The sequence below is a fragment of the Sinohyriopsis cumingii genome, chromosome 11 (genome assembly GCF_028554795.1).
Source record: "Sinohyriopsis cumingii isolate HCF-2022 chromosome 11, ASM2855479v2, whole genome shotgun sequence".
NCBI lineage: Eukaryota > Metazoa > Mollusca > Bivalvia > Unionida > Unionidae > Sinohyriopsis > Sinohyriopsis cumingii.
The window spans coordinates 8004670-8076758 of NC_142971.1; the positions used below are offsets into that span (position 1 = coordinate 8004670).

General features: G+C 42.0%; 1 protein-coding gene across 1 annotated transcript; it reads left to right on the forward strand.

Annotated features, from left to right (window-relative positions):
• The first annotated feature begins 7107 nt into the window (after window positions 1-7107).
• LOC149787577 (toll-like receptor 4) lies at window positions 7108-15778 on the forward strand. Its single transcript, XM_089973748.1, has 2 exons — window positions 7108-7215; window positions 10379-15778. The coding sequence occupies exon 2, from the start codon at window positions 10380-10382 to the stop codon at window positions 12942-12944; it is 2565 nt and encodes an 854-aa protein (XP_089829874.1). The 5' UTR covers window positions 7108-7215; window position 10379; the 3' UTR covers window positions 12945-15778.
• The last annotated feature ends 56311 nt before the right edge of the window (window positions 15779-72089 follow it).

Below are 72089 nucleotides of genomic sequence, written 5' to 3' on the forward strand. Positions count from 1 at the left end.
TTGTGCTGTTACACGGCCAAAGTAAATCAGACCATCCCATTAGATCACGAAGCCCATTGGGAAGTGGCTTTAGTAGAAATCATTCACCCAACCCAAGTCGTCAATGTCCTTCCCAATCAAAATAAATTTGATGTGGAAGTTCATGACGAGCAAATGCAACAGTACTTGGATACCCATGGCAAATATAACATAAAAACCCCTGGCACACAAAATCAAAAGTGGACCACCTATGAGTTGTTCGTTCCCCCAGGCTATTATTTTAGTGGTCAACATTTGGTGAGCACCATAGGCTCCAGGTTTAAGGTCGTGTTTCTGAAAGCTTTGGAAAGTGTCAGAAAAAGTGTCACCATGGAATACCACAAAGCAGCTCGTCGCTTCTTGATGAAATTTTCTGACAGTAAAATCATGGGTTTCATATTTTTTCCTGAATTGTTTGACATGTTGGGCGGAGACATGGACATGAGAATGGCCATGAGAATGGCCATGCACAAGAAAAACCAATTACCAATCATTTACGACAACGAGTCTTTTAGCAAGTTATTTCGTGCCCCGGTAGAACTGAACCAAGGACTGAATTTGATGTTTGTGTACTCCGATGTGGTGGAGTATAACGTGGTGGGACACACCTCTGTGCCGTTACTGCGTGTCATTCCTTTCAAAGTGGATTCTGCCACGAACGCTGACGAGGGAGGTGGAAACACTTACCGCGTCCACCGCGAATTTGTATATCCTCACTATTTGCCGGTCAGCAAGTCGTATTTGGACACGGTCAACATTGCTATAAAAGGAGATCAGGGATAAAATATTCCATTCACCAAAGGAAAAGTCACGGTGAAACTCCATTTTCGAAAACGGTTCTCTCACGACTCGTAAGTCATGTATACGGTGTACCGAGAGGTTGCTCGACAGCGAGGACACGGTTTAGGAGATATGTTAAAATCGGCCTTTCGTTCGGTGGTCCCAGTGTTGAAACCGATGGTGACACGCGGATTGCACGCCTTGAAAGATGCGGCACTGACACAAGGCAAAGAATTTCTCCAAAATGTCATCATCGACAAACAAAACCCTAAAGATGCCTTCATGAGGGCAGGCAAAAATGTCTTGCTGCAAACGGGCAAAGACCTTTTGGGCCGACGAGAAACACCTATAAATGCCCTGCACTCTACCGAGTCAGGCATTTAGCAAGGACAAGGCAGAAAGAGACGACGAAGAAAACTCCCTTTCACCAGACTTCACACGTCTAAAGCTAGAAAGGCAAAGAAAAGAAGAACCGTTCGAGACTTAGACGTTTTCGATTATTGAGAAAGAGAAAAAAATGATGCACCGAGAGTCTTGCGCCTGTTCCAAGTCGGAACTGGATCTGTTTGCCATGCCCCCCACCATGATGACCATGCAAGAATCCCAGTGGGTGGAATTTCATCCCGTCTCCTCTTTGACGGATTCCGCTCCCATCGAGTTTGAAATCAAAGGACAGCCCGAAGATTACATCGATCTCAATAGCAGTTACCTGTATTTGAAAGTGAAAGTGATGAAAACGGACAACACCAATCTAGGAGGCGATGCTAGAGTAGCTCCTGTCAACAATTTCATGCATTCCTTGTTCAGCGAAGTGGACTTTTACTTGAATAACAAACTGGTCAGCAGCAGCATGGATACTTACCCATATCGTGCCTACCTGGAAAATCTCTTGACGTACGGAAAAGAAGCCAAAAATACTCATCTGGATGCTTGCGTGGTATGGAAACCTGACACGGCAGGTGTAGGCACGTTTAGCGACACAGTCCTGACAGAAGATGACAATCCTCACAATGTGGGGTTTAACGACCGTCGTAAGAAAATTCTGCAAGGTCGAAGTTTAGAACTGATGGATCGTTTGCATTTGGACATGTGATTACAAGAAAAGTATTTGCTCAACGGGGTGGATATCCGTCTGAGACTGAATCGTAGCAGTGCCGCTTTCCATTTGATGGCCCATGCCAATGCATACAAAACTATCATTCAAGAAGCCCGACTCTACGTGCGTCGTGTGCAAGTTTTACCTAAAGTGGGAAACGACGTCAGTCAGACGTTGAGCACAACGACCGCCAAGTATCCGATACGACGCGCAGAAGTGAAAACGTTCACCATTCCCGCTGGACAGCGATCTATGATCGAAGATTATCTGTTCCAAGGACAGTTACCCAAACGTTTGATTGTTGGTATCATCACGAATTCAGCCTTCAACGGAACCCACGATCAAAATCCTTTTGAGTTTCAACATTACAATGTGTCCAAGATCGAAGTCAGTCGCGACGGCAAGACCTTGTGTACCCGACCCTTTGAGCCCAACTTTGGTGTCGCAAAGAATTATTTGAGATCGTACTTGTCCCTGTACGAAGCCACGGGACAGTTAGGAACCAACACCAGTCACGGTATTTCGTACGACGATTATGCAGGAGGCTATGCTTTGTGGGGTTTTGATTTCACTCCAGACCAAGGCAGCGACGAGGGACATTTCCACCCTATAAAATCGGGTCAGATTCGTGTGGAACTTCAGTTTGCAAATCCACCTCCAGATCACACAGTGAACGTCCTCCTGTATGCAGAATTTGACAATACCATAGAAATCAACAGTTTGAGAGAAGTCATTCTAGACTATTAAAAGCCATGGAAGACTGTTATCCCTCTTTGCCTAGTGGAGAAACTTTGAAGATGGAATGTGAGGAGACCGTGGAAGAAGAAGAAGAAGAAGAAGAATCCCAAGACGAAGAAGTTATCGTGATGAAGTCAAGATGGCCAGAACAAGAAGCCCATTTAGTCTCCTGTTTTGCTACATTCCTGACAGATGTAATGAAAGAATTGATCAAGGAAGAGTGCTATGGATGTCACAACGATCATCCCAGTCAAATTCAACACGACAAATGTCTTATGTTGAGCCAAGAAGAAAAATTGGACGAATATCTGGACAAAGCTTGGGCTGTCATCGAGATAGAATTCGTGTTGAACGAGTGGTATAAAGGCTTGGATAAACATTCTTCTCCTCCACTCACGTCTCTGGAGCGCCGTAGCATCAAATCTCTCTTGGACCAGAGTAAGAAGTCGGAGCTAAACGCCTTTTACTTGTCAGACATTTTCAAGCAAAAGGTCAGGATCGAATTGATGACTTATCATTACCTGTGAAGAAGAAAAAAACCACACAAAACATGGATACCTGGGAACTTTATTACCTTTTGAACCATAGTTCGTACACGGCTTCTTGGAATCCTTTGGTCTGTGCTAAAGATGAACTCCCTCATCGCAAACCTCAATACCATCTAGCTTATGTGATCAACACGGACGACAGTCATCTCCCAGGAACCCACTGGGTAGCCGTCTACTTTCCTCAAGAAGGATGTGTGGAATATTTCGATTCGTATGGATTGCCTCCTTTGGAAGACGATATCATTGACTTTATGAGAAGAAATGCTCAGACCACCCGATTCAATAATGTGAAATTACAAGGCACAGATTCCTTGGTGTGTGGACAATATTGTGTGTATTTTCTGCATCATCGCAGCCTGGGCTATTCCTTAGAACATTTAGTGACTCATTTTGATCCTCGTTCTTCTTCTAGAAACGACGTGAAAGTAGATCGATGGTTTTGTGACCATTATGCTTATCTTTTGTCTCAAGCTAGGAAACATAGTGTCCATCAATGGCCTAATGACTTCCAACAGTGGAAATCACAATTTCATTCACAACGTTGTCAACCCTGTCCAAAATAATGTGTGAGTTGAAAAAAAATGTTTGTGATTTGAAAACAACTGTTTGATGTTATATTGTTAGATTATTATTAAAAATGTTATAGTAGTTTGTTAGTGTTAAGTGATTTTGAATAAAAAATGTTGTGTTTTAAAGAAAAAATGCCTTTGTGGTTTGTTTGACTATAGAAATCTTGATTCATGCTCTTTGACTTCTTACTATCCCTCTCATGACACTCATTGAACGTTCCGGCTCGAAAACCGTGAAGGGATGTTTTCCTTCACGTCCGCGCTTTGACTTTAAAAACCGGGGTAGTTTACAGTCTAACCATCCATTGCCGACTCATCCTTCTACGAAGATGTGCTCCAAATTACCTAAGCTAAACGAAGCCTACGTGAATTTGCATAGGGTCAGACACAGTCTGATACCGAAGCCTGAAGAGACAGAGAATGTGAGAATGTTAAAAATCACTGAAGACCTGATAGAAGGGCTCTTCAGAGAAGAAGTGAACAGGGAGAAAGAAGAATGGACAGAGAAGTACAGACTTCAGAAACAGCAGAGAGAGCAGCAACAGCAGCAACAACAACATCAACAGAAACCTGAACCTGACAGAGGCTTTGTCGACTGTCGTATCGACACCAAAGAGTTCTTCTTCTCTTTCCGAAGAAGCAGACCTATCATCAGAGGACGTCGCATTCTTAGAAACTAAAAGATCGCCCTAGCTTCAACTTCACACAAGCAAAAAAACAGCCCTTTTCAGGGCTACCCAATGCTCTAGAAAAGAAATAGTAATCAATTTGCCAATGTGTGTATGTAAAGTGGTGTGAATATAAACATTGACTCTTTTTTATAGTGTGAGTGTATGTGTTTGTGTATATGATTGTGTGTTTGTAAGTGCTCACGTAAGTTTGTGTGGATAGTAAATCATGATCATGTTTTTTTTTTGCTGTTTGACGTGTGGGGAGAGTAGATTTGGGGTTTGATTGCTTTGCGTATGTGGATAGTATATTGAAGTGATTAATGAAAATTTTTAAATTAGTAATGGGTAGTATAAAAAAGTGAGTGAGTGTTTCTTTTAGGTCCGCGCGTTGTTTGGTCATGATCTAGGTAATATAAATTTTGTTTTAGGGGATGTTTTCCTTCACGTCCGCGCTTTTTGTATAAATTGAAACTCGCTGGGCAGTCTAGCTACCCTGTTCATTCGTTAACAAGACAGTGAATACCAGAATTGTAAAGCTTCTAGAACTCCAGATGCACCTGGAATATGCCAGGCGCATACTAAATGAACTGGCTGCGGAGGCCATTGTCGAAGAGGGAAGGATGAAAGAGGAGGAGGAAAGAAGAAAATAAGAAGAGGAGGAAAAGGAGAGAGGAAATTTCAGAATCCCAGAGACAGAAAATTGGGATTCTGAAGCCACTTATCCCGCCTCTGCTCTCCCCCAAAAAAGAGTGAAAAGAGACTGGGGAAGAAGATGTGTGTGTGGTGCCAGGCCTGGAAGGTGTCATCATTAACCAGGTGCCATGGAGTTAAAAAACAAACAGCCCTTTTCAGGGCTACTCCAATCTCTAGAAAAGAAATAGTAATCGATTTGCCAATGTGTGTATGTAGAGTAGTGTGAATATAAACACTGATTCTTATGTGGTGTGAGTGTATGTGCTTGTAAGAGCTGACGTACGTTAGTGTGGATAGTAGATTATTGGGCTTTGTAAGTGATTACGTATGTTCGTGTGGATAGTAAATTTGGGGTTTGATTTTAATGCTTTGCATGCGTGGATAGTAGATTTTGGGTTTGTTTATTGTTGCTTCATGTATGTGGATAGTAGATCATATGAAATGAGAAAAGTAGGGGGATGTTTTCCTTCACGTCCGCGCGTTGTTTGGTCATATCTAAGTAATATTAATTTTGTTTTAGGGGATGTTTTCCATCACGTCCGCGCTTTAACTATAAGAACCCACAGTATTCGTCGTTCAAACCATTCTACAGAGAATAAAAATAAGATGAAAACATTGCAAGACGTCATGGACAATTTGGGTATGATGGAGCAAATGTTAGCGAGGCTAAACGAGGATCACTATTCTTATAGTCCCCATCGAGTGAAGATGGAGATCAACAATTTAAGAAAAGTAAAGGACATGATCAGTGCTGTGATGAAAGAAATAAAGGAGGAGAAGGAGGATGAAGAGGAAAGGATAAGGATGAGAGAATGGAACGAAAAAATTGAAAAAGAAGAAGAAGATGAGAAGAGGAAGAAAGAAGAGGAGGAGAAGCCAAAAAGAAGAGAAAAAGGAGGAAGAAAAGAAAGAAAAGAAGAGAAAAAGTGTAGGACAGAAAATAAGAAGTTGGTGGAGAAATAGAAGAAATTAGAAGAAGAAACCCAAAGGCCCTTTTCAGGGCCACTCCAATCTCTCGAAACGAGATCGACTTTCAATTGCCTACCCCTGTTCCATTTCCATAGACCCATCAGGTCGGGACCGTATTAAAATAGGGTCCCGACCCTGTTCCATTTCCCCTTGACGCTCAACAGTCCCATATTCCCATGTTCAATTCCCCTTGACGCTATATTGTCCCAGGGTTTTTCGTCCATGTTAAATTTACATAGACGCTATATTGTCCCAGGGTGGTTAATGTTAAATTTCCATAGACGCTATATGGTCCCAGGGGTGTTTTTAATGGTAAGTCCCATTGACGCTATGGTATCCCACTTAACTACTATCGGGAGATTCAGTTTGCTTTGAAACGCCAGTAAGTCGACGGTGGTAGGGACCCTTTCACGACAATCAAGTTAAGAAGTATAACCCATTGAATGAAATGACAAAGATATGTGCATTTGTTTTACATCCTTGATGCGTTTTTTGTTTTTTAAATAGTCGTGGGGTACAAACGGGAAGGTGTGCGAATACTATAGCCAATCCTCAAGGTCGTAGGGGTCACGCCCTGGAAGTTCTAGAAACTATGACTAAAATGCATAAGACAGTGAATAATTGATTGTTACACCGAGAACAATAACAAAGTTAAACTTCCTGCTCCGACGATTAAATCTATGTGATCTAAAAAACACTTTCCAATCTAAATATATAAATATCGTGACACTAGAACAGACATACCTCCACAATATACTCATAAGGAACCGATCATTTCATTTTTGGGGAGAGGGGTACTGGGATTATTTTTAAATCAAATGTATGGTCCTAAAAAGCTTCTTCATCAGTTTTAATTTTAAAAAAAGAAGAAGGAACTCTTTATATCAGTTGCTCACGCAAATATCTTGAGAATATATATCGTGGTGGTTTGATAGAGACCCTAACCTCACCCCCGAACATAAAATGGCCGGTCCCTAAATCTAAGTCACTGAATGATACTAGCTGAGGATAGAGGGGTATTGTTTCTAATTCACTCATAATGGTAGTGCACAGTAGACAGAAACAAATATTCATCTGATATTTGGATATTTTTATAATATGAATTGTTGTTTTGGTTTTCTTCATACTTAAAGGTAGGTGCGCCTTTTGAAACTTTTCATTTCGAAAGATATATAACTACTGTACATGTTACACAATAGAGATATGATTTGCACCAGACTTTTTTCATTAATTAAGCCAGTATCTTCATATATTGTTGTTGTTGTTGTTATAGGGTTCAACGTCATTTTTCAGCACATGATAGGCTATACATGGCGGCCAGTATTAACAGTGGAGGAAGAACCAGGGAAAACACCGGAAAGAACCACCGAAGCAACCGGAAGCTTTCTCACATATCCACATTTGCCGAGCCCGAGACTCGAACCCACGAAGACAGAGGTGAGATGGCAATGATCCGTGACGGAGAGCGCTTTAGACCACTCGGCCACTTGGGGCCCCTATCTTTGTATATAACATTCAGAATAAACAAATATTTTAAATGGACATATCTAAACATTCTTAGTCAAACTGAATACAGCAGAAATTAATAGAGCTTGAAGAAAAGAAATTACTTAACCTCTGACCTCGTGGTTGACCTTAATCAATATTAGTCATTCAATAGGACCATTGCTTCAAACTTCAGTATTTGGATTTGGAATTATATTTTGTATACATAATGGACAATATCTGATGATGTATTCAGTGTAGGAATAAATTCCTAGTTAATTTTACCAAACAAAATTGGCTTTGGTAATAGCAACTAGTTATGTTTTCGAGGGGATTAGAAAATACTCGCTGAAGTTTTATTATGATTTAGATCTTTATGTTTGTATGACCCCACATCAGTCATCCCATACCTGAACGGTTTGGTTGTTATGGTGGTATTCGTATGTAATCTGCATCATTCAAATGCAGTTTCAGCTGTCAGCTAACAACTGTCCCTCTTTTCCCACCCCGATGTTTTAAAAAAAAAACATTCTGCTGTATAAGCCTGGTCCCTTTGATTTTAGCTTTGATCCCTCCCCCCAAAAAGAATAGTGACTTTGCTCCCCACTTGGAAAATATTCCTGCTGACACCCATGCTAGGTGCTTAAAATATATTTAGCCTTTAGAACAATTTAATATAATTACTTTGTGTCCTGTTAAAATTTTCATTGATGTTTGCTGTTTTATTAATATACATCATGGGCTAACAACTCATTATGCTCATGGCATGCATACAGTTAAAATTATATTTGAAGCAAAGGTAATTGTTATTTAATTGTTACTTTCACGATGGGCCGACATGTGGACAGCACATTCACTGATAAATTCCTAAGTCTCCCCAAGGAGTAATCGTTTTCCGTTTTCATGGGTAAGTTCCCAATAGTCTTCTCGAGGAGTAATCGTTTTCCGTTTTCATGGGTAAGTTCCCAATAGTCTTCTCGAGGAGTAATCGTTTTCTGTTGTGCAGTCTGAGGTTTAGCATATTGTTATTTACACGTTACCAATTGTAGACTTCAGTTTTATTCAATAATATGATAATTCGTAACTAGACCTGTAAGTTACTAGGTTTCCATGAGATACTGATACGTATTATTTCCGTTCTATAATCAGTAGGTTGGTTCTTAATTCCTTACCCGGTTACCCGTAATACGTTATGTGAACAGTAACCGTTTAATCTCAGTCTACAAAACACTTTTGTACAGATAGTGAACTGGCAAAGATTAATGCCAAATCAAAGCTTCCATATTCCAAAATCTAACGAAACTTACCTGTTACACATGCTAATCCAAATATCTTCCATTATATTTAATTATACTGTCATATTCTCTGCTAATTGTGCAGCATTCAGTACCAATCAGACCGATTTTCAGGATCATTCAAACGCAAATTCTAAAATTTGTATATTCCTAGCAGTAAAATGACTTAGACGCAAAACCATAACATGCTTGAACTATGAATTGAAGAAATCGCGGTTCGTGTTTTTGCGAATGTGTGTATTCGTATATGTATTTGCATAACGTATAAGTGAAGATACAGTTAATATTATTAGATGGCGTATTTTAGAATAGCAGACTAGGGTACATGTTCAGAATTGGGCTGCAAGCAGGGCAGAGTTATTACACTCTTTCGATTCATGTTTGAAGCTTGTTTGTTTCAGAGGGGATGTGTTGATCGAAAAAGGGTTGGGAATGAGACATTTAATTACCATTTTCAACTTGCACATCAATCTGTTTATCTTACTCAATACACTTTTTGTTACGATGCAAGAAATGAGAGGGGATGTCGGTTAACCGTTTCTTTAGTTTTGTATTAATCGAAACGTCAACGGTTATCCGAGAAATCGTTGCAGCCCTAATTTCTTATCATAGCGGCGCTAAAGATGTCATCCCTTATTAAGTTGCTTTCTCATCGTTAATCTCATCTCCTACAGATAGGCCAGCATCTGTTCATTTGTTTTATTGATAAAAACAAGATCAACACTGGCTTTCGCTGCTTTAAATGGAATAAATAATATTCAACGACTCGAGACTGAAAAATTACTTTTTCTTGGGAAAGAAACTCAGCTGAAATAAATTAAGGTAAAAATTTAATGGCGCCATTGCTTGTAACTGGGCAACTCCTTTAGTTACTGTGATTCTATTTCAATACTTCCGCATTCTGGCAGTAAATTTGGTTTATCTATCTGAGACATAGATCCATCAATATACCTTTGACATTCCCTTGAATCGAAGGCTTGATTCTGTCTGGTGTAATTTTCTTTTATCACCACAGCAATTTGATCAATGGCTGCGATTTCTGCTGCTTTCTGAACTATTTTATACCGATTCAAAATATATGTCTTTTCCTTCAAAATTTCGAATGAAATATGTACGTCTGGTTCTTAGTGGTTGAACTCAAATTAGTCCTCGTATAGGTCTACAGCGACGAAGCATTTCCTACCCATTTATTAACACATCAGCCAGTCAACGCACAATGCAATACCCATGTACTAAAACATCAGAGAGTCAATTATCAATGCATCAACACATCAGCGAGTCAATTATCAATGCACCAACACATCATAGAGTCAATGGATAATGCAAAAATTCCCCGATCTTTCTCGAAATAGTTTGATTTGATTTGTGGAATAATTTATACTTATAAATTTAGAACACGCAAAAATGAAAGTTAGATGTGAAATAGTAGATTCCTATAATAATATAATCGTACTACTGGGATTTCATATTTAACATCTTATCATAAACTATATTTGTGTTTTCATGCTCTTTACAGGATGACGGGTATATATGCAAGTCTGATGTTAGTTTTCTTGGGTCTTATCGATAGAAATGATGCCATAATCTGTGAAACAGAAATATTTCATATCAGATCTTTGAGAAGAACATGCACAAATGTAACAAAATATGTTAAAGAGAACTGCCCTTTGGAGTTACAAATCAACTACAATTGTAGAAGTACAAACGTAACGAGTATATCTGAAATAGAGGGAAACACTTCATATTGTAGTCTAGACATTTCGAGAAATCGTGTTGAAAGACTGGACAATGGAACTTTTAGTGAATGGACAGACCTCGTCGCTCTTGATCTTTCAGATAATAATATCAGAGCCATCGAGCCCGACGCTTTTAAAGGATTGCAGAATCTCCGCTACCTGAATCTGAAACATACGAGACTAGATAAAATATCTAACATCCCTGGATTTTCTAAAGCATTTCGTCATTTACCCCAACTAATTATCTTGGATTTAAGCCAAAACGATTTTAACAGCTATGACTCGATCGGAGAAGCCGTCAATCACACTAGACAATTGCAATTTTTGGCACTAGAAGGGTGTCCATCTTGTACATTTGGACCAGAGTTTGGCACACTAAAACAATTGATAACCTTGGATCAGACTGGGGAAGAAGAGTGGAGTTACTGTTCCATTGAAACGCTTAACGACAATTACTTCGAAAATCTGCCGTTTTTAAAACGTGTCATTCTATCAGATTGTGGAATCCAGACAATTTCACCCGATGCATTCGCTCCTTTTTCTCAGATAGAGGAACTCGACCTTTCCTATAACTACAACCTAACTTTTGATAGGGCAGCTATAGGATTGCAAGGGTTGCGTAATGCTACATCACTTAAAAAGTTATACCTTAATTATATACATCCAATTATTCAAGGTCATTCTATTATGCTTAAGAAAGAACACGCCACATTCTTATCAAATTTACAAGTTCGAGAACTCCATTTGGAGGGCAACAAATTGGATGTATTCGAATATGGGGTACTATCAGCCCTTCCAGACACAATACAGGCAGTAAATCTTAGAGATAACAGGCTTGTAACCGGCTCCTACCTGGCCGAATTTTTTGACAATAACCAAACACTTAAACATTTGGAACTATTAGATATCTCTGATCAACATTCAGCTTTTTCTGAACAGGATCCATATGAATTTCTTCCGGAAGAAATCAAGCTGACGAAACGGGCGACCAATCATAATATATGGAAAGGTCTGTTCATGCAATTTGTGCCCGAGGTAGCTTTTCCTCCTAACCTTAAAATAATCATATGCAAACATATGGGGTGGAATTTCCCAATTCCTGAAATTCACGTGTCCCCCAATAATTGTCTCAAACATATCGACCTCTCTTATAATGGTTTGCACAGTTGGATTGGTCCAATAACTGGTCTGAATCAGCTGCAGAATCTATCATTGGCTCATAACTATTGTGACAATGTGACTCGCGTCTTCTTTTCACATTTTGATGGACTGAAAAGACTAAACATTCAGGGAAACTTACTTGGATCCATACTTGGTCAGGACTCCGATGGTATTATCTTCAGCTCATTAAAATCGTTACGATATCTGAACATTTCTTCTAATAAAATCTGCAAGCTACCACAAACGATATTCCAACACATGGTATCGTTAGAAGAACTTATAATTTCTTACAACATGCTCAGCAAATGGGAAATAGACGTACGGAAAATGACAAATTTGACAAAAATAGATATGTCTTTCAACAAAATTGAGACTCTGCCTGATAAGTTTACAGATCACATAGATGGAATTGTAAAAAACCAAAACGTTACGATCGACTTAAAGGGAAATCCAATTTCTTGTGCATGTGAAAATATCAGATTTCTAAACTGGATGATGGATACCAAAGTTATTCTTACATACGATAATGTATGTGGGCAAAAAACGAAACAAAACACAAAACGGAAACTGAGATCCCTGGAAAAGGAATGCACTTCAAAAGCTGGACTGATAGCCGGATGTATAGCGTTCATTGTCCTCACCTTTGCCGTCATATTTGGCGGAATTATTTACCGGTACAAGTGGCATATACGGTATCTCTATTACAGCGCAAGGAACTCCTTGGGCATTCGACATCAGGGTGAGGATTACAGCGAACTTTACCAGTATGACAGTTTTGTATCGTATGCCGACGAGGATAAACCGTTCGTATATAATGGAATCCTGCCTGAGGTAGAAGAGAGGTTCGGTTTGAGGCTGTGTATCGCTGATCGGGATTTCACACCTGGTGTTTCGATCCCAGAGAACATTATCCGGGCTATCTCATCAAGTAGACGGGCAATTTTTGTATTGTCTAAAAGCTTCTTGCGGAGTTATTGGTGTAAATACGAGCTAAATATGGCGAGAATAGAATCAGAGAAGAAAAACAGGAAACTTGTCGTTGTGGTAATGTACATTAAAGTACCCAATGATCTACTTCCATTAGATGTTATGGAAGTTATTCGAAGCCATACTTACATTGATTACCCGGATGATGAAAGAAATCGAGAAGTATTTTGGAGGCGACTTAAGACTACTATTGACTGAATTCCGTAATAAGCATTTTACTATCTTATTTTTGTAAGAAGACAGCTTGTTTTATGTGTGACAGAGGATTTTTTTGTAATATTAATGAAAGTGACATTTGTAGAACATCGTTCTGTCAGCATTACATTGAACATTTTTTGTAAACGTAAGCCTATATCATGTAAAATCTAAAAGAGGTTAGGTGTATATTGTGTACAGATAACCCCTGCATCATATATATATATATATATATATATATATATATATATATATATATATATATATATATATATATATATATATATATATAGGGCCGGTGCCAGACCCGGCCAGACTATCTGGCGCTCTAGGCAGGGTTAGATTCTAGCGCCCCACCCCACCCCCGCAAAATATCAATTTCCAAATTTATAAACAATAAAAAAAATTTTAAAAATGCGCCCCCTGAAATCAGCCCCCTAGGGGGCTGACTAGTTTGCCTATATGGTAGCGCTGGCCCTGTATATATATATATATATATATATATATATATATATATATATATATATATATATATATATATATATATATATATATATATTATTGCTGCACCATGTATTGTGCTCCTCTGTGGACAAACGTTAGAGAATGTATGAAAAGTAAACTAGTTATTGGTTATAATAATAGTGTTCGTTTTCTATTAGGTCTTACTAGGTAGAAAAGCGCCTCCAACATGTTTGTAAATTATTATGTATTCAGTTTCGATGAAATAATGAGAAAGGATGTATTCTCAATGATGATAAGAATATCTAATAGTAAGAACTGTATATTGAAATCTCTTTGGAACTATGACATTTATTTAAATTCTCATATCATTAGTAGATGGAACAAATTACTATTTAATTGTGTCATTTAATTTCATTCTTCACAATGCATGTCGCAGTTAATAGTTGTAGATGTATCTGTATACTTGTAGGTATGGTATATATGTTCTTTTATATTAACAATGTTTATTTTTACATCTATATTTTATTTTAAAGGTATGGACTTTGTAGAAATAAAGAATTTTTATCTTCTTATCTTATCTGATATATGCGGAAGAAAAGACCAATGAATAACATATTCCTTGAAGAATGAAATCGTATAGTGAACAAAGAGCAATGGAACTCTGGTTCTAGCCATCATTAATGGGAAGTACATCTTGCATTTTGCTTAGATTTACTGCAAAAAGTATCAAACAAAAACAAAAACAAACATAAAAGCTATGCTTTAGAGCGCGCACAGGCAGGAACATGAGGGGACCTAGGAGTGCCGAAAACGTGATTTTTTTGTGTGCACATTTTCAGTTTATGAATAGAAAGCTTGCCATGAGTATGCATGTTATGCCTCTTTTATACATTATCTTATAGATAATGATATATATTTTCGGTTTAACAGAGTATCAATAAAATACTGATGGCGTTTTTAGCTCACCTGAGCACTAAGCGCTCAATGGTTTGCTATTTTGATCACTCGTCGCCCGTCGTCGTCAATGTTTTGCTTCGAAAGACATTTCTTCTCAAACCGCTTAGGCAATCACTAAAAGTATTGTCCTCTTTTAAATTTGTGCAAATCATGAATTCTGGTTGCCATGGAAACGGAAAGAAAAAAACTTTAAAAATCTCTGAAACTATTGTCAGATTTATAAATAATTTTGTAGAAATAGAAATGATGTTCGACTGACCATCTATGGCATTTGTTCAAACCGGGTAGATTCGTCCAAAAAAAAAATGACATGGCTGCCAGTGAGGGGGCTCATTTTCCTTGTATAAACTTATATGCAAAACTTTAAAAATCTTCTCTGAAACTACCTGTTCAAATTCAGAACAATTTCTCAGAATTAATTTTTGCGTAATCCTCAGTAATGTTTGTTCAAACCAACTTAATTCGTTGAAAATGTGGTCGTCAGGGTTATGACTTATTCTCCGTATATATTTAAACAGAAAATTTAAACTAACGATAGAAGCCGCATTTATCTAAACGTGCTAAAAATGTTTACATTGGGTCCAAAAATAGGTCACATTTCCATACGCCAGTAATTCCTTATTAGCAAAATAGAAGCAATACTTATTTTTGGATTTTAATCGGTGGCGGTTAAATTTTTGTTTACTATCGCACTTAGCGAGCCAGGTAGGTTGATTATTACACTGTTTATATTATGAATAAGTTAAATATATGACGATTAAATTGTAAAAAAAATATATAAAAATTACATGTTCATTACTGTATTCATTTATACTGTATGAATTAAATATACAGACTCAGTGGTATTTATATTTAAGAATGATGCTTGTTGTCGTCCTCACATGTAAGCACATGTACCTGTTTTAGTATGATACATTTGTTATGAATTATAAATAACTTGATTTATTTACATTTCATGAAACCATTTTGGTCTAATGAGAGTAAATGAGAGCTAGTTGTGAGTTGTCGTTACTACCTAGGTGGCACCAATACTGCCTGTCCAACAATCGGATTACCGATGTAATTATTATTTTCGATCGATAAGCGAAGAAAACTATTCCTAGATTAAATTCTGAGGTTAATATTTCTTAATTTATGCAGAGTATGTGTTGCTGTGTGCCTGGTAGTATTAAATGAAAGAAAGGTAGTAGTAAAACAGTACATATTCAAAGAATGATCTTCCATAACTAGTACGGAGTTGAAATTGCCATCATAAATAACTTTCATTTGCTTTATGTTGGGTAATTTTTGAACTGGTATTGTTTCAAAACACGTATACATGCTCTTTATTAAACGTATGTAAATATTATAGTATTTGCCTGCAATCATGGTTTTAGAAAGGATATGCCGGAAAATAAAAATAATTAGAACATTAATTCTTTAGTTCTTTATTTTGGATTTCACAATATATTTACTGTGCAATAATGATCATTCATTTTAAAACTATTTCTCAAAAAGCTCCGATTTGAAATGCGATTCAAAACAACTTTTAAACATTTTGACCATTTCAGTTATGAATGTTTTTTCATTCCTATAAATGACAATGTACTTGATGTCATGACTTGAAGGTTATTGGCTTTACACACAAAATACATCACTTTACACTGTTGCAAAAAATTAACCTTGAATTTGAGAAAGATAGTCATAGTTTTCGTCAAGGAATAATTCTCCTCCCGAGGGAAATGCGTATGTAAATTTAAGTTAATATGGCACAGAGAACGATTAAATTCTTCAATCCCTTCACGAATACGGACATTTTACTTCCAAAATGGGGACCGCTCCGATGGCCTAGTGGTTAGAGCGTCCGCCTCGGTTGCGGGAGGTCGTGGGTTAGATCCGCGGCCGAGTCCTACCAAAGACTTATTTTTAAAATATGGTACTAACAGCTGCCAGGCTTGGCAGTAGTGAAGGGGGATATTATAACGACAATGGGAATTAGCATTACAGGACCCCTTGGGAACATATAGCGACAATGGAAATTTAACATGGAGAAAAATCGTGGGAACATATAGCGACAAGGGAAATTTAACATGGAGAAAAATCGTGGGAACATATAGCGACAAGGGAAATTAACATGGAGAAAAATCGTGGGGCTGTTGAGCGACAAGGGGATTTGAACATGGAGAAAAATCGTGGGAACATATAGCGACAAAGGAAATTAACATGGGATTTTTTTTTTTAAAAAAAATAAAAAATAAAAAAGGGGTAGGCAATGGAAAGGCTATCTCTTTTCGAGAAATATGGCTGGCCCTGAAAAGGGCCTTTGGGTTTTCTTCTTCTTCTTCTTCTTCTTCTTCTTCCTCTTCTGCTTCTAATTTCTTCTTTTCCTCCACCAAGTTCTTATTTTATCTCCTACACTCTTCTTCCCTTTCTTTTTTTCTTCTCCTCCTCTTCTTTCTTCTTCTCTTCTTCCTCTTCTTTCTTCCTCTTTTCATTTTCTTCTTCTTTTTCAATTTTTTCGTTCCATTTGCGTATTCTTATTCTTTCCTCTTCATCCTCCTTCTCCTCCTTTATCTCTTTCATGACACCACTAATCTTGTCCTTTGCTTTTCTTAAGTTATTAATTTCCATCTTTACACGATGGGGACTATAGGAATAATGGTCTTCAACGAGTCTTATTAGCATCTGTTCCATTATTCCTAAGTTGTCTAAAACGTCTTGCAAGGTTTGTATTTTGTCCATTTGGTTTGACGCCATCTTCTTTTTATTCTTTGCAGAATGGTTTGAACAACGAACACTGTGGGTTCTTATAGTGAAAGCGCGGACGTGAAGGAAAACATCCCCCTAAAAACATAAAATGGATCTTACCTAGATCGTGACCAAACAACGCGCGGACGTGAAGGAAAACATACCCCTACTTTTTCATTTCATATAATATAACCCAAACTATACTCTCCACATTTGCTAAGAAACAATAAAGAAACCCATAATCTACTATTCGCACAAACATACCTTTACTCTTACAAACACAAACACACCAACACATACCCTCACACGATCTTAAAAAAGAGTTAGTGTTTATTTTCACACTACTCTACCTACACACATTGGCAAATTAATAGTTATTTCTTTTCTAGAGTATTGGATAGCCCTGAAAAGGGCTGTTTTTTTGAACTCCAGATGCAACTATCTAATGATTACACCTTCCTGGCCTGGCGCCACACACGCATCTTCTTCCCCAGTCTCCTTTCACCTTTCTTCTGGGGAGCGAAGAGGGAGGATGATTCGCTTCATCACCCCAATCCTCTGTCTCGGGAATATTGAACGACATCCTCTCTTCTCTTTTCTTTTCCTCCTCTTCCCTCTGTCTTCTCTCCTCCTCTTCCTTCTTTATTCTTTCTTCTTCTATTATAGCCTCCGCAGCCAGTTCATTGACCAGGCGCCTTACATATTCCAGATGTATCTGGAGTTCAAGAAGTTTGCTTATTCTGATACTATTCATTCTTGTGTTGATCAATCAACAAGGGTAGCTAGACTGCCCAGCGAGTTTCAATTTATAGTGAAAGCGCGGACGTGAAGGAAAACATCCCCTAAAAACATAAAATTGATCTTACCTAGATCATGACCAAAAACAACAACAACGCGCGGACCTAAAAGAAACACTCACTCACTTTTTATGCTACCCATCACTATTTTAAAATTTTTTCATAAATCACTTCAATAGACTATTTACATACGCAAAGCAATCCAATTTAACCCCAAATACACACCTCAAACACCAAAAAAGACATCATTTTAATCTACTATCCATACCAACTTACTTGATCACTTACAAACACAAACACACAAACACATACCCTCACATTTTTTAAAAAGAGTTAGTGTTTATTTTCACACTACTCTACCTACACACATTGGCAAATTGATCGTTATTTCTTTTCTAGAGTATTGGGTAGCCCTGAAAAGGGCTGTTTTTTTTGTTTGCTATGGCATTCTTTTTTTAGTTTCTAAGAATGCGATGTCCTCTGAGGATTGACTTTCTGGCGATAGGTCTGCTTCTTCGGAAAGAGAAGAAGAACTCTTTGGTGTCGATACGACAATCGACAAAGCCTCTGTCAGCTTCAGGTTGTTGCTGCTGCTGTTGCTGTTGTTGCTGCTGTTGCTGCTGTCTCTGAAGTCTGTACTTCTCTGTCTATTCTTCTTTCTCCCTGTTCATTTCTTCTCTGAAGAGCTCTTCTATCAGGTCTTCAGTGATTTTTAACATTCTCACATTCTCTATTTCTTCTGGCTTCGGTATCAGACTGTGTCTGACCCTATGCAAATTCACGTAGGCTTCGTTGAGCTTAGCTAGTTTGGAGCACATCTTCGTAGGAGGATGAGTCAACAATGGATGGTTAGACTGGAAACAACCCCGGTTCTTAAAGTCAAAGCGCGGACGTGAAGGAAAACATCCCACACGGTTTTCAAGCCGCAACGTTCATGAGAGGGATAGTAAGAAATGAAAGAGCATCAATCCAACATTCTTATAGCTAAACAAAAGACAAAGGCATTTTTTTCTAAACACAACATTTTTTATTCAAAAATCACTTAACACTAAACAACAACATTTTTAACATTTTTAACAATAATCCAACACTATAACATCAAACAATTTTTTTCAAATCACAAACATTTTTTCTCAATGGACAATCTACTTTAAACAGGGCTGACAACGTTGTGAATGAAATTGTGATTTCCACTGTTGGAAATCATTAGGCCATTGATGGACACTACGTTTCCTAGCTTGAGACAAAAGATAAGCATAATGGTCACAAAACCATCGATCTACTTTCACATCATTTCTAGCAGAAGAACGAGGATCAAAATGAGTCACTAAATGTTCTAAGGAATAGCCCAGGCTGCGATGATGCAGAAAATACACACAATATTGTCCACACACCAAGGAATCTGTGCCTTGTAATTTCACATTATTGAATCGGGTGGTTTGAGCATTTCTTCTCATAAAGTCAATGATATCGTCTTCCAAAGGGGGCAATCCGTACGAATCGAAATATTCCACACATCCTTCTTGAGGAAAGTAGACGGCTACCCAGTGGGTTCCTGGGAGATGACTGTCGTCCGTGTTGATCACGTAAGCTTGATGGTCTTTAGGTTTGCGATGAGGGAGTTCATCTTTAGCACAGACGACAGGATTCCAAGAAGCCGTATACGAACTGTGGTTCAAAAGGTAATAAAGTTCCCAGGTATCCATTTGTGTTGTTTTCTTCTTCACAGGTAATAATAAGTCGTCAATTCGATCCTGACTTTTTGCTTGAAAATGTCTGACGAATAAACGGTTATTCGTTCTGTTTCCTCACTCTGATTCAGGAGAGCTTCGATACGATGGATCTCTTGAGTGGTTAATGGTGGACAAGAATGTTCACGCAAGTCTTTATACCACTGGTGCAACACTTCCTTGTTCGAGATGAGACTCCAAGCTTCGTCCAGATACTCGTCCAATTTTTCTTCTTGACTCAACATCAGGCATTTATCGTGTTGAATTTGACTGGGATGATCGTTTTGACATCCATAACAATTTTTCTTGATCAATTCCGTCATTTTATCGACCAAGTGTTTGGCAAAACAGGAGACTAAATGCGCTTCTTGTTCTGGCCATCGGGACTTCATCATGATCACTTCTTCTTCTTTTTCCACGGTCTCCTTACATTCCATGTCCAAAGTTTCTCCACTAGGTAAAGAGGGATAACAGTCTTCCATGGCTTCTAGTAATCTAGAATGACTTCTCTCAAACTATTGATTTCTATGGTATTATCAAATTCGGCATACAGGATGACGTTCACCGTTACATCAGGGTCTCGGTTTGCAAACTGAATTTCCACACGAATTTGGCCGGATTTTATAGGGTGGAAATGTCCCTCGTCGCTGCCTTGGTCTGGAGTGAAATCGAAAGCCCACAAAGCATAACCTCCTGCGTAATCCTCGTACGTAATGCCGTGACTGGTGTTGGTTCCTAACTGGCCGGTGGCTTCGTACAGGGACAAGAACGATCTCAAGTAATTCTTCTTCTCAAAGTCAGGTTCGAAAGGTCGGGTACACAAGGTCTTGCCATCGCGACTGACTTCGATCTTGGACACGCCAAAGTGTTGAAAGTAGAAAGGATTTTTTTCGACAGCTCCGTTGAAGGCTGTATTCTCGACGATACCAACGATTAAACGTTTGGGTAGCTGTCCTTGGAACAGATGATCTTCGATCATGGATCGCTGTCCCTTGGGAATGGTGAAGGTTTTCACTTCCACGCGTCGTATGGGATACTTGGCGGTCGTTCTGCTCAACGTCTGACTGATGTCGTTTCCCACTTTAGGTAACACTTCCACACGGCGTACGTAGAGCCTGGCTTCCTCGATGACAGTTTTGCAAACAGTAGTACCTATCAAATGGAAAGCGGCACTGCTACGATTCAGTCTCAGGCGAACATTCACCCCGTTTAGCAAATATTTCTCTTGCAACCACATGTCCAGATGTAAACGATCCATCAGTTCTAAACTTTGTCCGTTTTTGATTTTGTCTCTTCGTTCTACAAATCCGTCATTGTTTGGTGTTTTGCTTGCATCAGTTTCGAATCTTTCAAACTGGCCTGCTTCGTCAGCTTCCCATAGCACACAGGCATTGAGATGAGTGTTCTTGGCATCTATTCCGTACGTCAAGAGATTTTCCAGGTACGCTCGATAAGGGTAAGTATCCATGCTGCTGCTGACCAGTTTGTTGTTCAAGTACAAGTCCACTCCGCTAAACAAGGAATGCATGAAATTGTTGACGGGAGCTATTACCTCATCGCCATCTAGGGTCGAATTGTCCTCATCGACAACTTTGACTTTCAAGTACAAGTAACTGCTATTCAGATCGATGTAATCTTCGGGCTGTCCTTTGATTTCAAACTCGATGGGAGCTGAGGCTGTCAATGAGGAGACGGGGTGAAATTCCACCCACTGGGATTCTTGCATCGTCATCATGGTGGGGGGCATGGCAAACAGATCCAGTTCCGTCTTGGAACAGGCGCATGACTCTCGGTGCATCATTTTTTGTTCTGTTCTTTCTCAATAATCGAAAACGTCTAAGTCTCGAACGGTTCTTCTTTTCTTGGCCTTTCTCGCTTGAAGTCTGGTGAAAGGGTGTTTTCTTCGTCGTCTCTTTCTGCCTTGTCCTTGCTGAATGCCTGACTCGGTAGCGTGCAGGGCATTTATAGGTGTGTCTCGTCGGCTCAAAATGTCTTTGCCCGTTTGCAGCAAGACATTTTTGCCAGCCCTCATGAAGGCTTCTTTAGGGTTTTGTTTGTCGATGATAACATTTTGGAGAAATTCTTTGCCTTGTGTCAGTGCCGCATCTTTCAAGGCGTGCAATCCGCGTGTCACCATCGGTTTCAACACCGGAGCCACCGAACGAAAGGCCGATTTTAACATGTCTCCTAAACCGTGTCCTCGCTGTCGAGCAACCCCTCGGTACACTGGATACATGACTTACTTACGAGTCGTGAGAAAACCGTTTTCGAAAATGGAGTTTCACCGTGACTTTTCCTTTGGTGAATGGAATATTTTGTCCCAAATCTCCTTTTATAGTAATGTTGACCGTGTCCAAATACGACTTGCTGACAGGCAAATAGTGAGGATGGACAAATTCGCTGTGGACGTGGTAAGTGTTTCCACCTTCCTCGTCAGCGTTTGCGGCAGAATCCACTTTGAAAGGAATGACACGCAGTAACGGCACGGAGGTGTGTCCCACCACCTTGTATTCCACCACATCAGAGTACACGAACATCAAATTCAGTCCTTGGTTCAGTTCTACCGGGGTAAGAAAATACTTGGCAAAAGAATCGTTGTCGTAAATGACTGGTAATTCGGGTTGTGTTTTTTGTTCTACTTTCTTCCTCAGCTCCATGTCACCGCCCAACATGTCAAACAATTCAGGACAAAATAAGAAAGACATGATTTTGGGCCCCTCAGGAAATTTTATCAGGAAGCGACGAGCTGTTTTGTGGTACTCCAGGGTGACACTTTTTTTGACACTTTCCAAAGCTTTCAGAAACACACCATTAAACCTGGTGGCTATGGTGTTGACCAAATGTTGACCACTAAAATAATAGCCTGGGGGAATGAACAAGTGATAGGTGGTCCACTTTAGATTTGGTGTACGGGTTTTCTTGTCATATTTGCTATGGGTATCCATCCACTGTTGCATTTGCTCGTCATGAACTTCCACATCAAATTTATTTTGATTGGGAAGGACATTGAGGACTTGGGTCGGGTGAATCATTTCTACTAAAGCCACTTCCCAATGGGCTTCGTGATCTAACTGGATGGCCTGAGGTAATTTAGCCGTGTAACAGCACAACGTGTTGTGGGGAAACACCTCCATGGAACTGTCACTGGGTAAGGTTAAGTAAAATTGGTTTTCGTGACTCATAATTCCAGAGTTCTGTGGCTGTCCGAGGGGATATTACTGGACGTCAGAGGCGTGTCTCCGTCTAGAATGGGGTTCTGGTTGTGGTTGGAGTGGTGACTGGCACTGGCACTGGACACAACGTTCCCGTTCGAGGAGAATTTCAGGGAGGGATTGGGAAGCAGGTAACCGGTGCAACTGCTCAATAAAATGGTCCACAATTGTTTGTCTCCTTGTTGCAAACTCAAATTGGCAATGGCTGCCCCGATGACACAATACACCACGAAGATTTGGCAGAAAAAGACGATTTGCGTTTTAGGCACACGTTCTCCACACCACACCCACAAGGGTTGTTTTTGTAAATCTTGCACAGAAGAACTAGGTGAAGAAGGAGTGGTCGACGTAGCTGCGTCTGTTGTGTGAAAGGGCATGATGGTCACTTCTTTTTATAGTCGATGACTTGCGAAGCGTCGATCCAAGAATCGAAACTGGGTGGATATCCTTTCCAACGTACTTTGACTTCTTTGACACGTCGTTTGCCCACTTTACGGGTTCTGCGTTCGAGAATGCTTTCGATGTCGTACACGTCGTCTTCTTTTTTGGTGACACGTTGTAACTCGGGCAAATAAAACGTTCCTTTGAGCACTTCTCCGTTCATGTCTTCCAATTTATAGACGGTAGGATGACGGCCATGCACTCGTCCAGTGACACGAAACAATTCGGTCGTCCAGTTAGGTAAGTAACCTTTGTCGAAAGTGCGTTTGGTTTTGCCAATGCGCACCCAATCTCCTACGGTCAACTCTCCACTTTTCTTGGGGACAGCCCTCGTCGGGGACGTACCAAACAGACGCTCAAACACTAGCACTTCGTTGTCGGGAGTCACGTCTTGCGGGGCACGTCCGATGCTTCGATGGTATGATTGGTTGTACGCTTGCACCAGGTGGGGTAAGATGTCGAAGTACTTCAGAGTGTGGTGATGCGTAAAATATTTCCACATGCGTTCTTTCAAAGTGCGTTGAAAACGTTCCACGATGCTGGCTTTGGTTTCGGGATTCTCGGTGGTAAAAAAATGAATGTCACGTTTCTTTAATTCTTTTTGGAAAGCTTGGTTCAGAAATTCGGTGCCTTTGTCCGTTTGCCATCGAAGAGGGTGACGACCGCTTTGTTTCAACACCCGTTGTAGGGCTCGCACTAACTCGCTGCTCGATTTGGAAGTCAAGGGCACGACCCAGGCAAATTTGGAAAAGACGTCGATGACACAAAACAAATATTTGTAGCCACGATTGTAGCTGGCCAAATGAGAGACATCGGCTAAATCGGCTTGCCATTGATGATCGATGACTTCCACTCGGGTGCGACTTCTGGCAAACTTGCGTCGAATGGGTTTGTGTAAAGTGTAGGTAGCTTGTTCTTGTAACCATCGTTGCACTTGAGGTAAACGGAGACTTTTCAGTCGAGTTTTGGCAGCACGATACAATTTTTGAACTCCTGCGTAACCTGCAGGATGCGAGGGATCGTAGTAAATGCTGGCTAAGACTTTTTCCATATTTTGTGTTTGTGTGTTAATAAGGCACCCACTCTTGGAAGATGCTACTCTTTTTCTCTTGGGGTATTTTCTTGGATTGCAATGCTTTGCGTGTGCGACCGGCAATAGGTGTTGAAGAGGAGGATACGGGGGATATCGGTTCTTGTTTCACTTCTGTCTTCACTTCTGTCTTCACTTTCTTTTTCTCTTGTGATGAAGAAGGGGTGGTCATCATCTTTTTAATCCATCCAATTCTGGAGGTAGGTGGTGTTGTTAACTTGCGTACTTTTTCTTCTTCTTCTTCTTTTCCTTTTTCTGTCTTGACCACTGGTACTGGTACTGGTACTGGTACTGGTGATGGTGCTGGACTTTTCATCAAGGTCTTAAAATCTTTCAAAGTGGGTAGAGCTGTTTCGTCTAAACCTTTCTGGTGAAAGAGTTGCAATCGTTGCAAGAGTTGACCGTACTTTTGCGATTTTTCTGTTTCGGACAAATCTTGGCGATCCATCAAGGACTGCAATTCGTGTTGTAACTGGGACATCTCGCTCAAATTGGGATTGGGAGGTAAATGCGGGGTGCGTTGTTCTTGCCACCGATGGTATTCCATCCATCGTTTGTAAGGCACTAAAGCTAGTTTTCGTCCTTCCATGGGGTTGTCAGGGGTCGATTCTGAGATCTTGGGACTTCCGAAGGCCTTTTTATCTTGCTCCCACCAGTCCTCCCAACATGGTTCCCAAGACTCCTTTCAGTATGGGGCCTAACAAGAGAGGTAAAATGCCTCCACGTTGGACCAACATCTTCTTTTTTTGACGAATGGGAATTTTCTTTTGAACCATTTTCCGAAGAACGTGACGATGTTTGCCTAAGCATTGTTTCTGGTGTTTGGACAAAGGGATCGTGCCTTTCAAAACGTTCAAACAACATTCGCACACGGTATCGATGACCTCTTTGGAGGCCGTTTGAATGAGTTTTTTTCGTAGAGGTGGAGAAGCTTTGGACAGGACAGATAACAGGTCCCCATGTTTGGCTAAACGTGGTGGCAGTCCTTTCCTTTTCTTTCCTTGGGGTTTTTTGGAGGGTGACATCTTTGAGTCTTTAGGAGCACCAAAAAACACTGATACCCTACTTGGTCACAGGCCTTTTTTATACTGGAACGCGTCGCCACTGATTGTCTTTACGGCGTATTAGTTTGAGGACAGGCATGACACGTCGTGCAGGGGTACGTAACGGACTAAATCGAGCCAGTTCTTGCTTGGACAAATCCAGTAAACTTTGTAACATGCCCGATCTTTCATGGACTTTGATTTTGGGAGAAGGTACTTTGTGAGCAGCAGCCACTGCCACTAAATTGGAGGGTCCTGCCACTGGGGAAGTTCTTTTGGGGGTCATCAACGGAGATGTTCTTGGTGTGATCAACGTCTCCAAGTACTCTTCAGTTCCTGGTGTCATCAACGGAGAAGTGGACAAACGTGAGGATGCCGGGGACGTAGTCACCACCGTGGCAGGTCGTGGTTTGCGAGTGTAAGGTTGCGTCCTGGCCGAAGTGCCTCTCTTGCGACTAGTTTTCTTCTGTGGACTTTTCTTTTTCTTGGGGCTTCTTTTCTTTTTCCGGGGTGGTGTCTGGCAAGAGGAGGGTCCCGCCACTGGAGAAGTTCTTCTCTTTGGGGACCTGGTCTTTTTCTTTTTCTTCTTGGGGCTTCGTTGGACTTTTGTCTTGGGGATAACTTTGGGGGCATTAGGATCCCATCTTAAGAGTGAGCGAATGATGACCCCTCCAAGAGTACCGCTCCCTCCAGGTTTCAAAATGATTTGTTTTTTGGTTTGAGTGTCGATGCGGCGATCGGCCAGTTGGACTAAAGCGACTTTGTTTCGATCGAAAAAGCGTTTGGTTTGATGAGGAATCTGAATGATTCCTTGGAGTAATTGACGTGCCGTCACCGTGAACCATCGTAAGACTTCTTTGAGACTAGCTTCTAAGACACGAGCTCGTGTTTGTGGATCTTTTTCTCGACTGATCTCATACAAGGCACGAATCAATTTGACGGGAAGATGCGACTGAAGGGACGTCATGTTCACACTGTGTGAGACAGACGAAAAAGGGTCTGAGGTTTTTATAGATTTTTTGATGGGGAGTGAAATGAAGTCGAGGACGGAGACGTGTACAGGACAGGCCCTCCGTCTTGGCACCAGTGGTGAAACAAGTGGGTACGAAATCGCAAATCCTCGGGAGTCGTAGGTTTCAAATCGACGAGTAAATAGGCGTGTGGCGTTTGAGTTGCATCGTCGTACGCCTGAGTCAGCCAAGGCGTTCCTAACTGTTTGGCTAAGACTTGCACTTGCGATTTATCTCGAGGGCTTTTAAACAAGACCACGTAATGTGCATTGAGACTGATGGTGCGATGGGCTTTACTTTGTTGAAACAAATTTTGGGTGATGTAAACGACACTGGCATTACGATGATGCCCTTTGCGCGTGAACCACAATTTAATTTCTTCTTCGTCTTCTCCTAACATGTCGTCGAAAATGACCAAATGGGTTTGACGGGAGTCAGAGACGATGCCGTCGTCTTCTTTAGGAATACCTTCCACAAACACGATGGAATCGCCTTGACTTTCTCGCAAGAGGCTGTACGCCGATTGCCACTCTTTGTAACACCACACGATCCGTTGAGGTGGCCGATCGATCAAATGATGTTTATGTTCGATCAAACGTTTGACGAATTCGGTTTTGCCTGAACCGCTAGGTCCAGCAATGAGCATGTTAAAGGGATGGCGAAGATACAAAGCCTCCCAACTGGCACGATCTAAGTGTTCGTCGATGACTTTGACAGTAGAGGAAGAGGGAGTAGAGACAGCAGAGGTAGTCATGGTGTGAGAAATGTCACTTGTGACACTAAAACAAACAAGACAAGAGTTTATATACTTTTTCAGAACACGTTTATTGAATGTTTTTTTTTTCAAACATGAATACGAAAGACAAAAATACATAAAAGCCAAAGGCTTAAGTATAACATAAAAAGGCACATGATAACTATGAACGTGGAATAAACACAAGTGTCTGTACAACAATCACATGTTTTGGGTAATGTTCTAACCAGTTCTATAGTAGGGGGTAAGGTCACACAAGTGTCCTCCCGAAAGGGTCTTTCAGGCCTGTCCACGACAGTCCTGTCCTGGGTGACGGGTTCTTCTGGCACCGTCACTAACACGGGTTGAAAAGTAACTTTTTTCCTTGAACAACTCTCGTGCATACTGGGCCACTTCTTGGGTCCAAGCCTCAAAACTCCATTCTTTCCAGGCACGGACATCTGTCCAATGGGGATGTAAGTCACAAGCTACACACACATCGTCATACACGTCTTGGGTAGCTAAAAGTTGATGAATCTTTTTTTCCTGATCGTAAAGAGTCCACAAAGAATCGGCTGGTAAACGAAATCCCAGAAAACAAGTCACTAAGACACACACCACTTGTCGTCCCAAATTGAATGGATACAGTTCTTGTCATAATTGATGGTAATGATCCACGGTTTGAATATGGTCATTGAGTTCCTTCCACGGAATCTGTTGGATGACATGTGACATAAACCGTGGCATGGCAGCCTGTTTTTATATTCTCTTTTTTTCGGATGCAATAGACGTACTTTCTAGCCAGAGATCTTCGTTCTCCAGTAGGGAATCTAAATCTTGCATACTGTAACCGAAACGTCAGAGTTCGTTTAGGTGTTTCCTCTTCCGCTAAGCAGATTCCACGTAAAATATGTTTGTAATCCTTTAACTTGTCTTCCTCAATGCGTTGCACTAGGTGAATCTCGAAGTAACCATAATCATGAACATGTCGATCATTAGCGACCTCAAAGTTTTGAACAATGTCTGACCATTGAAAGAATTTCTGACGAATCAGTTCTCTTATACCATTCAGGTACCAGTGGTTAAAGATCTGGTGACGTATCGGATGCAATTGTTCTTTACGTTTGACTTGTATTTTGACCAGCTCTCGGTAAATGCATTCTCTCAATTCCACAGGCAAGGCACGAATGTTCTCTAGCAAAGTATCCATGAATAGGTCATACTAAATCCTCTTTGGTCTGACACAAGAAATGTACTGTTGGCACAAACATGGTTTTAATTCATTGTCGAATCTAAATCGTTTCACCACTAATCTACACATTACAATTCGTTCAGAAGTTTCCTCTTTCACTAAGTTGACATTGCGTGAAAGATGTTGGTAATTCGTTAACTCTTCCTCTGGAATTCGATGCAGTACGTTTACAATGTAGTAGATAGAATCGTCAATACCAAACCATTCCTTTTCATAACCAGGAGGTCGTTGATCAATGTCTGTCCAATGGAACACTTTCAACTCAATCAATCCTTGTATAGCCTTCAGGTACCAGTGGTTCAAACACCGGTGACGTAACGGATGCAATTGTTCTTTACGTTTCACTTGTATTTTGACCAGCTCTCGGTAAATGCATTCCCTCAACTCCACAGGCAAGGCACGAATGTTCTCTAGCAAAGTATCCATGAACAGATTATTATAGTAAGAAGTTACTTCAATGTCTCGGTCCCACTAAAGGTAAGTAATGACAATTCGGTGACCATCGAGCATGTTCTACGTAGGCTGAATCTTGCGGTTCCCAGTGGTGAAGTGACACACCGCAACTGAAGCACTTGACTTTATCTCCTTCGCCCAAGTAGAAAAATCCGGCTCTGGCTAATTCTTCGGGGGTCGGTCCTCCAAAATACTTAGGCCATTTTCCTTTGAACGATTGAAGACGATTTTCAAAGTCGCAGTATTCCGACAAACGCACAGGAAACGAATATTCGTCTTTCACAGGTTCGTTTCGATGAGGGTTGAGTGACATGGGTAGGAGTTTGCTCAGGGCTGGATGACATCCGTAGGGGGGTAGACGTGAAGGTGAACATTCCCCTTGAAAACGAAACCCAGTAAAATGTCCAAGAGGACGAGCGGCATCGCTTTCGCATCCCTCAGGTTTGACACGCACAACATCACTTTCCATGATAGGGGTAGTGAGAACAAAGTTCCCATGATGCTTTACGTCATCGCTCAGGTCACAAGGTACAACATCGTATCCATCGCAAGGCTCACAATCGCACTCGTCTGCAAACTCCGTTACGCAATTACAATGGTAACCACATGGACAATCGCAGTTTCCTTCCGGACATTTTCCGTCGCAATGCCTGGGTCTTATCCATCCAGTATTAGTCACACTAGAGGAAGATACAACTTTTTTACAATCCCCAAACTGGAACGATGTCTCTTTCAAAGTATTCATCTTGTTCGCTCGGTCTTGGTAGTCCCAATGAACTATCGATCTTGCCTAGGGTTCCTTTTTTTTATATACAGACCAATAACGACGTGTCCATACGGTAAGGTGAAATGATTGGGAAGTCGCACTCGCTTCTGGTATACAATTTGATAGACTTTTTCCAAGGGCCGACTGACGATGTGGTGAGTGGGTAAACGTACAATCTTGTTCGGTTGATAGGTGGTCACTTTAAAGTTTCCATCCTCTCCCGATTGCAAGGCTTCTTTCAATACCCCAAAGTTGACCGCTCGACTGGTACGATAATTCAGAGTCAGTCCTTTCACTTTGCACGTCGTGTGCACTTCTCCTTGTTAGTCACGGTATTCGTAGCCGTAATTTTTGGGACCGCAACTGACGAAACTTAGAATCTTGTCGTCGGGATGCTCGTCTGTCCAGGCTCCTAAACGGTCTCCTTCGATGTTAGGGTGATGTTGAATCGGGTGATGGATGTAAATGCAACTGTCCGTGTCAAAGTACAGGACGCGTTCCCCTAACAGTTCTAAAGCTTCGTACAATTTTAAGCGAGCATGAGCTGTCACGTAAGCCGCAATGATGACATTTCCAAAAGGGTCGTCTTGTACAAAGTCCAGATCTTCTTCGTAATTGACCAAGATCAAATTCTCTCGAACGACGTCCACGTGTTTCATGTATTTGGTTTTGTCGTGAATCATCTGGAAGTAGCGGGAAGGTTCTGTCAAATATTCCGTCTTGGGTAAACACGGTCGTTGTGCCATTTTACCCCACAAGCAATTTAACATCACTTTGGCAAACGATCGCCTGCCTTCGTTTTTCTCGATGTGGTCTAAAGTGATGCCTTCTTGTTCGTAGTATTTCTCTTTGAATTTTATTTGGTCTTCGGGAGTGTGACACCAGGAAGGATAGCCGCTGGCTTCTTGTTTCAGTTTCAAAAAGGCATCCACGTAGTCTGCGAAAATGCCTTTCTGAGTAGGGTCACCCTTGCGGTATTGTTGTGTCTTGGGAAAGTGGCAAATTTCGTACACTTCTAACAGTTGGTATCCCATGTCCAGAGCTTTGAACAATTCCACGCTGACCCAGGTTCCCGTCAAGGCCCGTTCTTCCTGGCTGTGCTGACAAGGTTGATCTTGGTTGCACGTTTCGGCACAAGTACGGCACAAGGGAAACATCAATTTGCCTTGACAATGGTGAGGTAAGACGGGATGGTATAGGTTCGTGGGAGGCAAAACTTTGCACTTGATCAAGCCTTCGTATTGTCGAATGTTGACCAGGTCGATGTGTTCCGTCAGCAATTGCGGGTGCCCTACAGGAAAGCGACAATATTTGCACACGTAGGGATACAGCGAACACACGTCCAAGTATTTGATTTCTTCTCATTTCTCTTCGTCAGCTTGGTACAGCAAACAGGTGGCATTGGTCCTTCCTCCGTACAAACTATCCCTCGGGTTCAGCGGGTCCATGAACTGGTAACTTTCCACGAGGCGTTTAAAGTCGGGATCGATTTTCATACGGTGATCGTACTCGTGTTCCCACATTTCCACCACTTGGTATCCTTGCTGTTCTAACTTTAGGCGCCGCTGACAAGTGTCCTGGTACAAGTCTTCCATGGTTCGTTGCAAAAACTGATTTTTAGTGCCACGGTCAGGGTAACAGACGGGACATCCGTGAAATAAGCAACCGTTAAACTCGTACACGATCTTGGGGTTTTCTAAGTCCCAGCCATCGACCGAATACGTTCCGATGGTCTTTTCGCCCCCTCCGTTGCGGGCATGCTGAATCCACTTGTCTTCCTTGTCGCACAAGTAATGTAACCAACGTAGGGCTTTGACCGAGTATTGACGTTTGACAAAGTGGGTCGTTTGAGGACTAATGACAGCCACGGTGTTTTCAGGCATGAATCGTTGTCGATACACTAAGGAACACGCTTTGGCAATGGTGCAAGCTTCTTTCAAAGGATCGACCTGAGCCTGGTACCAAGCGTAGAAATCTTCTCGTTGTTCGGTACGCATGTTGTCGGGGTCGTAATAGTGAGCCTCAGGCAAATGGGGTAGAACGGCGTGTTGATTGGCTTCCGTATTGAAAAAGTGTGGAAAGTACCCTTTAGCCATTTCTGTCATTCCAAACGTTTTAGGCATTCGACTCAAAGGCATGGCCAAATAGCTCATCGAATCTTTAAACTGTACTTGTCCCACTTGCATGAAAATGATTTTGGCTCCGTTCAAAGTCACTTTAGGACGCTCGGTGCCTTGTTCCGTATAGTATCTGAGAAGAAATTGTCCATCGTATCCGGAGAAATTGTGAGCCATCACCGTGGCATGGCGATGACAATCTCCGTAAAGTTCGATGTCCTCTTGGCTCCACGTCTTGTCGACGGGGTCTAAGACCCATTGGGCAAAATCGGCTAGCGTGTTCGGTCCCCGAAAGATTTTTTCACGCCCTCCAGGAACCTTGCGACAGTGAGGGCAATGACTGAAGATAGGTTCTTGAATGCACTTCTCGCACGCTCGATGAGCCACGCAGAAATTAGGAATGTGAATGCCGGTCTCTTGCATGCATTCGAAATCGAAAAAGATGAAATTGCCTTTCTTCTTGTGACCATCCTCTTTCTCTGGTGGGGGCTGGTATTTTTGCACGTAGCATTGGTGTTCCAAGTCCACGATGTGGTGACAAATGTGACATTTTTTCTTTCCCGAACATACGTGTGCCTTGGTATTATTGGTACGTATGACTTGTTCACACGTAGGGCACAATCTCAGAAGTTGACAAGCACATTTCTTCTGTGAACCTTGCGTTTTCAGATGTTGTTGGTAACAGGTAGGGCTAACAAACGTGCGCAGACAAGTTGAACAAGGCACTGTTTCTTCGCTCAGACAGGGTGAAGAGGCCAAACATCCTGAGCATTTCGATCCACAATGCTTGTGTTGCTCTCGATTATTATAACCATGGTCACATTTCTCACAGTAATAACCGTATCCCAGGAATCCGGTGATAGTGGTAATGGTATCGAAATGGTCATCGTGATAATAGACATGAATGTATTTTCCGTCCTTAAAGTCTTGCCCTCGAAACAACAAAGACCCGCGCACTTCTTGAGGGTGCACTTTCAAGGTGTAACGTGGAGCTAGGGCATCTTGCAATTTTTGCATCTCAGGAATGCCACAGGGTGTGTCTTTGGACAGGCCAGCTTGTTGCAACAGGAGTTCTGCTTCATTTCGTTGTTTGGCTCGATCGGATCGTTGAATAGTTTTCCAGGCTCTTTTCCATTGTACCGTGTCGTTCTTGTTGGCATAGGTTCGTCCCACCACGATGGCACGGGCTAAACACATCTGGTCATGACGATTGTGAATTTGGATAAGGCTACGCTTAATGCTGCGAAGGTCGTTCACCAATAACATCTTTTTGCGTCCGGTCCCTTGAGGAGGAGAGACGTGGGTCATGTCCAATGTGGCTTTTCCATCGGTGATGTCAAACTGGTCATTAGATTGTTGCACGTGTTGAATCTTGTCCATGACTTTGGAAGCGGTCAATTCTGCAGGGGTGCTAAACTCGATCCAAACAGGGGATTTCAAACCGTCGTGTTGTATGGAAAGTCTCAAGCATCGTCTTCTTTGGGTTGACATTGTTGCTTGAGTGCAGTGAGCAAAGAATCCCACACCTCAGTGATGAACACTTCTGCTTTCTCTAACGGCACTTCAGCCTTGAAATCTTTAAACTTCACCGTGTATTTGTAAGCCGTGGTTCTAAATTTTCTAGAGGAGCGCTTTTCCGTCTCTCGAATGGAATAGTATTTTTCAGGGTTGACTAAGGGTGGTGAACTTGTTTTAGAGGGTTCTGATTCTGGTTCACTCATGTCCTCTTCAAAATCACTGGCATGAATTTGTGCCAAGATTTCAGCCCTGGTACGAGGCGATAGATCACGTTTCTGCCTCTTACTTTCTTCTTCTTTCTTCTCAAATGAATTAGATCGTTTCATCTTGAAAGCAAAAAGTCAAATGACTCAAGTTCAAACACCATGAGCTACTTTATAGTCATAGCAGACCAGCGTATATAAAAGGGTGTGTGTCTTGTCCTTTCACTATTCATTTCACTCTCAATCCGAGCACAACGATGGAAGAGACTAACCAGATGGAACGTTTCGTCAGAGCTTTGCGAGGGGTCATTAGAAAATTCTCTTCAGACCAGCCTACGGACTACTCTCCTTCCTTTCGAGATAAAAGTCAAGATACTTGCTATATCTGTCAGAAGAAAGGGCATTGGTCTTCAGAGTGTCCAGACCGTCAAAAAAGAACAAAAACAGGGACTAAAAAAGACAAAAGTCAAGATACCTGTTATTATTGTAAAGAAAAAGGACATTGGTCTCCAGATTGCCCAAAAAAGAAACAAGAGGAGTCAGAAGAAAAGAGGGATTCTTCAGAAGAAGAGAGGGATTCTTCGGAAGAAGAGAGGGATTCTTCAGAGGAAGAAGAGGAAGAAAGAAGACAATTCTATTTACAAGAGGCAAAGAAACAGGAAAAGAAGAAAAGAAGAAGGGAAGAAAATGAGGAAAAGACGGTGAAGAAATTTAAAAAACAGAGAGACTAAACAAGGAGAAAGAAGAAGTCAATGAACTTTTTATTAAAGTGTTGTGTTGTGAATTGGATTGTAAAAAATTGAGAAAAGAATAAATTAATGATATAAGGTAAGTGTCTTTGAGTTTTGATTTTAAAATAAGAAGCTACACTCACGCACTCATACACAGACACGTACTATAAGGGTAAAATGGGTGGGGTTTATTTTTGAGTTATTGGCAAATTGAAATTGTATTTCTTTTCGAGAAATGTGGGTGGCCCTGAAAAGGGCCTTTTTTCTTTATAACGTAGGGGTGAGTTTAAGCAATCAACTTTAACTGCCTTATGCCTTTGCCACGGCCAAGGCCTACTTCTGGACTGCGTAATGTTGATGATGATGATAATGATTGGGTTGAAATCACTAAGGGTGGTACGGTAGGCTTAATCACAGGGTTGACGTGTTTAGCTCGGGAAGGTCGTATTCTCTTCGGTCGTAATAAAGAAGTCTGATACATTTGTTTCAGACTTCTTAACTCCGCTAAAATGTCCAACAGTACCGTGACCGTTTGATTTTCACCCTCTTGTTTCTTTGCTGCTACTTCTTCTTGCTGTTGTTGCTGTTGTTTTTTTCTTACCTCTTCTTCTTGCTGCTGTTGCTGTAGGAGAAAAGCTTGTTCCGCTTCCTTTTGTCGTTGTATAAATTTCTCCAATTCTTCTTTCTGTCTCTGTCTAAAATTCTCCACTTGCGGTAATGAAGAAGGTAACGAAGGTTCCGGAACAAATTCTTGCGAAGAGAGAAAATCCACAAAATCCCAATTCACCTCTTCTGAAAGTAAGTCCGGGTTCCCTTGGGCGGTCTCCCCTGCTGGTGCACCCCATTGGATCGTTTTCTGAGTTTCCGTCATGTTGAATCACTGTCGCATAGATTGACTGCACACAAGCGCTAGCGAATCTATATAGACCAACAGACGTCACAGACTGCTCTCTTCGGATTGGATGTGGGCTGACTGAATTTTGTAACGCGTGTTCGGATTGGTGAATGAACTCAATCCGTTTCAATCCTACCTCTGCCTATAAATAAGCGCAGTTCACTGCATTGATTCACCTGTTCTCGGAGCCTCAAGATGTGGACCGACGTTCAATCTTCAACCCTTGTGTCAACAATGATGTTCAGGACGGACATGCTCATGTATGTCCGGTCCAAGTGGACTGTTGTTGATAGGACAGATACTAGTCTATGGATGAGGAGAGTTTATATAGAAAGACAAGGATGTCTCAAGAGGGTACTTGTGTATGGACCGGCAGTTAGAAGGAGTTTAAGAAGAAGAAGAAGATGTGACAGATGCCATCTATGTTAATATTAATATTAACATAAACCCAAAGGCCCTTTTCAGGGCCAGCCATATTTCTCGAAAAGAGATAGCCTTTCCATTGCCTACCCCTTTTTTATTTTTTATTTTTTTAAAAAAAAAAAATCCCATGTTAATTTCCTTTGTCGCTATATGTTCCCACGATTTTTCTCCATGTTCAAATCCCCTTGTCGCTCAACAGTCCCACGATTTTTCTCCATGTTAATTTCCCTTGTCGCTATATGTTCCCACGATTTTTCTCCATGTTAAATTTCCCTTGTCGCTGTATGTTCCCACGATTTTTCTCCATGTTAAATTTCCATTGTCGCTATATGTTCCCAAGGGGTCCTGTAATGCTAATTCCCATTGTCGCTATAATATCCCCCTTCACTACTCTTGGCGCTCAGCATTACGAGGTTAGTGTTAGGACTGTCAGGATAATGTGACTGGGTGGGACATCATGCTACATGCCTGTGGCATGATGCCCCAGTGCTAGACATAACCACAGCGGTACGTTACAAAGAAAATTTTGAGTGTGCGTCCTTGAATCAAGGGATGGGGGTTCAATATAGCACAAGGGAAGATAGCAGACCGCACCCCTCGGAAGTTCCAACACTGCTAGTTTATCCTAATTGTGTCTGCTAATTTCTAACTTACGCCATTCGTAATCAAGAATAGTTCAATTTTCAAAATAGCTGGACACACTTCGTTCAGTTTGCGACATAATGGAGAAAATGCAATAATTGTTCGCCAATTTGGACATTTGGACAAATGCCGTCTAGAAGTTGCGTTTTGCACTCAGATAGTCTTGGATTTCACCATTGACCGAAAGGTAAGTTCTGAATAACCTTGAGTCCGCAGTAAATATCGTTAATGTACATTTTGAGATGCGTTTTAATTTTGGTGGCAAAAAACAAATATTGATTTTGGTAAATTTCGTGCTGATTGCTGGTTACATGGTTGCACAGTGCAATGTTAACTCCTGAAACATACTTACTGTATATACATTAGTCGTGAGGATCAAGGCTCTGATGGTAGTATGTAACATCTATGTTAGGTATGTACTATACCATACGATACGAGTCATGATTCTCACGGCTAGTATATATATATATATATATATATATATATATATATATATATATATATATATATATATATATATATATATATATTTACTAATACATTAAACAACAGTAGTTAAGTGGGGCACTATACGTACAATGGAAATTAGCATTACGGAGACCCCTGGGTGAACATACGTACAATGGAAATTTAACATGGCGAAAAATCGTGGGTTAATATACGTACAAGGGGAATTAACATGGGAAAAAATTGTGGGCCGATATACGTACAAGGGGAATTTAACATGGGAATAGAGTTTGGGGGTTGTTTAGGGACAAAGGGGAATTGAATATGGGATTTTTTTTAAAAAAATTTTTTTTAAAAAAAAGGGTAGGCAATGGAAAGGCTATCTCTTTTCGAGAAATATGGCTGGCCCTGAAAAGGGCCTTTGGGTTTTCTTCTTCTTCTGCTTCTAGTTTCTTCTTTTTCTCCACCAAGTTCTTATTTTATCTCCAACACTCTTTCTCTGCTTTTCTTTCTTTTTTTTCTCCTGCTCTTCTTTTTTCTTCTCTTCCTCCTCTTCTTTCTTCCTTTTTTCATTTTCTTCTTATTTTTCAATTTTTTCATTCCATGCTCTCATCCTTATCATTTCCTCTTCATCCTCCTTCTCCTCCTTTATTTCTTTCAACAGATCACTGATGATTACCTTCATTTTTCATAAATTGTTTATCTCCATCTTCACTCGATGGGGACTATAAGAATAATGATCCTCGTTTAGGTTAACCAACATTTGCTCTATCATTCCTAAATTGTCGAGGACGTTTTGCAATTTTTCCATTTTGTCTATTTGGTTAGAAGCCATCTTCTTTTTTTATTCTTTGCAGAATGGTTTGAACGACGAATACTGTGGGTTCTTATACGAAAAGCGCGGACGTGAAGGAAAACATCCCCCTACTTTTTCATTTCATATAATAAAACCCTAACTATACTCTCCACATACGCTAAGAAACAATAAACAAAATCCATAATCTACTATCCACACAATCCTACGTGAGCGCTTACAAAACCCAAACTATACTCTCCACATACGCTAAGAAACAATAAACAAAATCCATAATCTACTATCCACACAATCGTACGTGAGCAGTTACAAACACAAACACACAAACACATACCCTCGCACTATGAAAAAAGAGTTAGTGTTTATAATCACACTACTCTACCTACACACACACACACACACACACACACACACACACACACACATTGGCAAATCGATAGTTATTTCTTTTCTAGAGTATTGGGTAGCCCTTAAAAGGGCTGTTTTTTTTTTGAACTCCAGATGCACCTATCTAATGGTTGCACCTTCCTGGCCTGGCGCCACACACGCATCTTCTTCCCCAGTCTCCTTTCACCTTTCTTCTGGGGAGCGCAGAGGGAGGATGATTCGCTTCAACACCCCAATCCTCTGTTTCGGGAATATTGTACGACATCCTCTCTTCTAGTTTCTTTTCCTCCTCTTCCCTCTGTCTTCTCTCCTCCTCTTCGTTCTTCATTCTTTCCTCTTCTACTATAGCCTCCGCGGCCAGTTCATTTAACAGGCGCCTGACATATTCCAGATGTATCTGGAGTTCAAGAAGTTTGCTTATTCTGCTATTCATTCTTGTGTTGATCTATCAACAAGGGTAGCTAGACTGCCCAGCGAGTTTCAATTTATAGTGAAAGCGCGGACGTGATGGAAAACACCCCCCTAAAACATAAAATTGATCTTACCTAGATCATAACCAAAATCAAACAACGCGCCGACCTAAAAGAAACACTCACTCACTTTTTTATGCTACCCATCACTATTTTAAAATTTTTTTATAAATCACTTTAATAGACTATCCACATACGCAAAGCAATCCAATCTAACCCCAAATTTACGCCTCAAACACCAAAAAAAAAAAAAGACATCATTTTAATCTACTATCCATACCAACTTACTTAACCACTTACAAACACAAACACACAAACACATACCCTCACATTTTTTTAAAAAAGAGTTAGTGTTTATATTCACACTACTCTACCTACACACATCGGCAAATGGATTGTTATTTCTTTTCTAGAGTATTGGGTAGCCCTGAAAAGGGCTGCTTTTTTGTTTGCTATGGCATTCTTTTTTAGTTTCTAAGAATGCGATGTCCTCTGAGGATAGACTTTCTGGCGATAGGTCTGCTTCTTCGAAAAGAGAAGAAGAACTCTTTGGTGTCGATACGACAATCGACAAAGCCTCTGTCAGCTTCAGGTTGCTGCTGCTGTTGTTGTTGTTGCTGATGTTGCTGCTGTCTCTGAAGTCTGTACTTCTCTGTCCATTCTTCTTTTTCCCTGTTCATTTCTTCTCTGAAAAGCTCTTCTATCAGGTCTTCAGTGATTTTTAACATTCTCACATTCTCTATTTCTTCTGGCTTCGGTATCAGACTGTGTCTGACCCTATGCAAATTCACGTAGGCTTCGTTGAGCTTAGCTAGTTTGGAGCACATCTTCGTAGGAGGATGAGTCGACAAGGGATGGTTAGACTGGAAACAACTCCGGTTCTTAAAGTCAAAGCGCGGACGTGAAGGAAAACATCCCCACGGTTTTCGAGTCGCAACGTTTAGTGAGTGTCATGAGAGGGATAGTAAGAAATGAGAGAGCATCAATCCAACATTCTTATAGCTAAACAAACCACAAAGGCATTTTTTTCAAAACACAACATTTTTTATTCAAAAATCACTTAACACTAAACAACAACTCTAACATTTTTAACAATAATCCAACAATATAACATCAAACAATTTTTTCAAAACACAACATTTTTTATTCAAAAATCACTTAACACTAAACAACAACAACTCTAACATTTTTTAACAATAATCCAACACTAAAAGTTTCTCCACTAGGTAAAGAGGGATAACAGTCTTCCATGGTTTCTAGTAATCTAGGATGACTTCCCTCAAACTGTTGATTTCTATGGTATTATCGAATTCTGCATACAGGATGCCCGTTTGCAGCAAGACATTTTTGCCTGCCCTCATGAAGGCTTCTTTAGGGTTTTGTTTGTCACCATCGGTTTCAACACCGGGGCCACCGAACGAAAGGCCGAATCGTGAGAGAACCGTTTTCGAAAATGGAGTTTCACCGTGACTTTTCCTTTGGTGAATGGAATATTTTGTCCCAAATCTCCTTTTATAGTAATGTTGACCGTGTCCAAATACGACTTACTGACAGGCAAATAGTGAGGATGTCCAAATTCGCTGTGGACGTGGTAAGTGTTTCCACCTTCCTCGTCAGTGTTCGTGGCAGAATCCACTTTGAAAGGAATGACACGCAGTAACGGTACGGAGGTGTGTCCCACCACGTTATACTCCACCACATCGGAGTACACAAACATCAAATTCAGTCCTTGGTTCAGTTCTACCGGGGCACGAAATAACTTGCTAAAAGACTCGTTGTCGTAAACGATGGGTAATTAGCTTTTCTTCATCATGCTCATTCTCAGGTTCATGTCTCCGCCCAACATGTTATACAATTCAGGACAAATTAAAATGGACAGGATTTTACTCCGTTCAAATTTCATCAAGAAGCGACGAGCTGTTTTGTGGTACTCCATGGTGACACTTTTGTTAACATGCTCCAAAGCTTTCAGAAACACGGCATTAAACCTGGAGGCTATGGTGCTGACCAAATGTTGACCACTAAAATAATAGCCTGGGGAAATGAACAAGTGATAGGTGGTGTACTTTTGTGTACGGGTTTTCTTGTCATATTTGACATTGCTATCCATCCACTGTTGCAATTGTTCGTCATGAACTTCCACATCAAAAAAATTTTGATTGGGAAGGACATTGAGGACTTGGGTCGGGTGAATCATTTCTACTAAAGCCACTTCCCAATGGGCTTCGTGATCTAAGGGGATGGCTTGAGGTAATTTGGCCGTGTAACAGCACAACGTGTTCTTGGGAAACACCTCCATGGAACTGTCACTGGGTAAGGTTAAGTAAAATTGGTTTTGGTGACTCATAATTCCAGAGTTCTGTGGCTGTCCGAGGGGTTAGTGGACGTCAGAGGCGTGTCTCCGCCCAAAATGGGGTTCTGGTTGTGGTTGGAGTGGTGACTGGCATTGGCACTGGACACAAGGTTCCCGTGGTTCCCGTTCAAGGTGAATTTCAGGGAGGGATTAGGAAGCAGGTAACCGATGCAACTGCTCAATAAAATGGTCCACAATTGTTTGTCTCCTTGTTGCAAACTCAAATTGGCGATGGGTGCACCGATGACACAATACACCACGAAGATTTGGCAGAAAAAGACGATTTGCGTTTTAGGCACACGTTCTCCACACCACACCCACAAGGGTTGTTTTTGTAAATCTTGCACAGAAGAACTGGGTGAAGGAGGAGTGGTCGACGTAGCTGCGTCTGTGTGAAAAGGCATGATGGTCACTTCTTTTTATAGTCGATGACTTGCGAAGCGTCGATCCAAGAATCAAAACTGGGTGGATGTCCTTTCCAACGTACTTTGACTTCTTTGACACGTCGTTTGCCCACTTTACGGGTTCTGCGTTCGAGAATGCTTTCGATGTCGTACACGTCGTCTTCTTTTTTGGTGACACGTTGTAACTCGGGCAAATAAAACGTTCCTTTGAGCACTTCTCCGTTCATGTCTTCCAATTTATAGACGGCAGGATGACGGCCATGTACTCGTCCAGTGACGCGAAACAGTTCGGTCGTCCAGTTAGGTAAGTAACCTTTGTCAAAAGTGCGTTTGGTTTTGCCAATGCGCACCCAATCTCCTACGGTCAACTCTCCACTTTTCTTGGGGACAGCCCTCGTCGGGGACGTACCAAACATACGCTCAAACACCAGCACTTCGTTGTCGGGAGTCACGTCTTGCGGGGCACGTCAGATGTTTCGATGGTAAGATTGGTTGTACGCTTGCACCAGGTGCGGTAAGATGTCGATGTACTTCAGAGTGTGGTGATGCGTAAAATATTTCCACATGCGTTCTTTCAAAATACGTTGAAAACGTTCCACGATGCTGGCTTTGGTTTCGGGATTCTCGGTGGTAAAAAAATGAATGTCACGTTTCTTTAATTCTTTTTGGAAAGCTTGGTTCAGAAATTCGGTGCCTTTGTCCGTTTGCCATCGAAGAGGTTGACGACCGCTTTGTTTCAACACCCGTTGCAGGGCTCGCACTAACTCGCTGCTCGATTTGGAAGTCAAGGGAACGACCCAGGCAAATTTGGAAAAGACGTCGATGACACAAAACAAATATTTGTAGCCACGATTGTAGCTGGCCAAATGAGAGACATCGGCTAAATCGGCTTGCCTTCCACTCGGGTGCGACTTCTGGCAAACTTGCGTCGAATGGGTTTGTGTAAAGTGTAGGTAGCTTGTTCTTGTAACCATCGTTGCACTTGAGGTAAACGGAGACTTTTCAGTCGCGTTTTGGCAGCACGATACAATTTTTGAACTCCTGCGTAACCTGCAGGATGGGAGGGATCGTAGTAAATGCTGGCTAAGACTTTTTCCATTTTTTTGTGTTGGTTGGTGTGTTAATAAGACACCCACACTTGGAGGATGCTACTCTTTTTCTCTTGGGGTATTTTCTTGGATTGCAATGCTTTGCGTGTGCGGCCAGCAATAAGTGTCGCAGAGGGGGATGTGGGAACAGGGGATATCGGTTCTTGTTTCACTTCTGTCTTCACTTCTGTCTTCACTTTCTTTTTCTCTTGTGAGGAAGAAGGGGTGGCCATCATCTTTTTTAATCCATCCAATTCTGGAGGTAGGTGGTGTTGTTAACTTGCGTACTTTTTCTGGTGGAGTTTGAAACCCTTCCTCTTCTTCTCCTTTTTCTGTCTTGGTCACGGGTACTGGTGGTACTGGTACTGGTACTGGTGATGGTGCTGGACTTTTCATCAAGGTCTTAAAATCTTTCAGAGTGGGTAGGGCTGTTTCGTCTAAAGCTTTCTGGTGAAAGAGTTGCAGTCGTTGCAAGAGTTGACCGTACTTTTGCGATTTTTCTATTTCGGACCAATCTTGGCGATCCATCAAGGACTGCAATTCGTGTTGTAACTGGGACATCTCGCTCAAATGGGGATTGGGAGGTAAATGCGGGGTGTGTTGTTCTTGCCACCGATGGTATTCCATCCATCGTTTGTAAGGCACTAAAGCTAGTTTTCGTCCTTCCATGGGGTTGTCAGGGGTCGATTCTGAGATCTTGGAACTTCCGAGGCCTTTTTATCTTGCTCCCACCAGTCCTCCCAACATGGTTCCCAAGACTCCTTTCATTATGGGGCCTAACAAGAGAGGTAAAATACCTCCACGTTGCACTAACATCTTCTTTTTTTGACGAATGGGAATTTTCTTTTGAACCATTTGGCGAAGAACGTGACGATGTTTGCCTAAGCATTGTTTCTGGTGTTTGGACAAAGGGATCGTGCCTTTCAAAACGTTCAAACAACATTCGCACACGGTATCGATGACCTCTTTGGAGGCTGTTTGAATGAGCTTTTTTCGTAGGGGTGGAGAAGCTCTGGACAGGACAGATAACATGTCCCCATGTTTGGCTAAACGTGGTGGCAGTCCTTTCCTTTTCTTTCCTTGGGGTTTTCTGCAGGGTGACATCTTTGAGTCTTCAGGAGCACCAAAAAACACTGATACCCGACTTGGTCACAGGCCTTTTTTTATACTGGAACGCGTCGCCACTGATTGTCTTGACGTCGTATTAGTTTGAGGACAGGCATGACACGTCGTGCAGGGGTACGTAACGGACTAAATCGAGCCAGTTCTTGCTTGGACAAATCCAGTAAACTTTGTAACATGCCCGATCTTTCTTGAACTTTGATTTTGGGAGAAGGTACTTTGTGAGCAGCAGCCACTGCCACTAAATTGGAAGGTCCTGCCACTGGGGAAGTTCTTTTGGGGGTCATCAACGGAGAAGTTCTTGGTGTGATCAACGTCTCCAAGTGCTCTTCAGTTCTGGGTGTCATTAACGGAGAAGTGGACAAACGTGAAGCTGCCGGAGACGCAGTCACCGCCGTGGCAGGTCGTGGTTTGCGAGTGTAAGGTTGCGTCCTGGCCGAAGTGCCTCTCTTTCGACTAGTTTTCTGTGGACTTTTCTTTTTCTGGGGGCTTCTTTTCTTTTTCCGGGGTGGTCGTGGTGTCTGGTCAGAGGAGGGTCCTGCCACTGGAGAAGTTCTCCTTGGGGACCTGGTCTTTTTCTTCTTGGGGCTTCGTTGGACTTTTGTCTTGGGTATAACTTTGGGGGCATTAGGATCCCATCTTAAGAGTGAGCGAATGATGACCCCTCCTAGAGTACCGCTCCCTCCAGGTTTCAAAATGATCTGTTTTTTGGTTTGAGTGTCGATGCGGAGATCGGCCAGTTGGACCAAAGCGACTTTGTTTCGATCGAAAAAGCGTTTGGTTTGATGAGGAATCTGAATGATTCCTTGGAGTAATTGACGTGCCGTCACCGTGAACCATCGTAAGACTTCTTTGAGACTAGCTTCTAAGACACGATCACGTGTTTGTGGATCTTTTTCTCGACTGATGCCATACAAGGCACGAATCAATTTGACGGGAAGATGCGACTGAAGGGACGTCATGTTCGCACTGAGAGTGAGACAGACGAAAAAGGGTCTGAGGTTTTTATAGATTTTTTTATGGGGAGTGAAATGAAGTCGAGGACGGAGACGTGTGCAGGACAGGCCCTCCATCTTGGCACCAGTGGTGAAACAAGTGGGTACGAAATCGCAAATCCTCGGGAGTCGTAGGTTTCAAATCGACGAGTAAATAGGCGTGTGGAGTTTGAGTGGCATCGTCGTACGCCTGAGTGAGCCAAGGCGTTCCTAACTGTTTGGCTAAGACTTGCACTTGCGATTTATCTCGAGGGCTTTTAAACAAGACCACGTAATGCGCATTGAGACTGATGGTGCGATGGGCTTTACTTTGTTGAAACAAATTTTGGGTGATGTAAACGACACTGGCATTACGGTGATGCCCTTTGCGCGTGAACCACAGTTTAATTTCTTCTTCGTCTTCTCCTAACATGTCGTCGAAAATGACCAAATGGGTTAGACGGGAGTCATAGACGATGCCGTCGTCTTCTTTAGGAATGCCTTCCACAAACACGATGGAATCGCCTTGACTTTCTCGCAAGAGGCTGTACGCCGATTGCCACTCTTTGTAACACCACACGATTCGTTGAAGGGGGTCGATCGATCAAATGATGTTTATGTTCGATCAAACGTTTGACGAATTCGGTTTCGACTGAACCGCTAGGTCCAGCAATGAGCATGTTAAAGGGATGGCGAAGATACAAAGCCTCCCAACTGGCACGATCTAAGTGTTCGTCGATGACTTTGACAGTAGAGGAAGAGGGAGCAGAGACAGCAGAGGTAGCCATGGTGTGAGAAATGTCACTTGTGACACGAAAAAACAAACAAGACAAGAGTTTATATACTTTTTCAGAACACGTTTATTGAATGTTTCAAACATGAATACGAAAGACAAAAATGCATAAAAGCCAAAGGCTTAAGTACAAGAATAAAAGGCACATGATAACCATGAACGTGGAATAAACACAAGTGTCTGTACAACATGTTTTGGGTAAAGTTCTAACCAGTTCTATAGTAGGGATAAGGTCACACAAGTGTCCTCCCGAAAGGGTCTTTCAGGCCTGTCCACGACAGTCCTGTCCTGGGTGACGGGTTCTTCTGGCACCGTCACTAACACAGGTTGAAAAGTAACTTTAATCTTGAATAACTCTCGTGCATACTGGGCCACCTCTTGTGTCCAAGCCTCAAAACCCTGGTCTCGGTGATGTCCAACATTTTTCTCCTAACCAGTCTGGTTTCTTCTTCGTCAACGACATCGTAAGTTACTTCAATGAACAATGAACTATCGATCTTGCCTAGGGTTCCTTTTCATATACAGACCAATACCGACGTGACCGTACGGTAAGGTGAAGTGATTGGGAAGTCGCACTCGCTTCTGGTATAGAATTTGATAGACTTTTTCCAAGGGTCGACTGACGATGTGGTGAGTGGGTAAACGTACAATCTTGTTCGGTTGATAGGTGGTCACTTTAAAATTTCCATCCTCTCCCGATTGCAAGGCTTATTTCAATACCCCAAAGTTGACCACTCGACTGGCACGATGATTCAGAGTCAGTCCTTTCACTTTGCACGTCGTGTGCACTTCTCCTTGTTTGTCCCGGTATTCGTAGCCGTAATTTTTGGGACCACCACTGACGAAACTTAGAATCTTGTCGTCGGGATGCTCGTCTGTCCAGGCTCCTAAACGGTCTCCTTCGATGTCAGGGTGATGTTGAATCGGGTGATGGATGTAAATGCAACTGTCCGTGTCAAAGTACAGGACGCGTTCTTCTAACAGTTCTAAAGCTTCGTACAATTTTAAGCGAGCATGAGCTGTCACGTAAGCCGCAATGATGACATTTCCAAAAGGGTCGTCTTGTACAAAGTCCAGATCTTCTTCGTAATTGACCAAGATCAAATCCTCTCGAACGACGTCCACGTGTTTCATGTATTTGGTTTTGTCGTGAATCATCTGGAAGTAGCGGGAAGGTTCTGTCAAATATTCCGTCTTGGGTAAACACGGTCGTTGTGCCATTTTACCCCACAAGCAATTTAACATCACTTTGGCAAACGATCGCCTCCCTTCGTTTTTTTCGATGTGGTCTAAAGAGATGCCTTCTTGTGCGTAGTATTTCTCTTTGAATTGTATTTGGTCTTCGGGAGTGTGACACCAGGAAGGATAGCCGCTGGCTTCTTGTTTCAGTTTCAAAAAGGCATCCACGTAGTCGGCGAAAATGCCTTTCTGAGTAGGGTCACCCTTGTGGTACTGTTGTGTCTTGGGAAAGTGGCAAATTTCGTACACTTCTAACAGTTGGTATCCCATGTCCAGAGCTTTGAACAATTCCACGCTGACCCAGGTTCCCGTCAAGGCACGTTCTTCCTGGCTGTGATGGCAAGGTTGGTCCTGGTTGCACGTTTCGGCACAAGTACGGCACAAGGGAAACATCAGTTTGCCTTGACAATGGTGAGGTAAGACGGGATGGTATAGGTTCGTGGGAGGCAAAACTTTACACTTGATCAAGTCTTCGTATTGTCGAATGTTTTTCAGGTCGATGTGTTCCGTGAACAATTGCGGGTGCCCTACAGGAAAGCGACAATATTTGCACACGTAGGGATACAGCGAACACACGTCCAAGTATTTGATTTCTTCTCCTTTCTCTTCGTCGGCTTGGTACAGCAAACAGGTGGCATTGGTCCTTCCTCCGTACAAACTATCCCTCGGGTTCAGCGGGTCCATGAACTGGTAACTTTCCACGAGGCGTTTAAACTCGGGATCGGTTTTCAAACGGTGATCGTACTCGTGTTCCCACATTTCCACCACTTGGTATCCTTGCTGTTCTAACTTTAGGCGTCGCTGACAAGTGTCCTGGTACAAGTCTTCCATGGTTCGTTGCAAAAACTGATTTTTAGTGTCACGGTCAGGGTAACAGACGGGACATCCGTGAAATAAGCAACCGTTAAACTCGTACACGATCTTGGGGTTTTCTAAGTCCCAGCCATCTACCGAATACGTTCCGATGGTCTTTTCGCCTCCTCCGTTGCGGGCATGCTGAATCCATTTGTCTTCCTTGTCGCACAAGTAATGTAACCAACGTAGGGCTTTGACCGAGTATTGACGCTTGACATAGTGGGTCGTTTGAGGACTGATGACAGCCACGGTGTTTTCAGGCATGAATCGTTGGCGGTACACTAAGGAACACGCTTTGGCAATGGTGCAAGCTTCTTTCAAAGGATCGACCCCTCCGTGTTCCATGAACAGTTCTCGAAATTTTCCACAGCAACGTCGTAAAATGTCCACGTCGGAACGACAATACTTTAACATTTCTTCCTGAAAGTCGAAGGGGTCAGAGGCATGAGCCTGTTACCAAGCGTAGAAAGCTTCTCGTTGTTCGGTACGCATGTTGTCGGGGTCGTAATAGTGAGCCTCAGGTAAATGGGGTAGAAGGGCGTGTTGATTGGCTTCCGTATTGAAAAAGTGTGGAAAGTACCCTTTAGCCATTTCTGTCATTCCAAACGTTTTAGGCATTCGACTCAAAGGCATGGCCAAGTAACTCATCGAATCTTTAAGCTGCACTTGTCCCACTTGCATGAAAATGATTTTGGTTCCGTTCAAAATCACTTTAGGACGTTCGATGCCATGTTCCGTATAGTACCTCAAAAGAAACTGTCCATCGTATCCGGAGAAATTGTGAGCCATCACCGTGGCATGACGATGACAATCTCCGTAACGTTCGATGTCCTCTTGGCTCCACGTCTTGTCGATGGGGTTTAAGACCCATCGGGCAAAATCGGCTAACGTGTTTGGTCCCCGAAAGATTTTTTCACGTCCTCCAGGAATCTTGCTGCAGTGAGGGCAATGACTGAAGATAGGTTCTTGAATGCACTTCTCGCACGCTCGATGAGCCACGCAGAAATTAGGAATGTGAATGCCGGTCTCTTGCATGCATTCGAAATCGAAAAAGATGAAATTGCCTTTCTTCTTGTGACCGTCCTCTTTCTCTGGTGGGGGTTGGTATTTTTGCACGTAGCATTGGTGTTCCAAGTCCACGATGTGGTGACAAATGTGACATTTTTTCTTTCCTCGAGATACGTGTGCCTTGGCATTGTTGGTAAGTATGCCTTGTCCACACGTAGGGCACAATCTCAGGAGTTGACAAGCACATTTCTTCTGTGAACCTTGTGTTTTCAAATGTTGCTGGTAACAGGCAGGGCTGACAAACGTGCGCAGACAAGTTGAACAAGGCACTGGTTCTTCGCTCAGACAGTGTGGAGAGGCCAAACATCCTGAGCATTTCAATCCACAATGCTTGTGTTGCTCTCGATTGTTATAACCATAATCACATTTCTCACAATAATAACTGTATCCCAGGAATCCGGTGATACTGGTAATGGTATCGAAATGGTCATCGTGATAATAAAGGTGAATGTATTTTCCGTCCTTAAAATCCTGGCCTCGAAACAACAGAGACCCGCGCATTTCTTGAGGGTGCACTTTCAAGGTGTAGCGTGGAGCTAGGGCATCTTGGAATTTTTGCATCTCAGGAATGCCACAGGGTGTGTCTTTGGACAGGCCAGCTTGTTGCAACAGGAGTTCTGCTTCGTTTCGTTGTTTGGCTCGATCGGATCGTTGAATAGTGTTCCAGGTTCTTTTCCATTCTGTCGTGTCGTTCTTGTTGGCATAGGTTCGTCCCACCACGATGGCACGGGCTAAACACATCTGGACATGAGGATTGTGAATTTGGACAAGACTACGCTTAATGCTGCGAAGCTCGTTCACCAATAACATCTTTTTGCGTCCTGTCCCTTGAGGAAGAGAGACGTGGGCCATTTTCAGTGTGGCTTTACCATCGGTGATGTCAAACTGGTCATTAGATTGTTGTACGTGTTGAATCTTGTCCATGATTTTGGAAGGGGTTAGTTCTGCAGGTCTGCTAAACTCGATCCAAACGGGGGATTTCAAACCGTCGTGATCTATGGATAGTGTCAAGCGATCGTCTTCTTTGGGTTGACATTGTTGCTTGAGTGCAGTGAGCAAAGAATCCCACACCTCAGTGATGAACACTTCTGCTTTCTCTAACGGCACTTCAGCCTTGAAATCTTTAAACTTCACCGTGTATTTGTAAGCCGTGGTACTTTTCAGGGTTGACTAAGGGTGGTGAACTTGGTTTAGAGGGTTCGGATTCTGGTTCACTCATGTCCTCTTCAAAATCATTGGCATGAATTTGTGCCAAGATTTCAGCCCTGGTACGAGGCGATAGATCACGTTTCTGCCTCTTACTTTCTTCTTCTTCTTCTTTTTTCTCGAATGAATGGGATCGTTTCATCTTGAGTGCAAAACGTCAAATGACTCAAGTTTAAACACCATAGACTAATTTATAGTCTTGGCAAACCAGCGTATATAAAAAGGGTGTGTCTTGTCCTTTCACTATTCATTTCACTCTCAAACCGAGGAGAACGATGGAAGAGACTACCCAGATGGAACGTTTCGTCAGAGCTTTGCGAGGGGTCATTAGAAAATTCTCTTCAGACCAGCCGACGGACTACTCTCCTTCCTTTCGAGATAAGAGTCAGGATGCTTGCTATATCTGTCAGAAGAAAGGGCATTGGTCTTCAGAGTGTCCAGACCGTCAAAAAAGAAAAAAAACAGGGGCTAAAAAAGACAAAACTCAAGATACCTGTTATTATTGTAAAGAAAAAGGACATTGGTCTCCAGATTGCCCAAAAAAGAAACAAGAGGAGTCAGAAGAAAAGAAGGATTCTTCAGAAGAAGAGAGGGATTCTTCGGAAGAAGAGAGGGATTCTTCGAAAGAAGAGAGGGATTCTTCAGAGGAAGAAGAGGAAGAAAGAAGACAATTCTATTTAAAAGAAGTAAAGAAACAGGAGAAGAAAAGAAGAAGGGAAGAAAATGAGGAAAAAACGGTGAAGAAATTCAAAAAACAGAGAGACTAAACAAGGAGAAAGAAGAAGTCAATGAACTTTTAATTATAGTGTTCTGTGGTGAATTGTGAATTGGATTGTAAAAAATGGATAAAAGAATACATGAATGATATAAGGTAAGTGTCTTTGAGTTTTGATTTTAAAATAAGAAGCTACACTCACGCACTCATACACAGACACCTACTATAAGGATAAAATGGGTGGGGTTTATTTTTGAGTTATTGGCAAATTGAAATTGTATTTCTTTTCGAGAAATGTGGGTGGCCCTGAAAAGGGCCTTTTTATTTTGGTGTAGGGGTGAGTTTAACCAATCAACTTTAACTGCCTTAAGCCTTTGCCACGGCCAAGGCCTACTTCTGATGATTGGGTTGAAATCACTAAGGGTGGTACGGTAGGCTTAATCACAGGGTTGGCGTGTTTAGCTCGGGAAGGTCGTATTCTCTTCGGTCGTGATAAAGAAGTCTGATACATTTGTTTCAGACTTCTTAACTCCGCTAAAATGTCCAACAGTACCGTAGCCGTTTGATTTTCACCCTCTTGTTTCTTTGCTGCTACTTCTTCTTGCTGTTGTTGCTGTTGTTTTTTTCTTACCTCTTCTTGTTGCTGTTGCTGTTGCTGTAGGAGAAAAGCTTGTTCCGCTTCCTTTTGTCGTTGCATAAATTTCTCCAATTCTTCTTTCTGTCTCTGTCTAAAATTCTCCACTTGCGGTAATGAAGAAGGTAACGAAGGTTCCGGAACAAATTCTTGCGAGGTAAGAAAATCCACAAAATCCCAATGTACCTCTTCTGAAAGTAAGTCCGCGTTCCCTTGGGCAGTCTCCCCTGCTGGTGCACCCCAATGGATCGTTTTCTGAGTTTCCGTCATGTTGAATCACTGTCGCATAGATTGACTGCACACAAGCGCTAACGAATCTATATAGACCACGTGACGTCACAGACTGCTCTCTTCGGATTGGATGCGAGCTGACTGAATTTTGTAACGCGTGTTCGGATTGGTGAATGAATTCAATCCGTTTCAATCCTTCCTGTACCTATAAATAAGCGCAGTTCACTGCATTGATTCACTTGTTCTCGTCGCTTCAAGATGTGGACCGATGTGCAATCTTCTACGCTTGTGTCTTCCATGATGTTCCGGACGGACATGCTCATGTATGTCCGATCCAAGTGGACCGTTGTCCACAGGACAAACACCAGCCTGTGGATACGTAGGATCTACGTTGAAAGACAAGGATGCCTGAAAAGAGTGGTGATTTACGGACCAACAGTGAGACGTAGCCTAAGGACAAGAAGAAGACCAATGCGGTACCATTTATGTTAATGAATACATTAACATAAACCCAAAGGCCCTTTTCAGGGCCAGCCATATTTCTCGAAAAGAGATAGCCTTTCCATTGCCTACCCGTTTTTTTAAAAAAAAATTTTTTTAAAAAAATCCCATATTCAATTCCCCTTTGTCCCTAAACAACCCCCAAACTCTATTCCCATGTTAAATTCCCCTTGTACGTATATCGGCCCACAATTTTTTCCCATTTTAATTCCCCTTGTATGTATATTAACCCACGATTTTTCGCCATGTTAAATTTCCATTGTACGTATATTCACCCAGGGGTCTCCGTAATGCTAATTTCCATTGTACGTATAGTGCCCCACTTAACTACTAACAACGTCACTATGCTACGGAACCTAGATTAAATTTAACTGGATCATTATGAATTGCGTTAATATTTTTTGCATAATTTTATTCTTTACAATTTTATTCTTTACAACCCATATTTTATTACAAGGAACAAATTGTTTCTTTATTAGATGGAAGACTATAAGGAAGGAATATTAGTGGAATCGTTCTTATGAACAACTTTGTCAAAAACTATAATAAGTGCCAGAAGAAATACAACTTGAAAAGACAAAATCCTCTATGCCCTATTCCTGTACCATCATCCAAAAATTATTTGCTCTGTCCATTAGAAAAGATCAAGACAGTACGCAATATTTATTTGTTGTTGTTTTTATTTTTTTTGGTGTTTTTTTGTGCCCAACTTTAATTAGGCATAGAGCTGGAATCGATATCAATCGATTTTGACTAATCGACACTTAAGACCATTGATGATTATCGATACAAAATTTATAAAGTATCAATATTCGTTAGAGCAACAAATAAAATGATAACACATAGATTTGATACTCGTCTCATCAAAGTAAACACAAATTTTAACCCCGTCTCATCAAATGGGTGTATTTTTTTAAAATTGCATTTTTCACTTATTTGTAAGATCATACTCGCAGTGTAAGATAACTTTCAGAACCAAAGTCGCGCCCACGCAACTTGTTTTAACTCATTTATGCATAATTTGGTGTCCACCGGAAAGGTTTCGTACTTTTACTTTTACCATTTTTTCGAAATTCACAGACAGTTTACTCACTAAAATGCCATATTTTCAATAACATACCACATCGATAGTTGTCTTGACCATTCATTTCAAAGTGTATTCAATTCGTTCAGTGAAACATAAACATCACAATCTTAAAAATGAAAATACTCGCGCCACATACTTTCCCAAATGGAAATATTCCATACCATAGTTTCAGCCGACCTGACCATTGTTCCGCAAAGGCTCCGCAAATTGATCACTTACAAGAATATTTTTTATTTGTGTGTGGATTATTTCAAAATGTACTTAACATGCCTTTGAGACGTACATCATTTTAAAACCACGTGTTTTGAAGTTTACTGCATTATTTCGCGATTCAAGAATGCCCTTTTAATGTGACAGGTCCAAGGCATGTCAATATGTTGGTGTTTCTTGTGTCGCCTGCCTAGCATGGCAGACACTTATGATCACTTTGTCAAGGGTAGTCGTTAGTAGTGAAGTGGGGCGATATAACGTCAAGAGGATTTTACTGTTAAAATAGGTGGTTTGCCTTATAGCGTCAAGGAAAATTTAACATGGAAAATTTCTGATGCCTTATAGCGTCAAGGGATATTTAACAGGGGAATATATTTTGGGCCTGTATAGCGTCAAGGGAAATTTAACAGGGGAGAGGGAGAGAACACAGACAAAAGACAATAGACAACAGACATTTTTAAAATAAAAAAGAAATGTAGGCATGAAAGGTAATGTCTTTTCGAGGCATTGGAGTGGACCTGAAAAGGGCCTTTGGTTTTCTGTTAACGTACCATACTGTTAACATAGAGGGCACCGCTTAGGTCTCCTTCTTGTCCTTAAACTCTGTCTTACTTCTGGACCGTAGATCATCACTCTCTTTAAACAACCTTGTCTTTCTACGTAGATTCTTCTTTTCCACACACAGGTATCCGTTATCTTGACAATAGTCCACGTAGATCGGACGTACATGGGTAAGTCCGTTCTAAACATCATTGAAGACACAAGAGTAGAGGATTCCACGTCGGTCCACATCTTGGTGACGAGAACAGGTGAAGATATGCAGCAAACTGCGAGTATTTATAGGGAGAGGGAGGATCGAAACAGATTGAGTTAATTTACCAATCCAAACAAGCGTTACAAAATTCAGTCACCATTCGTCCAATCGGAAAAGAGCAGTCTGTGACGTCACATTCCCTATATAGAGACACTAGCGTTTGTGCGCAGTCAATCCATGCGACACAGTGAGCATAAACATGACGGAAACTCAGAAGAAAATGAATTGGGGTGCACCGACCGTGGAGACTACCCAAGTGAACCCGGACTTACTCCCAGAAGAGGTGAATTGGGATTTTGTGGATTTTCTTTCGCAAAAATTTGTTCCTGAACCAGTACCTTCGTCACCTTCTCCTTCTTTACCACACGTGGAGAATTTTAAACAGAAACAGAAAGAAGAATTGGAGAAATTTATACAACAGCAAAAGGAAGCGGAACAAGCCTTTCTCCTACAACAGCAAGAAGAAGAGGTAAGAAAGAAACAAGAAGAAGCAGCCAAGAAACAAGAGGGTGAAAGTCAAACCGTTACGGTACTGTTAGACATTTTAGCGGAGTTAAGAAGTCTGAAACAAATGTATCAGACTTCTTTATTACGACCGAACAGAAAAAGACCTTCGCGAGCTAAACAATCCAACCCTGTGACAACACCTACCATACCACCCTTCATAATTTCTACCAAATCATCATCATCGACAGTACGCAGTCCAGAAGTAGGCCTTGGCCGTGGCAAAGGCTTAAGGCATTTAAAGTTGATTGCTTCCTATTTAAAACCCACCAAGACCCAACGGCCCTTTTCATGGCCACCCATGTCTCTCGAAAAGAGATAGCATTTCATTGGCCAATATCAATTAAAAATAAAAAAAAAAACTTTTTACCCCACTATAGTACGTGTGAATGATTGAGTGCGTGAGTGCAGATTCTTATTCTAAAAATCAAAACCAAGAGACACTTACGTTTTATAGGCTGTTTATTCTGGTACAAATTTTACAATCTAATTCACAACACCACATAGCACTTTAAAAATTCATATGCTTCTTCTTCTTTTTCTGTCTTCAGTCTCTCTTTTTTTAAAATGTCTTCACTTTCACAGCTTTTTCCTCCTCTTCATTCTCACTTTCTTACCTTCTTTTTTTCTCCTGTTTCTGTTTCTTCACCTGTCTGCTTTCTTCCTCTTCTTCCTCTCCATAACTCCCCTCTTTATTCTTGCTCCTTTCTTAGGGCAATCTGGAGACCAATGTCCTTTATCTTGACAATGATAACAGGTATCTTGCCTTTTGTCTCTTTTAACCCCTATGTTTTTTTGACGGTCTGGACACTCTGAAGACCAATGCCCTTTCTTCTGACAGATATAGCAAGTATCTTGACTTTTATCTCGAATGGAGGGTGAGTAGTCCGTCGGCTGGTCTGAAGAAAATTGTCGGATGACCCCTCGCAAAGCTCTGATGAAACGTTCGATTTGTGTAGTCTCGTCCATGTTCTGCTCAGTTTGAGAGTGAAATAAATAGTGGAATGACAAGACACACACTCTTTATATACGCTGGTCTGTCATGGATATAAAGTAACCCATGGTGTTTAAACTTTAGTCATTTGACTTTTTGCAGTCAAGATGAAACGATCCAATCCAATTGAGAAAAAAGGAGAAGAAGAACGTAAGAAACAGAAACGTGATCTATCGCCTCGTACCATTGCTGAAGTCTTGGCACAAATTCATGCCTGTGATTTTGAAAAGGACATGAGTGAACCAGAATCCAAACCCAGAGAGTCTGCACCTAGCGCAAGTTCACCACCCTTAGTCAATCCTGAAAAGTACTATCACATTCGAGAGACGGAAAAACGCACCTCTAGAAAATTTAGAACCACGGCTTACAAATACACGGTGAAGTTTAAAGATTTAAAGTCCTACGTACCGCTGGAGAAAGCAGAAGAGTTCATAACGAGATGTGGGATTCTTTGCTCACCACACTCAAGCGACAATGTCAACCCAAAGAAGACGATCGCTTGAGACTTTCCATACAACACGACGGCTTGAAATCCCCTGTTTGGATCGAGTTTAGTAGCCCTGCAGAATTGACCCCTTCCAAAGTCATGGACAAGATTCAACACGTGCAACAATCCAATGACAAGTTTGACATCACCGATGGAAAAGCCACACTGGACATGACCTACGTCTCTCCTAATCAAGGGACTGGACAACGCAAAAAGGTGTTATTGATGAACGGCCTTGGCAGCATTAAGCGTAGCCTCGTTCAAAAATTCACAACTCTCAAGACCACATGTGTTTAGCCAGGGCTATCGTGGTGGGGCGAACCTATGCCAACAAGAACGACACGGCAGAATGGAAAAGAGCCTGGAAAACTATTCAAAAATCGAACCGAGTCAAACAACGAAATGAAGCAGAACTCCTGTTACAACAAGCCGGACTGTCCAAAGACACACCCTGTGGCATTCCTGAGATGCAAAAATTGCAAGATATCCTAGCTCCACGCTACACCTTGAAAGTGTACCCTCAAGAAGTGCGTGGGCCTCTGTTGTTTCGAGGTCAAGATTTTAAAGATGGAAAATACATTCATCTCTATCATCACGATGAACATTTCGATACCATTACCAGTATCACTGCATTCATGGGATATGGTTATTACTGTGAGAAATGTGACTATGGCTATAACAATCGAGAGCAACACAAACATTGCGGATCGAAATGCTCAGGATGTTTGACCTCTCAACCCTGTCTGGACGAAGGACAAGAACGAGTGCATTGCCCTGCTTGTCTGCGAATGTTTGTCAGCCCTATCTGTTACCAACAACATCTCAAGACACACGGTTCACAGAAGAAATGTGCTTGTCAACTCTTGAGATTGTGCCCTACCTGTGGACAAGGCATACTTACCAATAATGCCAATTCACACGTATGTCGAGGAAAGAAAAAATGTCACATTTGTCACAGAATCGTGGACTTGGAACATCAATGCTACATGCAAAAATACCAGCCCCAACAAAAGAAAGAGGATGGTCACAAGAAGAAAAGCAATTTCATCTTTTTCGATTTCGAATGCATGCAAGAGACCGGCATTCACATTCCTAATTTCTGCGTGGCTCATCGAGCGTGCGAGAAGTGCATTCAAGAACCTATCTTCAGTCATTGCCCTCACTGCAGCAAGATTCCTGGCGGACGTGAAAAAATCTTTCGGGGAACAAACACGCTAGCCGATTTCGTCCGATGGGTCCTAGACCCCATCGACAAGACGTGGAAACAAGAGGACATCGAACGTTACCGAGATTGTCATCGCCATGCCACAGTGATGGCTCACAATTTCTCCGGATACGATGGACAGTTTCTTTTGAGGTACTATACGGAACATGGCACCGAACGTCCTAAAGTCACTTTCAACGGAGCCAAAATCATTTTCATGCAAGTGGGACAAGTGCAGTTTAAAGATTCGATGAGTTACTTGGCCATGCCTTTGAGTCGAATGCTAAAACGTTTGGAATGACAGAAATGGCTAAAGGTTATTTTCCTCACTTTTTCAATACGGCAGCCAATCAACATGCCGTTCTACCCCATTTGCCTGAGGCTCACTATTACGACCCCGACAACATGCGTACCGAACAACGAGAAGCTTTCTACGCTTGGTACCAGGCTCACGACTCGGACCCTTTTGACTTTCAAGAAATGCTAAAGTATTGTCGTTCCGACGTGGACATTTTACGGCGTTGCTGTGGAAAATTTCGAGAACTGTTCATGGAACACGGAGGGTCGATCCTTTGAAAGAAGCTTGCACCATTGCCAAAGCATGTTCCTTAGTGTACCCACAACGATTCATGCCTGAAAACACCGTGGCTGTCATCAGTCCTCAAACGACCATGTCAAACGTCAATACTCGGTCAAAGCCCTACGCTGGTTACATTACTTGTGCGACATGGAAGACAAATGGATTCAGCATGCCCGCATAGGAGGGGGCGAAAAGACCATCGGAATGCATTCGGCAGATGGCTGGGACTTAGAAAACCCCAAGATCGTGTACGAGTTTAACGGTTGCTTATTTCACGGATGTCCCGTCTGCTACCCTGATCGTGACACTAAAAATCAGTTTTTACAACGAACCATGGAAGACTTGTACCTGACCACTTGTCAACGACGGCCGAAGTTAGAACAGCAAGAATACCAAGTGGTGGAAATGTGGGAACACGAATACGATCACCGTTTGAAAACCGATCCCGAATTTAAACGCATCGTGGAAAGTTACCAGTTCATGGACCCCCTGAATCCGAGGGATTGTTTGTACGGAGGAAGAACCAATGCCACCTGTTTGTTGTACCAAGCCGACGAAGAGAAAGGAGAAGAAATCAAATACTTGGACGTGTGTTCGCTGTATCCCTACGTGTGCAAATATTGTAGCTTTCCTGCAGGGCACCCGCAATTGTTAACGGAACTGATGTTTCCTTTGTGCCGTACTTGTGCCGAAACGTGCAATCAAGACCAGCCTTGTCAGCACACCCAGGAAGAACGTGCCTTGACGTGGCTCAGCGTAGAATTGTTCAAAGCTCTGGACATGGGATACCAACTGTTAGAAGTGTACGAAATTTGTCACTTTCCCAAGACACAACAATACTACAAGGGTGACCCCAGTCAGAAAGGCATTTTCGCAGACTACGTGGATGCTTTTTTGAAACTGAAACAAGAAGCCAGTGGGTATCCTTCCTGGTGTCACACTCCCGAAGACCAAAGTACATTCAAAGAGAAATACTGGGCACAAGAAGGCATCCCTTTAGATCACATCGAGAATAACGAAGGCAGGCGATCGTTTGCCAAAGTGATGTCAAATTGCTTGTGGGGTAAAATGGCACAACGACAGTGTTTACCCAAGACGGAGTATTTGACAGAACCTTCTCGCTACTTTCAGATGATTCACGACAAAACAAAATACATGAAACACGTGGACGTCGTTCGCGAGGATTTGATCTTAGTGAATTACGAAGAAGATCTAGACTTTGTACAAGCCGACGAATTTGGAAATGTCATCATTGCGGCTTAGGTGACACCTGATGCTCGCTTAAAATTGTACGAAGCTTTAGAACTGTTAGGGGAACGTGTCCTGTAAGTAGCATCTACATCGAGCGCACGGGTCAACAGCACCCTGACATCGAAGGAGACCGTTTAGGAGCCAGTTCAGACGAGCAGCCCGACGAATAAATTTTAAGTTTCGCAAGTGGTGGTCCTAAAACTTACGGCTACGAATACAGGGACAAACAAGGAGAAGTGCACTCGGAGTGTAAAGTGAAAGGATTGACTCTGAATTATCGTACCAGTCGAGTGGTGAACTTTGGCGTATTGAAAGAAGCCTTGCAGTCTGGAAAAGATGACAATTTTAAAGTGACCACCTACCAGCCAAACAAGATTGTAAGTTTACCCACTCACCACATCGTCAGTCGACTCTTGGAAAAAGTCTATCAAATCGTGTACAAGAAGCGAGTGCGACTTCCCAATTACTTCACTTTGCCGTATGGACACGTTGGTATTGGTCTGTATATAAAAAGGGACAATGTCCAAGATCGATAGTTCATTGTGACTACCAAGACCAAGCGAACAAGATGAATACTTTCAGAGAAACACAAAACAAGTTCAGACAGGCACAATTCAAGTGTGGGGCCTCTGAAGTGGAATGCGATTGTGAGCCTTGCGATGGGATCGATGTTGTACGCTGTGACCTTAGCGATGCTGTAAAGCATCATGGGAACTTTGTTCTCACTACCCCTATAATGGAAAGTGATGCTGTGCGTGTCAAAACTGATCTATGCGAAAGCGATGCTACTCGTCCTCTTGGACACTTTACTGGGTTCCATTTTAAATGTGGATGTCAACCTTCACGTCTACCACCCTACGGATGTCACCCAGCCCTGAGCAAACTCCTATCGATGTCACCCTGCTCTCATCGAAACGAACCTGTGAAAAACGAATATTCGTTTCCTGTGCGTTTGCCTGAATACTGCAACTTTGAAAAAATCGTCTTCAATCGTTCAAAGGAAAATGGCCTAAGTATCTGGGAGGACCGACCCCCGAAGAATTAGCCAGGGCCGGATTTTTCTACTTGGGCGAAGGGGATAAAGTCAAGTGCTTCAGTTGCGGTGTGTCACTTCACCACTGGGAACCACAAGATTCGGCCTACCTGGAACAAACTCGATGGTCACCGAATTGTCATTACTTACCCTTAGTGGGACCGAGACATTGAAGTAACTTACCATGTCGTTGAAGAAACCAGATGGGCTAGGAGTCAAATGTTGGACATCACCGAGACCAGTATTTAAACTTCATTTCAAAAATGGTATTGAATCACTACCTAAAGAACTGCAAAAGAAGATCTACAAGAATGTTTGGCAGGGACTTGCCAGAGTGAAATCTCAATGGGTAACTGTAGAACTTTTGTGCCGAGAAATTTACAAGAGGAAAGTGAAAAAAGTCAATCAGTGTGTTAGATTTCTCTGGATCAAGGGTGCATTCATCCTATTATACCGCTTAAGACCGTTTACATCAAAAGATTTCAGTGCGATTCTTGGACGTTACCCTGAGTGGCAGTGGTCAGAAATTACTTACTATGTGGATTACTTTTGCTGTATGAGAAGATTGTAAATTCAACTGTACTGACTGACCTATTCATGGATACTTTACAAGAGAACATTCGTGGCTTGCCTGTGGAGTTGAGAGAACGCATTTACCGAGAACTGGTGAAAATACAAGTCAAACGTAAAGAACAATTGCATCCGTTACGTCACCGGTGTTTGAACCACTGGTACCTGAATACTATAAGAGGACTGACTGAATTGAAAATGTTTCATTGGAAAGATATTGCTGAACTGGACAAGGAGAGTAAGACTTTGGTGTCTACTCATCCTACTACTTACATGTTAACTATACTACAACGAGTACCTGAGGAAGAGTTAGTGGATTGCCATAATCGTTTACCTGATAGAATTTTGTCTCTGAGGAAAATTCTCTGCGATGTGTAGTGTGTGAAATAGACACTGACCATTTGGTTCAGTTACTGGAGTACAATCAGAATTGTACAGAAAATTCACTTATTACCTCCGAAAAAAGAGGGTTTTAGTATGACCTATTTATGGATACTTTACAAGAGAACATTCGTGGTTTGCCTGTGGAATTGAGAGAACGCATTTACCGAGAACTGGTCAAAATACAAGTGAAACGTAAAGAACAATTGCATCCGTTACGTCACCGATTTTTAAATCACTGGCACCTGAATGCGATAAAAGGACTGATTCGTCAGAAATTGTTTCAGTGGTCAGACCTTGTTCAATACTTCCAGGTCACCAATGATCGACATGTTCGTGATTTTGGTTACTTCGAGATTCACCTAGAGCAACGAATTGAGGAAGAAAAGTTAAAGGATTAACAACATATTTTACGTGGAATCTACTTAATGGAAGAGGAAACTTCTAATCGAACTCTGAAGTGTAGGTTACAGTTTGGAACATTTAGATTCCCAACTGGAGAAAGAAGATCTCTGGGAAGAAAGTACGTGTATTGCTTCCGAAAAAAAGAGAGTATAAAAACAGGCTGCTATGCCAAGGCTTTTATCACATGTGATTGAACAGATTCCGTGGAAGGAACTCAATGACCATATTCAAACCGTGGATCATTACCATCAATTATTACAAGAACTGTTTCCGTTCAGTTTGGGTCGACAAGTGGTGTGTGTCTTAGTAACTTGTTTTCTGGGATTTCGTTTACCATGCGATTCCTTGTGGACTCTTTACGAACAGTACTTACCACCCAAATGGCCTTAAATGGTCAAGAAAGACTCATTTTGCTCAAAGCCTTACGTTTTCATCTGGATACTTCTCGACCTCTACAGGAAAAAAAGATTCGTCAACTTTTAGCTACCGAAGACGTGTATGACGATGTGTGTGTAGCTTGTGACTTGCACCCCAATTGGACAGATGTACGTGCCTGGAAAAAAGGGGATTTTGAGGCTTGGACCCAAGAAGTGGCCCAGTATGCTCGAGAGTTGTCATCCTTCCTTTCAACGTCCCAAGAAAAAGTCACTTTTCAACCTGTGTTAGTGACAGTACCAGAAGAAGAACTCGTCACTCAGGACAGGACTGTCGTGGACATTCCTGAAAGACCCTTTCGGGAGAACACTTGTGTGACCTTACCCCCTGTTGAACTGGTCAGACCTTTACCCAAAACATGTTGTACAGACACTTGTGTTTATTCCACGTTCATGGTTATCATGTGCCTTTTATCGTTGTACTTAAGGGTTTGGCTTTTATGTATTTTTGTCTTTCGTGTTCATGTTTAAAACATTCAATAAACGTGTCCTGAAAAAAGTATAAAGACTCTTGTCTTGTCTGTTTTCGTGTCACAAGTGACATTCCTAAAACTATGGCTACCTCTGCTGTCTCTGCTCCCTCTTTCTCTACTGTCAAAGTCATCGACGAACACTTAGATCGTGCCAGTTGGGAGGCTTTGTATCTTCGCCATCCCTTTAACATGCTCATTGCTGGACCTAGCGGTTCAGGCAAAACCGAATTTGTCAAACGTTTGATCGAACATAAACATCATTTGATCGATCGTCCACCTCAACGCATCGTGTGGTGTTACAAAGAGTGGCAATCGGCGTACAGCCGTGTCTGACTCCCGTCAAACCGATTTGGTCATTTTCGACGACATGTTAGGAGAAGACGAAGAAGAAATTAAACTTTGGTTTACGCGCAAAGGGCATCATCGTAATGCCAGTGTCATTTACATCTCTCAAAACTTGTTTCAACAAAGTAAAGCCCATCGCACCATCAGTCTGAATGCTCATTACGTGGTCTTTATTAAAAGCCCTCGAGATAAATTCCAAGTGCATGTCTTAGCCAAACAGTTAGGTACGACGATGCCACTCAAACTCCACACGCCTATTTACCTACTACCCCTGATGATTTGCGATTTCGTACCCAATTGTTTCACCACTAGTGTCAAGACGGAGGGATTGTCCTGTAGACGTATCCGTCCTCGAGTTAACTTTAAAAAATCTACAAAAATCTTAGACACCTTTCGTCTGTCTCACACAGTCTCAACATGACGTCCCTTCAGTCTCATCTTCCCGTCAAATTGATTCGTGCCTTGTATGGCATCAGTCGCGAAAAAAAATCAACAAATACGGGCTCATGTCTTAGAAGCCAGTCTCAAAGAAGACTTACGATGGTTGACGGTGACAGCACGTCAATTACAACAAGGGATCATTCAGATTCCTCATCAAACCAAACGCTTTTTTGATCGAAACAAAGTCGCTTTAACCCAACTGGCCGATCCCCGCATCGACACTCAAACCAAAAAACAAATCATTTTGAAATCTGCAGGGAGCGGTACTCTAGGAGGTGTCATCATTCGCTCTCTCTTAAGATGGGATCCTAATGCTCCCAAAGTTCGCCCCAAGAAAAAAGCCAAACGAAGCTCCAAGAACTTCTCCAGTGGCGGGACCCTCCTCTTTCCGGTCACCACCACGGAAAAATAAAAGCCCACAAAAAAACACAAAGAAGTCCCCAGAAAAAAAAAGTCCACAGAAAACTAGTCGCAAGAGACGCACTTCGGCTAGGACACAACTTTACACTCGCAAACCACGACCTGCAAGGACGGTGACCGCGTCTCCGGTAGCCTCGGGTTCATTCACTTCTCCGTTGATGACACCAAGAACTGAGAAGTACTTGGAGACGTTGATAACACCAAGAACGTCTCCGTTGATGACACCAAGAACTTCTGCAGCGGCAGGAACCTCCTCTTTAGCGGTAGTGGCCGCTGCTCACAAAGTACCTTCTCCCAAAATCAAATTCCAAGAGAGATCGGGCATGTTACAAAGTTTACTGGATATGTCCAAGCAAGAACTGGCTCGATTTAGTCCGTTGCGTACCCCTGCACGACGTGTCATGCCTGTCCTCAAGTTAATACGACGCAAAGACAATCAGTGGCGACGCGTTCCAGTATAAAAAAAGGTCTGTGACAAAGTAGGGGTATCAGTGTTTTGGTGCTCCTGAAGACTCAAAGATGTCACCCTCCAGAAAACATCCCTCTTCTAAACCACAAGGAAAGAAAAGGAAAGGACTGCCTCCTCGTTTAGTCAAACATGGGAACATGTTATCTGTCCTGTCCAAAGCTCCACCCATGCGAATAAAACTAATTCAAAAAGCCTCCAAAGAGGCTATCGATACCGTGTGCGAATGTTGTTTGAACGTTTTGAAAGGCACGATCCCTTTGTCCAAACACCATAAACAATGCTTAAGCAAACATCGTCACGTACTTCGTCAAATGGTTCAAAAGAAAATCCCCCTTCGTCAAAAGAAGAAGATGTTGGTTCAACGTGGAGGAATTTTACCACTCTTGTTAGGCCCATTGCTGAAAGGAGTCTTGGGAACCATGTTGGGAGGACTGGTGGGAGGAAGATAAACCTTGACATCCAATGGAAGGACGAAAACTAGCTTTAGTGCCTTACAAACGATGGATGGAATACCATCGTTGGCAAGAACAGCGGACCCCGCATTTACCTCCCAATCCCAATTTGAGCGAGATGTCCCAGTTACAACACGAATTGCAGTCCTTGATGGATCGCCAAGATTTGTCCGAAACAGAAAAATCGCAAAAGTACGGTCAACTCTTGCAACGACTGCAACTCTTTCACCAAAAAGCTTTAGACAAAACAGCTCTTCCCACTCTAAAAGATTTTAAGACCTTGATGAAAAGTTCAGCACCATCACCACTACCACCACCACTACCAGTGACCAAGACAGAAAAAGGACAAAAAGAAGAAGAAGGGTTTCAAACTCCACCAGAAAAAGTATGCAAGTTAACAACACCACCTACCTCCAGAATTGGATGGATTAAAAAGATGATGACCACCCATTTTTCATCAAAAGAGAAAAAGAAGGTGAAGACAGAAGTGAAACAAGAACCGATATCCCCTGTTCAGACATCCTCCTCTTCGACACATATCGCTGGTCGCACACGTAAAGCATTACAAACCAAGAAAATACCCCACGAGAAAACGAGTAGCATACTCCAACAGTGGGTGCCTTATTAACAAACAAAAAATGGAAAAAGTGTTAGCCAGCATTTACTACGATCCATCCCATCCTGCAGGTTACGAAGGATTTCAAAAATTGTATCGTTCGTGCTGCCAAAACTCGACTAAAAATTCTCCATTTACCTCAAGTGCGACTATGGTTACAAGAACAAGCTACCTACACTTTACGCAAACCCATTCGACGCAAGTTTGCCAGAAGTCGCACCCGAGTGGAAGGCATCGACTATCAATGGCAAGCCGATTTAGCCGATGTCTCTCATTTGGCCAGCTACAATCGCGGCTACAAATATTTGTTTTGTGTCATCAACGTCTTTTCCAAATTTGCCTGGGTCGTACCATTGACTTCCGAATCCAGCCACGAGTTAGTGCGAGCCCTGCAACGGGTGTTGAAAGAAAGCGGTCGTCACCCTCTTCGATGGCAAACGGACAAAGGTACCGAATTTCTGAACCAAGCTTTCCAAAAAGAATTAAAGAAACGTGACATCCATTTTTTTACCACCGAGAATCCTGAAACCAAAGCCAGCATCGTGGAACGTTTTCAACGAACTTTGAAAGAATGCATATGGAAATATTTTACGCATCACCACACTCTGAAGTACATCGACATCTTACCGCACCTAATGCATGCGTACTATCAATCTTACCATCGAAGCATTGGACGTGCCCCGCAAGCGGTAACTCCCGCCAACGAAGTACTGGTGTCTGATCGCCTGTTTGGTACGTCCCCGACGAGGGCTGTCCCCAAGAAAAGTGGAGTGTTGGCGGTAGGAGATTGGGTGCGTATTGGCAAAACCAAACTCACTTTCAACTAAGGTTACTTACCTAACTGGACGACCGAATTGTTTCGTGTCACTGGACGAGTGCATGGCCGTCATCCTGCCGTCTATAAATTAGAAGACATGAACGAAGAAGTGTTAAAAGGAACGTTTTATTTGGCCGAGCTACAACGTGTCACCAAAAAAGAAGACGATGTGTACGACATCGAAAGCATTCTCGAACGCAGAACCCGTAAAGTGGGCAAACGACGTGTCAAAGAAGTCAAAGTACGTTGGAAAGGATATCCACCCAGTTTTGATTCTTGGATCGACGCTTCGCAAGTCATCGACTATAAAAAGAAATGACCATCGTGCCCTTTCACACAGACTCAGCTACTGCAACCACTCCTTCACCCAGTTCTTCTCTGCAAGATTTACAAAAACAACCTTTGTGGGTGTGGTGTGGAGAACGTGTGCCTAAAACGCAAATCGTCTTTTTCTGCCAAATCTTCGTGGTGTATTGTGTCATCGGGGCACCCATTGCCAATTTGAGTTTGCAACAAGGAGACAAACAATTGTGGACCATTTTATTGAGCAGTTGCATCGGTTACCTTCTTCCCAATCCCTCCCTGAAATTCTCCTCGAACGGGAACAACGGGAACCTTGTGTCCAGTGCCAATGCCAGTCACCACTCCAATAACAACAACCCTATTTTGGGCGGAGACACTCCTCTGACTTCCAGTAACCCCTCGGACAGTCACATAACTCTGGAATTATGAGTCACCATAGCCAATTTTACTTAACCTTACCCAGTGACAGTTCCATGGAGGTGTTTCCCTACAACACGTTGTGCTGTTACACGGCCAAATTACTTCAGGACATCCAATTAGATCACGAAGCCCATTGGGAAGTGGCTTCGGTAGAAATCATTCCCCCGACCCAAGTCCTCAATGTCCTTCCCAATCAAAACTTTTTTCAGTGGAAGTTCATGACGAACAATTGGAACAGTACTTGGAAACCCATGTAAAATATGATAAGAAAGCACCTAGCACAAAAAATCAAAAGTCGACCACCTATCACTTGTTCATTCCTCCAGGCTATTATTTTAGTGGACAACATTTGGTGAGCACCATTACCTCCAGGTTTAATGTCGTGTTTCTTAAAGCTTTGGAGAGTGTCAAAAAATGTGTCACCCTGGAATACCATAAAGTAGCTCGTCGCTTCCTGATGAAATTTCCTGAGGGGGGTAAAATCATGTCCATTTTATATTGTCCTGAATTGTTTGACATGTTGGGCGGAGACATGGAGATGAGAATGGCCATGATCAAGAAAAAGGAATTACCAGTCATTTCCGACAACGATTCTTTTACCAAGTTATTTCGTTCCCCGGTAGAATTAAACCAAGGACCGAATTTGATCTTTCTGTACTCCGATGTGGTGGAGTACAACGTAGTGGGACACACCTCCGTACCGTTACTATGTGTCATTCCTTTCAAAGTGGATTCTGCCACGGTCGCTGACGAGGAAGGTGGAAACACTTATCACGTACACCGCGAATTTGTACATCCTCACTATTTGCCCGTCAGTAACTCTTATTTGGACACGGTCAACATTCCTATAAAAGGAGATCTGGGACAAAATATTCCATTCACCAAAGGGAAAGTCACGGTGAAATTCCATTTTCGAAAACGGTTCTCTAACGATTCGTAAGTCATGTATCCAGTGTACCGAGGCGTTGCTCAACAGCGAGGACAAGGATTAGGAGATATGTTAAAATCAGCCTTTCGTTCCGTGGCCTCCGTGTTGAAACCGATGGTGACACGTGGATTGCACGCCTTGAAAGATGCAGCATTGACACACGGTAAAGAATTTCTCCAAAATGTCATCATCGACAAACAAAACCCTAAAGAAGTCTTTTTGAGGGCAGGCAAAAATGTCTTGCTGAAAACGGGTAAAGACCTTTTAGTCCCCGACGAGAAACACCTATAAATGCCCTGCACGCTGCCGAGTCAGACATTCCTACTTCCCTGACGCCACAGCAAGGACAAGTCAGAAAGAGACAACGAAGAAAACACCCTTTCACCAGACTTCACACTTCTAAAGCTAGAAAGACAAAGAAAAGAAGAACCGTTCGAGACTTAGACGTTTTCGATTATTAAAGTATTGAGAAATACAAAAATGATGCACCGAGAGTCTTGAGCCTGTTCCAATTCGGAACTGGATCTGTTTGCCATGCCACCCACCATGATGACCATGCAAGAATCCCAATGGGTGGAATTTCATCCCGTCTCCTCTTTGACTTATTCAGCACCCATCGAGTTTGAAATCAAGGGACAGCCCGAAGATTACATCGATCTGAACAGTAGTTACTTGTACTTGAAAGTCCAAGTGAAGAAAACGGACAACAGTAATTCAGGAGCCGATGACAAAGTAACTCCCGTCAACAATTTCATGCATTCTTTGTTCAGCTCAGTGGATCTGTACTTGAATAACAAACTAGTCAGCAGCAGCATGGATACTTACCCTTATCGCGCCTACCTGAAAAATCTCTTGAGGTATGGAAAAGATGCCAAGGACACCCATCTGGATGCTTGCGTGGTATGGAAACCTGACTCAGCGGGTGCAACCACGTTTTGCTGAACGGGGTGGATGTCCGCCTGAGACTGAATCGTAGCAGTGCCGCATTCCATTTGATGGCCCATGCCAACGAATACAAAACTATCATCCAAGAAGCCAGACTCTACGTGCGTCGTGTGGAAGTGTTATCTAAAGTGGGAAACGACATCAGTCACACGTTCAGCAGAACGACCGCCAAGTATCCGATACGAAGATTGGAAGTGAAAACGTTCACCATTCCTGCTGAACTGCGATCCATGATCGAAGATCATCTGTTCCAAGGACAGTTACCCAAACGGTTAGTCCTTGGCATCGTGAGCAATGCAGCCTTCAACGGATCCAGCACTATCAATCCTTTTGAGTTTAAGCATAACAATGTGTCCAAGATCGAAGTCAGTCACGATGGCAAGACCTTGTGTACCAGACCCTTCGAGCTGACTTTGACAGGAAGAATTATTTGAGATCGTACTTGTCCCTGTACGAAGCCACGGGTCAGTTAGGAACCAACACCAGTCATGGCATATCGTACGACGATTATGCATGAGGCTATGCTTTGTGGTCTTTTGATTTCACTTCAGACCAAGGCAGCGACAAGGGACATTTCCACCCTATAAAATCCGGCCAGATTCGTGTGGAAATTCATTTTGCAAAACGAGAACCTGATGAAACGTTGAACGTCATCCTGTATGCAGAATTTGACAATGCGATAGAAATCAACAGTTTAAGTGAAGTCATTCTAGACTATTAGAAGCTGTGGAAGACTGCTGTCCCTCTTTACCTAGTGGATAAACTTTGGATATGGAATGTGAGGAGTCTGTGGAAGGAGAACCTCAAGACAAAGACGACGAAGTTATGATGAAGTCCCGATGGCCAGAACAAGAAGCCCATTGAGTCTCCTGTTTTGCTACAGTCATGGGAGATAAAATGAAGGAATTGATAAAGAAAGATTGCTATGGATGTCAAAACGATCATCCCAGTCAAATTCAACATGATAAATGTCTGATGATGAGTCAAGAAGAAATACTGGACGAGTATCTGGAAAAAGCTTGGAGTCTCATCGAGATAGAATTCGTGTTTGATCAGTGGTATAAAGGCTTGTGTAAATATTCTTCTCCTCCATTAACGCCTCTGGACATCCGTCGCATCGAAACTCTCGTGAACCAGGGTCCAAAGTCGGAGCTCGTACCCCTTTACTTGACAGACATTTTCCAAGAAAAAATCAGGATCGAATTGATGACTTATTATCACCTGTGAAGAAAAAACAGTAACACAAACATGGATACCTGGGAACTTTATTATCTTTTGAACCACAGTTCGTATACTGCTTCTTGGAATCCTGTCGTCTGTGCTAAAGATGAACTCCCTCATCGCAAACCTCAAGACCATCAAGCTTGTGTGATCAACACGGACGACAGTCATCTCCCACGAACCCCTGGGTAGCCGTCTACTTTCCTCAAGAAGGATGTGTGGAATATTTTGATTCGTATGGATTGCCTCCTTTGGAAGACGATATCATTGACTTTATGAGAAGAAATGCTCAGACCACACGATTCAATAATGTGAAATTAAAAGGCACAGATTCCTTGGTGTGTGGACAATATTGTGTGTATTTTCTGCATCATCGCAGCCTGGGATATTCCTTAAAACATTTAGTGACTTATTTTGATAGTCATTCTTCTACTAGAAACGATGTGAAAGTAGATCGATGGTTTTGTGACCATTATGCTTATCTTTTGTCTTTAGCTAGGAAACTTAGTGTCCATCAATGGCCCAATGACTTCCAACAGTGGAAATCACAATTTCGTTCACAACGTTGTCAGCCCTGTCCAAAATAGTGTTAGTGATTTAAGAAAAAATGTTTGTTATTTGAAACAATGTTTAATGTGATATTAAATGGTTAATGTTAAAATGTTATAGTTACTTGTTAGTGTTAAGTGATTCTGAATAAAAATGTTGTGTTTTGAAAAAAAAATGTCTTTGTGATTTGTTTGGCTATAGGTATCCTGATTCATGCTCTTTGATTTCTCTCTATCCTTCCCATGACACTCATTGAACGTTCCGACTCTAAAACCGTGTAGGGATGTTTTCTTCACGTCCGCGCTTTGACCATAAAACCGGGGCAGTCTCCAGTCTGACCATCCATTGTCGACTCATCCTCCTACGAAGATGTGCTCAAGACTAGCTAAGCTGAACGAAGCCTACGTGAATTTGCATCGTGTCAGACAAAGTCTGATACCGAAGCTGGAAGAGATAGAGAAAGTTAGAATGTTGAAAGTCACTGAAGACCTGATAGAAGAGCTCTTCAGAGAAGAAATTAACAGGGAGAAAGAAGAATGGACAGAGAATTACAGATTTCAGAAACAGCAGAGAGAACAGCAACAACAACAACAACAACAACAGCAGCAACCTGAACCTGACAGAGGCTTTGTCGACTGTCGTATCGACACCAAAGAGTTCTTCTCTTTCCGAAGAAGCAGACCTTATCTTGTGAGAAAGCCCGTCGTCAGAGGAGGCCGCTATCTTAGACCCTAAAAGGTTGCCATAGATTCAAGTTCACACAAAAAACAGCCTTTTTAAAGGCTACCCCATACTCTAGAAAAGAAATAACAATATATTGCCTATAATAATTTTTTTTTAAAAAAAGAAGTGTGTATAAGCAAATGAATTCTTTATCTTAATTAGAAAGTGTTTGTGTGTGTGTCTGTGTTTGTGTGTGTGTGAGTATTTTCTTTAAGTGGCTTGTCAAACTTTTTTAGAATAGTGGTGGGTAGTATAAAAAAAGTGAGTGAGTGTTTCTTTTAGGTCGGCGCGTTTTTCTGGTCATGATTTAGGTAATATAAGTTTTGTGTCCTTGGGGATGTTTTTCTTCACGTCCGCGCTTTTCGTCTAAATTAAAAAAGCGCTCGGCAGTCTGGTTACCCTTGTTGATTGATCAACACTACAGAATGAACACCAGACTTCAAAAAGTAATGGAACTCCAGATGCATCTGGAATATGCCAGGCGCATCCTGGACGAACTGGCCATGGAGGCCATTGCAGAACAAGCTAAGATAGAGGAAGTGGAAGAAAAGAAGAAGGAAGAAAAGGAGGAAAAGAAAAGAGAGATCAGGCCCCACCCAATTATGAAACCTAAGTATGAGGTGAAACCCATGGTGAGGACACCTCCCCAACCAGTAGCTGCACCACAGCCACTACCAGTGAGGATGCTACAACCAATAGTGGCACCGCAAATTGAGCATCCAAGAGTGCAAAACAGAAGAAGAGAGAGAAGGATCAACACTATTCCAGAGACAGAGGATTGGAGTGCTGAAGCAAATGATCCTCCCTCTGCGCTCCCAGTCACAAGAGTAAACTGTAAATGAGACTGGAGTAGGAGATGCGTGTGCGGTTCTAGGCCGGGAAGGTGTCAACACTAACAGATACCTCTGGAGTTCCATTAAACAGCCCTTTTCAGTGCTAACCAAAACTCTAGAAAAGAAATAGTAACCAATTTGCCAATGTGTGAATGTGGAGTAGTATGATTATAAACACTCACTCCTTTCCTGGTGTGATTGTATGTGTTTATGTTGATTGTATGTGTTTATGTGTGTGTGATTGTAAGCGCTCAAGTAAGTATGTGGGGATGGTAAATTATGGTTATGTTTTTGCTACTTGGCGTGTGTGGATAGTAGATCTGCGTTTGGTTTTGCTGCTTAGCGTGTGTGGATAGTATATTTGGGTTATGTTTTTGCTGCTTTACGTGTGTGGATAGTAGATTATGGTTATGTTTTTGCTGTCTCATTAAGTTAGTAATAATATAAGATGACAAAAGTAGGGGATGTTTTCCTTCACGTCCGCGCTTTTTATATAAGAACCCACAACGTTCGTCATTCGCACCATTCTACGGAATAACCGATACAAGATGGAAGTGTCAGCGTTGTTTAATGATTTAAGAAATGTTTACTTTTGGATGATGGATGGAGAATATGCTATTGAAAGGATAGAAAGAGAATGGAGGTTAAGAAAAAGTCTTGACTATGTCAATGAATTAAAATTAGCCAGGAAGATGATAGAGGAGATGATAGAGGAAGAAGTTAAGAGATTGAG

What these genes read in the sequence shown, in the direction of transcription:
- LOC149787577 (XM_089973748.1), top strand. Translation starts at nt 10,380, where the DNA reads ATGACGGGTATATATGCAAGTCTGATGTTAGTTTTCTTGGGTCTTATC.